General features: G+C 35.8%; 4 protein-coding genes and 2 pseudogenes across 4 annotated transcripts; all 6 read right to left on the minus strand.

The window, feature by feature from the left end:
* Nucleotides 1-4,442: 4,442 nt before the first annotated feature.
* LOC143602192 (cytochrome P450 Tp4149-like) lies at nucleotides 4,443-6,148 on the minus strand. Its single transcript, XM_077079392.1, has 2 exons — nucleotides 5,276-6,148; nucleotides 4,443-5,039 (listed from the first exon to the last, which is right to left on the minus strand). Exons 1-2 carry the CDS (start codon nucleotides 6,146-6,148, stop codon nucleotides 4,443-4,445), a joined length of 1,470 nt encoding a protein of 489 aa, XP_076935507.1.
* Nucleotides 6,149-15,775: 9,627 nt separating this feature from the next.
* On the minus strand, nucleotides 15,776-18,044 carry LOC143602193 (14-3-3-like protein). Its single transcript, XM_077079393.1, has 4 exons — nucleotides 17,266-18,044; nucleotides 16,502-16,624; nucleotides 16,276-16,392; nucleotides 15,776-15,852 (listed from the first exon to the last, which is right to left on the minus strand). Exons 1-4 carry the CDS (start codon nucleotides 17,734-17,736, stop codon nucleotides 15,784-15,786), a joined length of 780 nt encoding a protein of 259 aa, XP_076935508.1. The 5' UTR covers nucleotides 17,737-18,044; the 3' UTR covers nucleotides 15,776-15,783.
* A 1,500-nt stretch (nucleotides 18,045-19,544) lies between these two features.
* Nucleotides 19,545-20,956, minus strand: LOC143602189 (wall-associated receptor kinase 5 pseudogene; annotated as a pseudogene).
* Nucleotides 20,957-23,002: 2,046 nt separating this feature from the next.
* Nucleotides 23,003-26,372, minus strand: LOC143602188 (phospho-2-dehydro-3-deoxyheptonate aldolase 1, chloroplastic-like). The gene is made up of 5 exons (XM_077079389.1): nucleotides 25,863-26,372; nucleotides 24,921-25,198; nucleotides 24,346-24,622; nucleotides 24,024-24,269; nucleotides 23,003-23,285 (listed from the first exon to the last, which is right to left on the minus strand). Exons 1-5 carry the CDS (start codon nucleotides 26,355-26,357, stop codon nucleotides 23,034-23,036), a joined length of 1,548 nt encoding a protein of 515 aa, XP_076935504.1. The 5' UTR covers nucleotides 26,358-26,372; the 3' UTR covers nucleotides 23,003-23,033.
* A 16,942-nt stretch (nucleotides 26,373-43,314) lies between these two features.
* LOC143602195 (F-box protein FBW2-like) lies at nucleotides 43,315-46,025 on the minus strand. The gene is made up of 3 exons (XM_077079394.1): nucleotides 45,974-46,025; nucleotides 44,823-45,140; nucleotides 43,315-43,948 (listed from the first exon to the last, which is right to left on the minus strand). The coding sequence occupies exons 2-3, from the start codon at nucleotides 45,128-45,130 to the stop codon at nucleotides 43,315-43,317; spliced, it is 942 nt and encodes a 313-aa protein (XP_076935509.1). The 5' UTR covers nucleotides 45,131-45,140; nucleotides 45,974-46,025.
* Nucleotides 46,026-57,287: 11,262 nt separating this feature from the next.
* Nucleotides 57,288-58,321, minus strand: LOC143602196 (protein EXORDIUM-like 2 pseudogene; annotated as a pseudogene).
* Between the last annotated feature and the right edge of the window lie 13,768 nt (nucleotides 58,322-72,089).

The following is a 72,089-nucleotide window of genomic DNA, read 5'->3' on the forward strand; positions in this document are numbered from 1 at the left end:
AATACTTTGTGTACATTGATTTAAATGAAATAAATATCGTCACTTATGTCAATTAGTATCTTTGAGCTATGAACAATCTTAGTCACGCCTCGGTATGTTTCGCCTTAGGTTGGGGTGTGACATTTATACTAATGAATTGGTAATTAGGTAGACCAAGTTCAGTTGTGTCAATTCGTCAGATTAGGTTCTGTGAATAATCACAATCAAACTGCCGTGTCTAGTAATTATCTATCAATTTAAACTGACAAATCATGTCCATGTGATTATCCATCTGATGATAGGAGTTATAATTGTTCAATCTGTTGCACTATCTGAACCTGAAGTGTGATCACTCTTTCCTTAAAATTGTTTTACAATCAAGCAAATCAATTTATAAACTGTTTGACATCATCTGCTCTTTTTAGTATAATTAATTAGTAAATCATGAATTTGAACTGCACTTTCGATTGATTTCCCATGAAGACGGACTTACTTACCCGTACTAGTTATAGGCGATTAAATTATTAATTCCTTGTTTTTGATTAGAGCACGACATCTAATCAATTAGGATATCAATTGAATCGTTTGTACCAAATACAACTAGTTTTATAGAGGATAAGAATCTTGAAATTTATAACATGTCCAGGGGTTAGTGCTTCAAGCACTTTAAGCTGTCACACCCCAACCTAAGGCAGAAATGCCGGGCTTGAGGTGATTGTTCACAGCTCGAAAATACTATCATAAATAAAATGTGACAATATCTATTAAGTTAATTATTTCCAAATATAGTGCACAAATGTTTCAAACACAATATAAATAATTTAATACAAGTAATCCAATCACGATTAAATAATAATTGTCTTCATTAAAATCCTAAGGTCTTTCTAAGTGTCAATACTTCAAACTTCAATTCAATGACAACCTGTATATGAGTAGAAAATAGAGTTTTGTCAACAACACATGTTGAGTGAGTTTATCACCAGTTTTTGTAATGATATAGTATTAATATAATAAATAAAAGAAATAAGCAAAACATAATAAATGCGGTAAATAAAGCAAACCATGAGCAAATAAGTTGTCAATTAACCATTGCCAAGCGAATCGGGAGCCGGTAAATCAACCATGAGCAAATAATAAGACCGTTGCCAAGGGAATCGGGTGTGGGTCAATAATATCAGCACCCTATACAAGGGAATACGTTGGACCTCTCCGAAATACGAATGCACACCTAAACAAGTAAGCACGTAACAAGTATATTTGATCAATCACACACAATTACACGTTTGCTATTTTTGAGATATAGACATAATATGAAATACGAATAATACGCATATGTCCCCAAAACGTTTAGAAAACTTAGTAAAATAGGGGAATGATAAAATTCACCTTGATTCGAAGGCAAGTGAATAAATTAATGTTAAGCGAGTTAATAATTAAGCGAATCGTCCACTAACGTGTCAAACGAGATAAAAAAATAGAACCTGAAACTTTGAGATATGATAATATAAGTAAAAGGGAACTCGTTGCCACTGGAATCGATCCAAAGTCTAGAACTCCGGTTATGTTAAATTAAAGATTTAAGCGAGCCAGTACTGACCATAATCCGAACAGCGAGTCGGAAGTTGGGTTTTGGTTAGTAGCCTTAAAATTTCGTTACGAGAATAAAAGTATTCTGTACCGAATGTTGGTTCCGACTAGAAGTCTGAGAAAACGCATAGTTAAACTTGTTGACTGTTTTGCCCTTTAACAGGTTTTAAGCAAATTGACCAGTCAACACCCTTCAACCACTGTAATTTATTGAAGGTTATTGACTAGGGAATATATATGAACAATTTTATAGTTTACAACTTACCCAGAAAGTGAAATGATCGATCAAAAGATGAAGTCAAAGGTTGAGAATACTTGAAAATCAAACACGAATACTTGTTTCTTGAGCAATAGGGCAAAACCGGAAAACAACCATTGTGTTACCAGTCGTGCCATACATCGCAAAATCTCATTCTTTTCATTTCTATTTATTTAAAGACACCTATTTATATCCTATTGGTTTGACTTCTATGGTGTTCGAATTACAGGTCCGAAAACATTTTGCTTTTCAAGCATATTTAATTCAACCTCTTAGGTATCCTGCCATTTTTGGTAGTCATCTCTAGTTATGTACTTTTACAGAGTTTAAGATGCGTAATCTTTCTCATCGATTACATCTATTGCTATAGCATATGAAAATATTTCGTTAGACACGTGTTTAACATTGATTCCATATTGTACTACATTATACATAATTTAAGGAGATCTCATATAAATTATTGTTGCGCAACATGATTCCTAAACGAGTCCATTTAATAACAACGCGTTTTCGGGTAGGCTTGTTAACTTGTTTAATCAAAATGGTCTACCCACCAACCCATTTACAAACCCCAACCCATTTACAGCCCGTTTAACCCACTTAATACAATCAGTTAACCTGTTGATGACTCGGTTAACATGTTTACAGCTTGATTACAAACCGCTAACCTGTTTGACTCGTTTAGACAAATGGGTAAAGTGGGCGTGTTCGGGTTACGGTTAACGTCTTTACCACAAATTCAATTGTTGAGTCTTTGAAAACCGTTACATTTGTTTTGAGTTCTTAACATTTGAGCTTGAAATTTTGAGCTGGAAAAAAAGTTGGCTAAAAATAATGAATTTAAGCCTAAATCTTTTTGTTGACTAATGATTAATTGATTATCACACATTTAGCAAAAATATTTGGGTTACCCTACTTATAAATCCTTATAAATCACTTAACATTCAAAGCTAAAAATATAAATCAATAAACTTGGCCGGTTCAGTTTTTCTGATTTTAATTAGACGCAAAACCGAAACCAAACTGAAAATTCAGTTTTCATGAAAGCATAAAACCAAACCTTCGGTATTTGTTTGGGTTCGCTTATTTTAGTTCGGTTTCATGTATTATGGCTGATGTTGCAAGCAAGGCTCACCAAGGAAGCGAAAGGGTCCAGTCACGAGGACAAAGGGTACCGCTCGATTCGTTCAGAAGAAGCATTTTATGTTAACCCACCCAATTGCTTATGTCAAAGCTCAAAAGGATCCAACAGTATATGAAAATAGCACCACTGCCCTCTCCAAATTAAACGGCTTGTTCCATATCTGTTTTGCGGTATGTGGACGAGGTGGGGCCCACCTTTGCGGGTATATTTTGGGTATATATAGGTACATATTAAATGAGGAATCTGGTTTAGAAGCATTGGATTTGGATGTGATATTATACTTTATAGAATTAGTGACCAAGAGTTGTTTTGTGTATTCAATCTGTTCTTGTTCACAACAATAAAATACAAAGAAAATTTAGTTAGGTGTTGCATCTTTCTTGTTTCCTAGATGTCTTATTAATATTTGTACATGTAAAATAAATGTTTTTAAACATTAACTGGGGTAGGACAATTGCTTTTCTGTCCAAAATTTATAGTAGTTATCAAAGGAATCTAGACACACTGAAGAGGTCTTTTCTGGGACCTCGGCGCAAAGAAGTGAGGGCCTAATAAAAAGTGCAATTTTTTAAAACATATTGTGTGCTTTTGGTATCATTTGATTAGTACCAAAAATTTTAAAAGGGTCAATATTCAAATGTAATTTAAAATCTTGAATAACAAAGTGTTCAAAGTAAAATACCAAAAGTTCAAATACAAAAATGTTCATAACATGAAAACCGAAGTTCAAAAAGTATTAAATAGTATCAAAGAGGTGTCGTCGATCAACTTAAAGAGGCAAGGGCCTAGTAACTAGAAACGAATATGTTGCGCCGCGTCTAGAAAATGGGTCTAGACGTACGAAGCGATAGCTTTAATAACTATGGATTAGGTTTTACACACCATGTATGCTTTTGTAAAGCGCAATTAACACATTATATAAACAACAATAAATATACAACTTTTATTGTCTTTTTCTTCAGCTAGTTGGCGTATGAAAACCCGATCCCTTTTAAATAGGTTGATATTCCCTTCTTGGGCAAACCAATTATGGCACGTTTTTTAATTATAAATTGTTCAAGACCATAACCAAACGGAGGTACTATAAACGATAAAGATTCTGAATTGGATGAAGTAGTAAGTGAAGCGGATGGGTGTGTGATGACTGAGACCAAAGATAAAGGTGATCAAACAAGCAACACAAAGCCTAACTAAAAGAAGTGTGTGTGTGATTTGCGACTACCTACCTAGCTTGTTGCAGACCAATCATGAAGGCATGGATTCGAGTTAGTTTAATCCTGGAGATCAAAGCATGGATGATATAATCGTGAAGAATTTGAAGGAGAAGTTGTTCTTAAGATAAGCATTTCAGAAGAATAAATACAAAATGGTTTAAATGGATTAGTCATTAGAGCATTCACATGATCTCCTCTCTGGATAATACTAAATATCACGATAATAAAACACCATTTTATTTAAATTCAACAAGTTCACTTAAGAACAAGGAGTTGCGGAAACTAGCAAAGGGCACTTCTTATGAACTGTAATGCCATTGGTCTCCTTCATGTTGAAATCCTCATCCACCAAAGCCAAATCAAACTTATACACCAAATTAGCCAAAACAAGCTCGTTAACAACCATAGCAAATTGAATACCTGGACACCCACGTCGTCCAGCACCAAATGGTAATAACTCGAAATGCAACCCTTTGTAATCGATAGGGCTTTTCAAGAACCTCTCTGGTTTGAACTCCTCGGGTTCTTCCCAGTTTGAAGGATCTCTGGCTATTGCCCATGCTTTAATCAACACTTGAGTGCCTGATTGGATGTCGTATCCGTGTAATTTGATGTCTTCGGTTGATTGACGAGGAACGAGCAGTGGAAGTGGAATGTGCAATCGCAGGGTCTCCTTAATGATGGCTTTTAGGTAGGGCATTTTGTCTAAGTCATCTTCTGTGATAAGCGATCGTCCTTGGCCTACTTCAAGTACCTCTTGTTTCAACTTTTTCATAACTTGTGGGTACCTTAGTAGCTCGCACATTATCCACTCAAGGCTTGTAAATGTAGTATCAGTTCCAGCAGTAAATAAGTCCTACATGAAACCATGTATTAGTAACAACATATGCATTCAGAACCACAAAGCAAGTAGAAAGTTCACAATTAGTTTTTGTCAGAGGAATATCCTTTTAGGATCCTAACCCGTGAAAATATGATAACATACATTTAAAAAAATATATATATTGGAGACTCTAAAATATGAGGCTCCCTAACACATATGTACATATCATGTATAGATGTATAATTTGGAAACCTAAGGAGACATGTTACCACGATAATAGCCTTGATCATATCTCTCTCAAGACAAAAACCTCTCGCATTCTCTCTTTGAAACTCTAACAAGATATCAACAAGATCTCGACCTTCAGCACCATCCACATTCTTATTAACATGCTCATCAAGAACAACTTCAAGAAACTCATCAAACTCTTTGGCAACTTTATCGGCTTTCCGATTTAATCCACTCAACCAATCCACCCACCTTAGCGATGGGATATAACTCCCGACACTAAAACATCCCAACAATTCCATAAGCCTTTCCAACAGGTTCTTAAACTTCCTTCCTTCATAAGTCCTCCCCAAAGCCATCCTACAAACCACATTATTAGTAAGAGTAATAAGCAACTCACTTAAATTAAATACCGAACAATTCGCTTTTCGAATCTTTTCCATCATAACAATCATCTCATCTTCCCTCACTTGATGATATGACTGAACCCTCTTGTTGCTTAAAAGATGGAGTACTGCAATGCTCTTAATTTGCCTCCAATATTCTCCATATTGAGAAAAGGCTATATCTTTGCATGCATAAAACATTCTGTTTGGGATGTTTAAATGTGGTCTACTAGAAAAGATTATATCATGGGTTTTCATGATGTCTTTGGCTGCATCAACCGATGAGGCTACGAGTACCGGCATCGTGCCAAGGTGAATCAACATGAGTGGACCATAGGTCTGAGCCATGGCCTGAAGGGCACGGTGTGGGCTCGAGCCTAGTTGGTGTAGGTTTCCGATTAATGGTAACTTTGGTGGAGATGGTGGTATGCTTTTGCAGCTTTTTGAAGAACGAAAAGATAATTTTAGAAGTAATGCGAAAATGAAGGGGAGAGAAGAAAAGAGAAAAACTTGTAGTGTGAAAGGCATTTTGTGTTTTGATGTTGTTTGTGAATCTAGAGAGGTTGTATATAAGACGTTTGCTGTGGAACTCAAGGATGCATATTTAATATAACCTTGTTTATGTTCACAAGAAATTAATCAAGTATCACCTGTATAAACATTTTAAGATTTTTGCCAAAATAGATATCCACTAGAAAGTTTAATTTTCAATCATTGACCAATAAGAGAACAAACGACGTGTGGCGAATTCTAGCGAAAACAGGCGAAAAATTCACATCGGATAATTTGGACATTACACATAGCAAGAGGAATAAAACAGACTAACATGTGAATGTATGATGTCACTTTGCAATAGTTCTTTTTTTTTTTATATAAATTTACCCATTTCACAAAAAGAAGATTTAATTTGATTTTTAAATTACTATGCAGGTGTATCAAACATATTAACTAAATACTGATTTAATTAATAAACGAAATATAAGTAAAAGGTTAAATTTCCTAGAGACTTAGATCTTTTTGAAGTTTAGCATGTCTTTGTGGCTGGTTGTGTGGTACACTGCCGGCCGCCAATTGTGCCCTATCATTGTAAAAGAACTACAAATCTCAAATAAGTCAATGCTGCAAAATTTAAAGATGCATGTTCTCAAAAAAGGCTAATCCGTTAGGTATTTTGAAATTTAGTTGGTGCTTTAAATTAACTAGTTTTTTCGCAAGTCAGTGTTAATAGAAAAACTATTTGCCGCTTCAATATTCTTGGAAAACTATTTGTCAAACTAATGTTTTTTATTTATTTTGAATTCAATTTTTACTTTTAACTCAACATATTAAAGTTTTTTTAGTTTTTTTCCCTATTTATTTAATCCGTTACCTACTTTTGAATTATATTTCTTATATTTATTTTTAATCAATCAACCTATTTTATATTTTATATAAACCACTTCTTTTTTATTTGATACATTTTTTTTGTTTTCAAATGTATTTTTTTTTTGTTAAATATATATATTTTACCAATTTGTTTTTTGGGTTTAGTTTCGATAGTGTACGGAGCTTAACTGATACCGACCAAATTCACATCAAATATTCGCTGTAACACACGTGTTTTACCAACGTCTAGTTTCTCAATTTTTTTAGTTTCTTTAATAAGATTCATTTTACGGATTAATTTTTTGATTTAGTTCCAGCAGCGTAAAAGTATTTAAACAAAATTGGTGCAAACTATTTAATGCATACCAAAAGGTAGTATTTTCCTCCATATAAATGTCAACAACGAAAATAATTATGCAATCGAAATTTTTGAGAACTTCAAGTTATTTGTTTAATTATTTTTTGTTAAAAATTAGTGAAGGGTTTAAAAAAGAAAAGAAAAAAATCTTTTATTTTTCTTATCATTTTCGAGGAAATCCACTGTGTTCAAGAGTGAAATTTTGCCTGTTCAGATGTATAGATATTATTTTTGATAATTTTTTATCCACCATATTATAAGTTTTAATATTCATGAAAAAATTAATTTTTTTAACCAATTTAAAAAAATATGTTTAATGTTATTAAAATATAAAGTTACCCGATAAGATTAGGAGTGAGAAACAAATTTTTTTCTAAGATACTCTTTTGGTAAATTGTGACATTCATGACAAAACCGGATGCACCTTAGTATTGACAAATCAAATAAGCGTTTAACCGCTTATTGCGTAATGAACGAACGGATAACCAAACGGGTCTTGTTATGACCCAGATATCTCGGGAGGGGGGGGGGGGGGGCGTCTATAAGTGATATACGTTTAATATAAGCTAATATATTAGTTTTATGGCCTTAGTTCGATAGTAAACAAGTTAAACGAAAACATGCTCGTTTAACTACCGCTATAGATTTAGACGCGAAAGATAGTTACAAAACAAGCATTGTATCATCCGTTAAGCCGAAAAAGACTTACCAAACACTTATTTGAAATGTTTTAAGCGATCCGTGAAAATACTTTCGATTTTTATAAACGTATAGTATGTTTTTATAAATTTACACAAAAATGACCAAAAAATACTCGTTTTCGCACTGTTTGTCGTACCCGATATATTTTTCATGCCAAAAACAGAACCCGAAATAAATTTGGACTTGGGTTTTCGCATTTAGGCTTGTAGATTCAGAATGTTGGGCCAAAATGGGCCCAAGTTTATTCCCGGTCGCTAAATAGGAGCCCACCCCTATACTTTTGTATAACTTCTTGTCTAAGTCTCATTAAACCTCATTTCCATATAATTGCAAACCCAAAGCAGCTGAAAAACTGAGTTCTATCAGTTCCTACAAGAAACCCTAGGTAATCTTGATTTAATCATTTTTTTAACTTAATAATCATAGTTAATACCAAATAAACATAGTTTAATTGCCAAAAATCATTCCTAACCATGCAAAAATCCTAAAAATGGTCCAAAAACATGTTTTGATCATACACATGGTTAGGAACCTGGTTTGATAGTTTTTTTGGCCATAAACACGGATTATAGGGTTTAAACGGCGTTTTTACGGTTCAAAAGTTCGGTTTAATACCCTTGCCGAAATCCTAAGTTAAGGGGCTGCCATGTTGATGAAACTTACTTGGTTTGTGATATATGACCTGTATCTAGCTTGCATAGAAGCACAAGATCCTGAAAACTTGATTAGAAAGACGAAAACGAACCGAAACCGCTAAGGTAATACCGAATCACTCGATTACGGGCTGTTTAGGATTCAACTGTGATGTGCATATTTTTAGGTCATGAAATTTTTTAGGGACATCAAGGACCATATCATTGAGTCCCTGTTCAAATTTGATAATTTTTCGACCATCCGAGAATATTTGGCGAATTTATTATCGAATTGGAGCGTTTATTTGGGAAAAATAGTTAAAATGCTTGAAAAAATATGAAATTTTGAGAAGAACTCAAATTTGGTATATTATGATCACATATGAAATTTGGGGTTATTTTAAAAACTCTAAGTATGTTTTGTTCATTTGCGTTTATTTGAACTTTCATAGTTGTTTTTGGCTCGGAAATGATATTTGGCAAGATTTTTAGAGTTTGATATTTTTCCAGGTTGTTTTGGGATATATTTTGGTTACTCAGAAATTTTGGCAGATTTTTCGGAGATCATTTGGTATAAACGGACGATTTTCGGGTTAAATATAGCAGATAAAATGAATTTTTATAAATTAATGACTCAGTAAATACTTCAAGAAATACTTTTATAAAAATCTACATATTTTAATTGATAATTTTCTAAAATTTCATAATTTAAGGATTAACGGATAATTAATTATGCTAATTTAAAGATTAAGCAAATTCAATTCTAATAAAAACCGACGAGTTCGTGATTAACGAACCTGTTGAAATATCAAAATACCAAGAGTGATCAAAAATCATATTTCTGAGTTAATTAAGTAAAAACGAACTTTTTGTAAGAAATCCGGACAAGGTGGATAGATTGTGCGCGTTTTTCTCCAAATCAAACTGAATAAACAGAAACGAGCTCCGTAGCGAATCTAAACTCCCAAATTGTGATCTTTCTTTATAACTTAATCATTTTATTGACCAACACGTTTGCCCAAGCTTACATCCCCATAATTGTTTTCTGAATGCATAAACGAACAACTTGGCCCAGCTGGGAAAACGGGGAAACTGAGCGAAGTTCGGTTTCAAATATTAGACATTAAACAACATCACATCTAAGCCTATTGACACTTTCTGGGCGTACCAGCTATACCCAGATTAGTTATACAGCCCAGTCTAGCATAATGATTATAATAGTATTATAATATTAATATTATTATAATATTTATTATAGGGGCTAGTGATATGAGTCAAACGAACTACAAGCTGACGCCGTACTGAATCCATGTTAAACCGTGAGTTTCATAACCCCACTTTTAAACTGTTTTTACGAACTTTCAGGGTGAAAACACATGCTGATACATATCTGTACACTATGAATTATTTGATGATGGGAATTATCTAAGTGCTAACACACGAAAGTCCCCACGAACACAGTGATTAACTTCGAGCCGGTGGCTTGTGAATAGTACTATTGGTTTGATAAACCCAAACGGAGCCGGCACGGTTTGCCGAGACATAAAACCGTTTGCACATGACCATAATTATACAAACACGCTATGTAGTGTTAGACATAGCTACCCGGGGCATGTTGTGGGCGGAAAGGGGGCCACAGTGGTTGATTGAGCGTAGGAAATTGATGCACGCAGCACAGACAGTCAATGCTTCACTGTAGCTTTGCATAATTACATCATAAATATACAAACAAACTACTTATCAACGTACATACATACATACTTGCGTATTTACAACTATGACTGTTGTACGCACAAATGATTTCTTGAAACTCGTGAAACTCACCAACTATTTGTATTTGACCCGTTTTAACATGTTTTTCAGGTACTAGATTAGATTAGAAAATCAATGTGCTACGTGTTTGACTTGCTATCAATGCTGGGGTGAATTGATGCAAGTGTGCTAGTAAGAAGTAAAGTCACTTACGGACTGGATTTAGTTTGCATCACCTAGTTGTAAACAAAGTTAGATCGATGTAAAATATTGTAAATTAGTTTATATTGTTCTTTATAAACAATGTGGTTGATACCAGAGGTGTATGTTACATTCCCGTTTTACGCTTCCGCATTGTGCTAGTCGGGGTGTGACAGAAGTTGGTATCAGAGCCACTGGTTATAAAGGATTAGGTTATCCCTTAGGGTGCCTAAAATATAACCGTAGGCTCGATTAACTCTGGGAAAATAATTAAATAAAAATTTAATATTATATACTGATGGATGTCGGGATGAACTTGTAGGGCAAGTGGGTTATTGTGGTCCGGGACATAATAACAGACTTGCTTGTACGAGGGAATTCGGGGAGTAGTCGTGGAATGTACGGGTAGATAAAAATGGCAACATATGTGTATAAAAGGTAATGTTGAATATGTATGTATGTGTGTGTGTGTTGTGTGTGTATATATATATATATATATATATATATATATATATATATATATATATAGGGTAAGGATCCTAAGAGAACCATTGGCAAATTGAGAACTTTGAGAACCATTTTGGACCACTAAAAAAATCCTCTAAAAAATATTAAAAAAAATTATAAAACAAAAAAAACTGAAAATTTTAAAAAAGTAAAAAAACCAAAATTCTTATATTTCATTCCGGTTTCATTAAAAAAAACCGAAATTTTTTTTTCTTTTTAATTCGTATTATACATATACACATACGTAAACTTTCATTTAATCTCTAGTTACGTAATATACACATATGTACATTATCATTTACCTTAAATTATACATATGTGTATAGGAAAAAACATGTGTGTACATATTATACATATATGTATAATAAAAAAAACCGATTTTTTTTCTTTTTAATTCGTATTATACCTATACACATATGTATACTTTCATTTAATCTCTAGTTATGTAATGTACACATATGTACATTATCATTTACCTTAAATTATACATATGTATATAGGAAAAAAACATGTGTGTACATATATGTACATATTATACATATATGTATATGTATAATTTAGCTAAACCGAGATTTTTTTTTAGAAACCAGGATGATAAATAAGAACTTTGGTTTTTTTACTTTTTTTTATTTTTGTGTTTTTTTTGTTTTATGATTTTTTTTATTTTTGGGTTTTTTGTGGTCTAAAATGGTTCTCATAGTTCTCAATTCCTAAAAAGTTCTTACATGATCCTGATCCTATATATATATATATATATATATATATATATATATATATATAACACGCATACGTGCTTATTTGGAACAAGGTGTACGAATATGTGTACGTACTGTATTGTCGATAATACTAAGCCTCCGTGTAACAAATATTATATTCGATTATAATCTATATTAATTTAAAATTGTATTTTATTGAAAATAATATTATATTTTATCATAATTAATATTGTATCTAATCATAACAAATAAAATATTTTATTTTGCCTTAAATAATAATACTCCCTACTCTGATTCCTGTTATCGAAACATATTATTTTTATGACAAATTGTTGAACCGAAAGATGTCAAGATCGGTAGCCTCATATCGGATGAAGAACCAGTGCTACTCATAGATCGAGCGTAAATTCAAGGTCTATAAAGGAACCGTGAAGGGTGTGATCTACATACGTTAATCTCAAGGGAACACAACACTTTTCGATTCGGACCTAATGTTTATCTCATATACCAGTTTATAACAATAAATTGAACTATTTTCTAGTCATATTTCCATTTCTGTTGTTCAAAAATAAATACTACTACTAAGAAAATACCTAGTAAAGAATACGGCTTATCAAATTACTAATATAATAACTATTCTATTGAATTTTCAATAATATAACAAACCGTGGTCACCTACATATATCATACACCAACTATAAAAATGATATTTCCTTATACCTCACCAGTACCACCGATTTTGATAAACCCTCTTCAATTAATAAATTCATCAAATTATCTATGTATGAATATCCCTAACTACTCCATATTGTTGCCACTCCAATCAGTTTATCATAAAGGAGAACCCGCACGCTTGCGAACTGATGATGTGTCTTGGCTTGTAAAGAACATACGTACTCCCAATTAATAAATTATCACTTTTAGTAGATCCAGCAGCTTGCGTATACTGAATGACCTGATGAAAGAATATTCTGTAATATACTTAATAACACCCAAAAGTTAAGGGGAGTATACAAATGCCTTCCGACTATAACATACTGTTTAAACTCATAACGAACAAATGTTTACATATGGGAGAGACATGATAAACAGTTACCCAATGGTGGGATTACATCTGAATAATTGTTGTACAAGTTGTGAACTATTCATGATTATTATACTATGTGCCCGGGTAGACGAGGATAGTACGACACTGTTGTGTATAGTTTCGATACTCCCTGCAAGCATTTGGTAGTGTGCTATGCTGATATGGGGGACGATTTGGATCCATTAGTACAAACATTGACCCTTACCGGGTTAAAATTAGTTGTCACGGGATGACAATTTTCGATGTTATATGCAAACAATGGCCTTGTTAGGCTAAATCTATGTACTATCCCAGGAATATGGATACATGATTGGGTGTGTGTAATATGTGTCTGCTATTTGAATTACCTGGCTGTTAGCTAATGTGATTCCCTACGCAATGAGTTATAGAGAAAATTACTATTATGTGAAATTTAGTTGTTTATCATTATAGAATGGCCCCGAAGAAAACAAACATGTGATTGAGGCAGTTGTGGTCGAAATGATTGTTCGGCAACTGCGGATAGTATCTCTGACAATCGCAGTGCGATTCCCTGTCAGCATTAATACAACAATGAATACAAATCAAAGGCCAAGCACTATTACGGCCACGAATATTATTTCGCCAACAAATACTAATACATCTACAAATGTTATTTTCTCGATGAATACGAACATTGTCACGAATAAGGCTCTCATACTGAACACTGGTGATACTGCCAATAGCAATAATTTTCCCCACTAAATGCCATTGGCAATAAAAATCCTTTACCGAACATGAATACTAGTCGTAACAACCGTGATCCTTCACGAAGGGAATACTCATTTAAACGATTTAAGTCGTGCATACATGTAAATTTTGGTGGTACTAAATAATCAAAGGAATTAGTAAAATGGATCTAGACGATAAAGTCTGTTATCCGTATCAGTAGCTCCCATCAAATTGTATCATTAATTATATTACTATTACACTACTTAACCACGCCCTTGTGTGGGAGAAAGCGATTGTACAAATTTAGGAACAAAAGGCAATTATCCACATGACTTGGCAAAACTTAAAACCTCTATATTTGAAACATTCTCGCCCAAGGAATGAAATCTAGAAATTAAAAACACGAACCCGAAAAATCCAAAAACGAAAGGGACGGGTCAACTGGAATTAACAAACCGTTCTAACAATTTGATTCGACTAATGCTATGGTTATTATTCCAGAAGTAGATATTTTAGTTAACCCAGTTAGTCACTTAACTTTTGAGAACACCGTGACGCTAGTCGGGGTGGTAGCTTTGAATTCGATCAGGAAAGATGTGTTGAGAGTACCGGAGAATCATCTAGTACAAAACAAACTAATCATGAAACAGGGATACAAGAGCTACAACAATCTAAACATGCGCACCCTGTAACTTAAAATAATACGATAATCAATTTTAGTTCAGAATTAAACATATACAATGAACCTTTGCCAAAGGGTATGTCGAATAAAGGCATGCCATAAAAGCGGGAAAACTGGATACTATACTTGTAGCCGTGAAACCATTATGAACACTGTAAACCGACCATTCTAACCTCACCACTTACAGTTATCCCAATCGTAACAATTCGCTCACAACCTATGACAAACCCTTCTCCTTGCTATGAGTGCGGAAGTACAAAACGCTCCAAAAAGAAATGTCCCAAATTAAACCAAGAACGAACATAGACGTCTAACTCGGCTAGAGGCCGCGATTAGTGATCAGAACCGATAAGACTTAAATGTGAGGAAGAGACATCTGTAATTCCTGATTAATATGCTTCGAATTAATTTGATATAGGTACCAATAGAGGTCTTATTTCCACTAACTTCTTACCCCGAGAAATGCACCGGTTAATGAACTAGTAGACCCCTATGCTATAGAATTCGCTAACAGAAAACCTATAACTGTTAAGCAAATACTCCAAAGCTGTCTTATTATCCTAAACAACTAACCAATTTTATTGACCTACTCCCAGTCTAGTTAGGAAGCATTGATGTAATTGTCAGTATGGACTAGTTAGCTAAATACAAGGCGGAAATCATGTGTGATGACTAAATAGTTAAAATTCCCCTCTTGGATAATGAATCAATTATGGTACAAGGAGAGGAGGTTGGTGCAATATCACCTCTCGTGTCTCATCTTAAAGTATTGCGCTTTCACCAAGGGTGTATGGCATTTCTGGAAAATGTAACCATAAAAACCTTAACGAAACATATAGTAGATATCCCTGTAGTACTCGAATACTTTAATGTCTTCCTGATGAACTACTTGGAATACCTCTATCCGACAAGTTGAACTCCGAACTGGCCTAACCTTAGGGACAACTCTTGTTGCCAATGCACCTTATTGTCTGACATTCTCCAAAATGTAAAAACTAATTATACAGCCATACTAATAATCTTTGTTTATGAAATACGAAAAAATAAACAGAATTTGTATTCGACTAATTAATTAAACAATCCCAATCAACAAATTTTGCGTCCAAACTGGAAGCACAAAATTGACACAGATTTTACATACCGACGTCAAATTTTAAATCGTTGCCAAGAATAATGACTTGCAAGGATCTGTGAGTAACCATTTCACCTCGCTAATTTGTACTTTCTTGACGCCGATCCATTTGACTTAAATACAAGTAATTGTTTTTGAGACCCAATAACTGTTAGATAATAATGCAGGCCAAAGGATTAATATTCAATAGTTTTTTAGATTTGGTTCGAATTGGCTAATAGGTTTTTCTCCTCAACTCAATAAGTAAACATATACTAAGTCATTGAAACATGAAACTAAATTTATAAGTTGACATATAAAGATGGAGAAATAAGATGCCAAATTCTCCTAGACAAAGCCTCACTGTTGTTGTTGCTCCTCACTTTGCTTTGCACCAGCTGCTTCCTTAATTGCATCGCCTCCTTCTTCCTGTATCCAATAATATTTTTATTCATTATTTTGATATCGAATTATGTTAAATATTATGACAAAATATATATTTTGACTAAGATAATGCAGTTCCATTTATTAAGTATTTGTAATTACTGTTATGTATAATAATATAATTTTGTAATTATGGATTTATTATAATTAATTAGATTAAAGTTTTTATATTTAAACAAATAATAAACCCGTTTAGGCTCGCAAAACCTAATCAAAACCAGTATAGAACCTCGGAATTGGACAGTTAAACGAACTCTAATTTAAAGTCAAGCTCGGTCTCTAATTTGTTTAAGCTGGGATCAATATGATCTTTTAGTGAGCTGATCTAGAGCACCACAACTTACCCTGATTCGACTTATTAATAAGTAAATGGGACGAATGTTCGTAACATAGAAAAAAAATTTGTACCTGCATATTGGAGGTCCAGAGAGTGAGGTTGTCGCGAAGGAGTTGCATGATCAAGGTGCTATCTTTGTAAGAACCCTCACCCAGTGTATCCAACTCCGCAATTGCTTCATTAAAAGCCTGGAAAGGAGATTACAATGACATGATCATGCCACTAGCTTTTGAATAAAAGTAGTCAAAATGATTCATAAATCTGAATTTGTTATCATGTTTTGTTGTTCACATATACCTGTTTTGCAAGGCCACAAGCTCGGTCCGGAGAGTTCAAAATTTCATAGTAAAAGACCGAGAAATTGAGAGCCAGTCCGAGGCGAATTGGGTGGGTGGGTGCAAGTTCAGCGTTTGCAATATCCTGCAAATAGTGAAACATATTGATAATTATATAGCAGATAGTAGCAGATGAATACACGGATTTGTTTTATCTTATTTGTTGTCTACGTAAATTTTATTGAAACTAAAATTTATTTTTGAATAAAGCATTTTTTGATATTCCAATGCTAAAAAACACATTATTACGAACACAACTTGTTTCTTTTGCAATAACATTTTGAATACAATAAATGAAAATTTTAAAAAGTTCAAAAATGTGCATTTATGTAAACTTTTAATCATACGTACCATTAAATGTACATTTTTTTAAAATGGAATTTGACCTTATAAAACCTAAGATGAATATCAATTAATACCTAATCACTTATGGTAGCAATATGCGGAGGGATCATCGCCGTCTGATGTCTAATTAATGGTTGTCCGGATAGAGGTTGGATGACTGTTTTGACCAAAAGTTTGACTGTCTATGATCTGGACGGTCATACGAATATTTATCAATTAGCCATTTGAACAAATAATATTCAAATTTGACCCCCTAATGATCAGAGAGGCCATCTGTTTATTGTTTAAACAAAAATTTTGAAATTTAACTATTTTGTTCTAAGTGTTTTGTGAGCGGCCGTTTAGCATAACCAGTATGCAAATATTAAACCAAAAGTTAACCTGAGCGGACTTATACGCAGTGAGAGTACTCTCGGCAGCCTCTTTCCGATCACCACCCGCCTTAAACTCCGCAAGATACCTATGATAATCTCCCTTCATCTTCAAATAAAACTCCTTCGAATCACCCGAAGTAGCTGAAGCAATAAGCCTCGAATCAAGCAGCTTCAAAATCCCATCACAAATCCTCGAAAGCTCAGCCTCAATCTTCGTTCTATATTCCTTGATCACCTTCACATGATCCTCATTCCCACGGGACTCTTCCTTCTGCTCGATCGATGATATTATTCTCCACGAAGCTCGATGAGCCCCGATCACGTTCTTGTAGGCAACGGACAGAAGGTTACGCTCCTCGACCGAGAGTTCGTCGGTTTCTGAAACTTTTTCGACGAATTCGACCATTTCGTCGTAGCGTTCGGCCTGCTCGGCGAGCTTGGCCATGTAGACGTTCTGTTCACTAGCTGATAAGGCCATTTTCCGGTGAGTGGTGGATGAACAAAGAGATGTGAATAGGGTTTGAGTTGAATTTACGCAATGGGTAGAGATTTTTGTGGGGAAAAGATGAGGAGTAGAGTGAATGGTGGAGGATAATGAACGGTGTTTATATTAATAATCACCAGGTTGAGAATTGAGATTCGAGCCATCATATTCATCCATGAATAATTTGTAGTTGATAGTATATACAATTTGTGTATTTGCTTTTTGAATTACTTTTCCAATTAATGTGAATGTTATATTTGACCATTCCTTCATTTTTCTTCTATTTCGTGTATATGATGGTGCTCGCGTGACACGAAGTCAAGCTAAGGCGAGGCAAGTCTAGCTTGAACTTGACTTCAACTTTATATCAAGTTAACTAGCTAGGATCGACTCAAAGTTAACATCGTGCCGAAATCTTGAACATAAGGTTGACTTGATCAAAAATCAAACTGGCTCATTTGACTCAATTTGGCTCGAATTTACAACGTACTTTACTATAAAAATTATTTTTATAAAAACAATTTTTTATTTAGCAAAATAACTAAGCGTGTAAGTTATACAATTTATGAAAGCAAGTTTGTGTTCAGCAAGTAGCAAGTAGCAAGTAGGTCAATCAGATCAGCAAGCATGTCTATAGCAAGAAAAACCTGATTAGCAAATAGTCAGGAACAAGAAAAACTAATTAGCAAGTAGGCCAAATGGAAATAGTTATCAACTTGGCCAGTACACCGTTCTACAAGTTTAACAAGAAATCGGTTAGCAAGTTGCTAGGAGCAAGTACAAAACAAGTAATCTGCTTACAAGCAAGAGCAAGAAAGGGCAAGAAAGAATTCGTAAGAATTCAAGCAAAAGAAAGAAAATCGGTTTTTAGTTAGAATAAGAAAGAAGGTAGTCAATAGCCCGATTGAAGAAAGAAAGTAGTCAAAAGCTAAATCTTAAAGATTGAAGGTAGAAAGTATCCTAATGTTTGATCAGTAGAAAGATGAAGAAATAAAAAAAATGTTTGTTTTTCTATTAGAAAGTAGCATTAAAAAAAGAAAGAAAGAAGCAAGGAAAATAGAACGAAGCAAGGAAAATAGAACAAAGCAAGCAAAGAAAAGTAAGAACCAAGAAAGAACAATCATGATCCATGTGATTCGATTGAGGAAAAGAGCAAGAGAGCGGGCCGTTATTAGGATTAAGAGGAAATATGGCCGAAGTTAATCTTGAAACGGGTCATCAAAAAAGTTAAGGGTTGATTTTGAAAAAAAGTGAAAGTTGAATGGGCATTTTGAAAGAGTTTAATTAAGTAGAATTTAATTAATATTTTGAATGTTTAGAATTATCTATGTTTAGGAAGTTATTTAATGTAAATAGATGGTTAGGTGTGTTTAATTGGTGTGTCAAGAATTATAATAATTGAAAAAAAATGTCTCTTGGTTGAGATTAAATTCCATGTTCTTATTCTTGGGTATTTTCTTAGTAGCTTCTTTACTAGTGAGTTTTTTCTAGGAGTCGTCTTGTTATAGCCATTTGTTATGCCTTTTCTTTTATTTAATTAGGAGTCATCTTATTTCCCTATAAATAGATGATAGGAATAAGATGAATTTTCATTTGATTTCTTACAAATGTGTCGACTGCTTGATCTTATAGTCTTTTTGGTTTATGTTTCTGAGCAGATTTCTCTAACATCGTCCACAGAATGACGCACATGTGTTAAAGAGATCGAACTATGTGGTCAACAAATAAAGAAACAAAACTTACATTAAACTGGAAACTATTAATAGAAAATATATACACAAATAGATCTCAAGGGTTCTGATTCATATCTTTATACTATCATCTTCAATCGACAACAGAAGGCATCTTACTTGTTTCCGTTCTTGTTTTACTTCCTTCATTGTGGGCCTTGTCTTTGCTTCAAGATCAAGGCAGCTAACTGCTATCTTAGCAACACATTTCACCACCTCAGTATGCTCATCTCTCTTCAGTTGATCATCAAGAACTTTAACCAATGCATTTTGTTCCAGTAGCGAAACAAAGTAGGCAGCTGCCCCTTTATGGACTATTAGCGATAATTCTAAAGACTGAATATTTGTTCCCGTAAGTAACTCTACAAGAACAACCCCAAAACTATAAACATCACTCTTCTCGGTTAACTTACAGGTTCGAAAGTATTCAGGATCTACATACCCCGCGGTTCCTTTTACAAAAGTTGAAAGATGAGTTTGACCAGGAGGAACGAATCTTGATATCCCAAAATCAGACACTTTTGCAGTGCAATCATCATTCAACAGTATATTTGATGGCTTCACATCTCTGTGGATAATGCGTATGGTTGCATGCAGGTACAAAAGTGCTTCAGCAATGTCTTCAGATATCTTCAGCTGTTTTTCTAATGTCAATATAGGATCCTTTGTATGTATGTGGTGACATAAGGTGCCATTGGTTACATATTCATACACAAGCAAGGGAACATGTGTTTCTAGGCAACATCCAAGGAGTTCTACAATATTTGGATGATTGATTTTTGATAGAATGATCACCTCGTTCACAAACTGCTTGACTTGGCTTTGGTCAATTACTTTAGACTTCTTGATGGCTACAATTGTATTGTCTGCTAAGATTCCTTTGTAAACCATACCATAACTGCCTTGGCCTATAACATTGGCATCGTTGAAGTTGTCAGTTGCTTTCTTCAGCTCTTCTTCTGTGAAAATTTTTGCTTTGTTCCCGGTATCTTTGCATATAAATAGCATTTCCTGTAACATGATACCGCCATTTTGCTTGAAGAAGACCTTTCTAGCCTCAATTTTTCTCATGTGCTTAACTCTCCAGTAGAAAAAACATGTTGTCAAAGCTGCACTGATGACACCTACAATGAATCCTGTATCAAAGATTTTAACATCAATCTTTTATTAGTCATCAAAGGGGTACCTAGCTAGCTACCTCAGCTATTCAATTCCCTTGTGTTTGTGTGATTACCTTTAATGATGGATGTATTTCCTGAGTTATCACTTGTGTACTGTACACCTGTTTCTGTATCGCAGTGGGATCTCTTTGGGTAAACACAAGAATAACTCCCATATGTGTTCCTACAATGTCCCGGAAAGCAATCATTGAGTTCTGGAGACTGACAATTGTTAACATCTAATTGAAAACATGAAATCAACTGGTTCTCATATATATTATTTAAATGCAAAACATGTAGTGTAGACAGTACCTTGACATCCATTCTGGACATACGGGTTTCCCTGCATATATCCCTGTGGGCATTTGCAGCGACAGCCACGAAAAATGTCTTCTCTATCAACACACACAATTTTGTCTTGGCACATATAGGTTACTTTCTCCTTTTGAGCCTCTTCATATTCTGAATTCCCCGCAGACCATTTCACCGGGAAGGGCTTGCTCGAGGAAAAAGTGCTACGATCATTATTGTTAAAGTTAAACATATGTTTATCCACAAGGAAAGAATAAACACGCATGTTAGAATACAATACTTTTGTGTTGTTTTTATTTGGTCCGACAGCAATTTTTGCATATGCCATGTTTGGAAGAATGACAGATTTGCAACACTCAAAGCCTAGACATGACCCATTTTTTGTATTTTCCAAGTTATAGAAGTCTGTTAGGCTCTTTGCAGTCACAACCGGCTTTGCAAGTTTAATATGGGCTTTTCAATGTAGTGTCCAACAAAATTGTTTAGTGTGATTGAGAATGGGAACCTGGACGTATTATACAAATTTGATGAACCATTACGTAAACTCCATAATTTGCCGTAGCAAGCATGAGCAATAGGGAGATTAACAGTTAGATGGCCATCTAGTTTAACCTCTAGAGCTTCTAGAGATACAATAGATCCTTCAGAAGAGCGGAAAGCTTGGTTTAAGCGGGGAACCTGCGCTGCTGAGTCTCACTCTATGTAATAAGACTTGTCCATATAGCAGGCTTCTTGGGTTCCGAATGGATAATGTATAGTAGTAACATTTCCAGGTGTTTCGGGCAGTTGTCGGTAACATTGTGTAACATTCGCTTACCTGATAATTAAAGTTTGCAGCAGCAGTACTAGTTGAGACAAATTCATTGTTTTAGGGGTCAGTATCATATATAGGGTGCTGGATATGAATAGATACGCATACGCATATGTTCATATATAATGTCAAAAATGGCCTGTAGGTGATCAGCAATTGCTTAAGGTTCCTAGGAGTGCACGATTAGCCTAGTATTTCTTTCTTTGTATGCACCAGTTGTCTTTTTTTGTTTCTATTCTTGCTGCATTTGGTTTTAGCAGTTGCCTTCATTAAAAGATCCATACAAAACATTTGTGACACCTCTTGCAGTCTTACTCAAATCAACTTTGCCCTTGATTTCACCTCCCTTTCTTCAGAAATCTTTTGCTTTAGGTAATTCCCAAAAAAAAAAAAAACAACTTGACTATGAATTACTAAACAGCCTTTACTAATTTATCTGAGACCTCTAGATAATCAACTACCTATAGGCCAAGCCATGGTGTATAACTATAAGCATAAAATTACAAAATATCATGGGTGTTTCCAAGGTCCCTTGATTGTTCTTTACTATGTTGATTTCTAGTGACCACCACCTTATTTAAAAAAAAAAAAAAAACCTTCTCCTTTCTGGTGGATTGCATACACCGAGCAAGGCTGCTTATATTGTTTAAATGCATAGTGTCTGAAGGTTGTAAATGTCTCTAGATCCGCTTTTAGATCTATAACTCCATAAGTGAAATAACTAGGACTCGTTAATTTAGGGATCACAGCCTAGGTTAGGTCGTGCATGCTTCACTATTGTTAATTTGTGGATTAATCTAGGCAATAGTTTTATGATTATGTTTTTAAGTATCTTCTAATCAGTACGGTCCTAAGTTTAAGTTACGTTTAGCGGGTCGCAATATCCTATCTTTTGGCTGTTGACACCAAATCCATGTGAGTAGTGCATGCCATATGAATAGGGCATAGTGATCTTATCAAGCATGTAAGGATCATAAATACGAAAAACGTTTGGATCTAAGAATATAAGATCTCAAGTCTTGACCATCGCCCTGTGTCATTGAATTAGAAGGCCAAATGACCTATGCCAAATCCGTTAAATTCCAAGTGATAGAAAATTAAAGATCTATTAATGCCAGATTGATAATTTGGCCCTTTTGTAACATCATAAGTATTCTTGTGAATCATTACTCATATAAAGATTTTGGACGTCTTAAAACCATAATAACACTAGATATACACATGCAACAGGATTTATTTATATATAAAAGAACAAACATAGATACATAAACTTAAAGCTTAGTTAAATGATCTCGCGGCAATTCTTCGCTTTCGTAAGCGCTCAGCGATGATAAAGGCTAACTCAAGTGATTGAGAAGCATTAAGCCGAGGATCACAATGGGTGTGGTAACGTGACCCGAGATCATCAAAGGTCACGGTTCTCGACCCACCAATGCACTCGGTCACATTTTGTCCTGTCATTTCAAGATGAACCCCTCCTGGGTGGCTACCTTCTTGATCATGCACATCAAAGAAAGCTCTCACCTCCGCCTGTTATAAGATTACAACAAATAGTTGTTATAACTTGTTTTAATAATAACTTAAATAATCTAACCAGGTTAATGAATCAATTATGTACTAAACTTATTTAACTGAAATAAAAAGATGGACCAAGGCGCAAGGCTGGTCAGCTTAACTAATCGACAACTAAAATAACTGATTCATCATCCACTCGTTTTAAGACTGACGTGTTTCAAGATAGATCGTTTAAACGATACTTAATTAAAAGGTGCTTTGTACACGACAATCTTTAAGGGTAGTTTCAACATATCGGTCCCCCCTGATAGCTGCACTCTAAAATAAACAGATCGCATACAATCCATTTTGGACCCACTCCAATAATAAAACATGGGGTGGACCGCGATCAAACAAGTGGCACGAGAATATACTAATCAGATGCTCTATTAATATCACTAATAATGCTCATTGACGAAAAGTGCTCCTACATATCAACAACCTTGTTGGTGTCAGTTTCAACCCATTTACATAATGAGTAGAAGCGTGCCACGTTTTATCTCGTATGGGTCAAAAAGAACATTTAGTTATTGTAATAATATTGATAAAAGGGCCACCCTCACACGAGAAGCAAAAGGTAGCCTATTAAGGTCCAAAGCGTGTCAAACAAACACAAAAGGTCTTTTTCTATCAAAAGACGAATAATGCAGGCAATTTATGACCAAAACATCGTAAAAATCCAAACCATATAGATGGCAAAGATGAGTGAATTACCCTGATAGCATCGAAGGGGCGAGTTTTTAAACCATTTGGAGCCTTAATCGTGTTCCCGTGCATAGGATCTGTGACCCAGGTAACAATTTGACCCGCTCTTCGAACCGCTCTTATAAGATGAGGAAGCTTCACTCGCATGTTCTCCGCTCCCATTCTTGTTATAATGGTAATCCTTCCAGGTTTGTTCTCGGGATTCAAGATGTCAATGATCTTGTTTAACTCATTTGGATCCATTTTGTCACTCACCTTAAGTATAAACTTGTCAATAGCCTTCTAACAATGATAAATAAAAAATTTAGCTTGAGTTTAGCATAAGATATACCTTAATTCCAAGAGGGTTTGCAATTCCTCTTAGGAATTCCACATGGGCACCATCCAATTGACGGGTTCGTTCCCCCACCCAAAGGAAATGGGCCGAACAATCATAGTATAACCCGGAAGTTGAATCTAATCGGGTTAAAGATTGTTCATAAGGCAAGTGTAAGCACTCGTGTGACGTCCAGAAATCAGTTGTGGTCATGATGGGATGATCGATTGTAAGGCCAGCAGCTGCCATGAACCCGAGTGCATCATCAACTTGGCTCGCTAGCTCACGGTACCTAACCGAAAAAACAAAAAACAAAAAAGGTTATAGGTCACATGTTTGAGATGCGTTTTAAAATCTTGACCTCTTATAGAAGTGTTTGGGATTGCTTATTTCATTTTCTTATGACTTATAACTTATAAGTTATAAGATGCTTGGGAAGTTAAAGATTGTGAGTGTATAAGTTAAAAGTCACAACTTAACTTATAAATAACTTATAGCTTATATAAGTTATAAGGGGTTAAATAAGGAATCCCAAACACCTTAATACAATATTTTACAAACTGAAAAATTATGAGCCTAAATCACCATACCTGTCACCTTGTTCACTATTTTCTGTAAAATCAAGATTCCACTGGTTAACTCTTTGCAAGGCAGCATATCCTCCAGTGGCAAAAGCCCTCAAAAGATTAAGTGTGGCTGCAGATTGCGTATACGCTCTGATCAATCGTTGTGGGTCAGGTGTTCTTGATTTCAGATCAAAGGCATCACCATTAACATTATCCCCTCTGTAACATGGTAGCTTCACACCATCCTTTTCTTCAAAAGAATCCGATCGAGGCTTCGCAAATTGGCCCGCCATTCTTCCAACCTGTGATTAAACTTTAATCTATCAAATACCCAGAATCCAAAATAATTCATATTTAAATGCTTTGTAATTTAGGGATGCTCATAAAACCGAAATAACTGATCCAAAACTGGAATAGATAACATAACCGAACCCAACTCAACCTACCAAACCAACGGTTGATTTATGTGTTTACAAAAATCAAACTTCGAATTCGGTTTAGGTTTTGCATGTACTGAACTGAAAAACCGAATCAACTTTTATAATCGAACCGAACCTATAAAAGCAGAAATTTGTTATAGAATTTATTACATTAAAAATTTTCACATTTAAATTTCAAGCAACTAACAAAATATATGGATTATAATTTTATTTTTGAATGTCAAGTAAATTGTAAAATAATAATAATAATAATAATAATAATAATAATAATGGTATATTCCAAAAATTAAAAAGTGATGTAGCCTTCTGTATAATTGAAGAAAGTGAAATCAGTAATCTTGCCAAAATTATATATATATCATAACTTTTATTTTTTAACGTCAAGTAACTAAAAAACTTATGAATTATAATTTTTATTCTCATATGTCCAGTAATTTATATCATATAAAAATAATTGTATATCTCAAAAACTAACAAAATGATGTAACTTTCTGTATAAATGAAAGAAACTGAAATAACAAGTAACCTTAATAACAGGCATTTGACCACCAAACATCAAGACCGCACCCATTTGAAGAATAACTCTAAACGTATCACGAATATAATTAGCATTAAACTCCTTAAAGCTTTCAGCACAATCACCACCTTGTAACAAAAACGCATTCCCCATTGCGGCCTCACCGAGCCGGTCCTCCAGGTTCCTAGCTTCTCCCGCGAACACAATAGGCGGGAAAGCTTCAAGCGTCTGGAGGACCGACTCGAGGTCGCTTTGATCGGGGTATTCAGGCAGTTGAAGAGCCTTTTTGGCTTTCCAACTGCTTACGGTCCATTTTGGTGATGATGATGTTGTTATGTTGGATGTGGAGATGGTGGCTGAGGTGGCGGGAGAAGATGGTTTTGAATTTGATGGGTCCGGGACGAGGCGGAAGGATGAGGTGGTGGTGGTCGGAAAGGATTTGAGTTTGAGTGGTGGTGAAAGAGATTGAGTATGGAGGAGTGTGTTGGTGTTGTGAAGAGCCATTTGTTGTTGGGTGGTAGAGAAGTGAGACAAGATGAAGTGAGATGTACAAGGGGTTATTATGAGGCATTTTTGGCTACATATAAGATGTTGGTTTAGGTGGTAGGTTGAAAAACATAGGGGTATATTAGTAAACGACTACTTTGTTATATAGGTTGAGAACGCTTCATTAGTCACTTGTCTGGGTTGAGGGAGTGATTACCCCTAGCATATCGCTCGAGTAGTGATTGGGAGCTTGGTTTTCCGGTTGTGGAACTCAATGATGAAATTGGATTGTTGGCAACGATTATTTGACCGTTTGCCATTAAATAATAATTTTTTTTTTTTGGTTTTCTCAATTTTTCAATCTAAAGATTTAGTTAATTTCAATTCATTTTATACATAACCAAGTTAAACAACTTATACTCATTCTTTTTTCAACCTCTAATTTTTTTTATTCATATGGATTAATCTAATTCAAGTGGCGTTGGGTTGTCTTCTGACTTATCCGATTCTAGTGAAATTTTGCTACTTTATGATTCAATTGATTCTAGTGGAATTAAGCTTATGTTTAAAGTGTTCCGTAGCAATTGAAGTTGAACATTTGACATGAACAACAAAAAGATATGTGCCATGTGATCGCCTCATCAAGCTCTAATGAATTATTACTTCGTTGAATACCCTAAGTACAATGTTGAGACGTTCAGAGCGAGATTTCTTTAGCCAAAAGAATTATTTTTAAACACTGGTAGGGATATAAAATGCCAATTTTGAATGGTTTCAAGAAGGTTACAACAGGAGCTTTAATGAGTTTTGCGGCTTCACAAAAATGCACAACAGCAGTTTTGTCAACTCTCAACAGGTCATCCTCGTGATGAATGCGATGAATACTTGGCTATGTGTGAAAGTACTTCACATGAATGGTTAGAATATTTTTCAATTCAATTATTATTTTATAAAGTAAAGAGTTCTTATGCAGACCAATTAGCCACAACAATATTGCATTTTTGTGCAACACACATGAATCTAGAGGGGGGCCTCCGAGGGATGGCTCAGTAGCATTGACTATACACATATCGTTTAGAGGACGTGTCCAACGAGTTTGCGTGCCCAATATATGAGAGGTGGTGATCAATACCCAACGATCTCACTCGAAGTGGTGTCAAATAATTTATGGTTTTGGCATGCGTACTTTGGTGTTGTCAGTTTGAACAACGCCATCAATGGTTTCCATAAATCCCTATAATTCAACAATTGTATGCATAAAGCCGCCCCATGCCGTACATTTCAAGTTAACGGATGACTATACACGCGTGGACATTATCTAGCTGATGGATTAACAAAGCTTCTGGTTTTATGAAATCGTACTTACGGTCAGTCGAAGTAAACAAAAGAAAGTTCATGAGGGTGAGTGTCGGTGAGAAAAGATGTCTAGCGAGGTGTTGACGTTCTAACATCTAGATAAGGTATGCTTAATCGGCCAGCATGCGCAACAAAACCCAAAAAGATAAGGAATCTAATTAATGTACAAGTGTATTATATTGCATAATATGATTCTAGAGCATGACAGAAATGCAATATCACCAAAGCACATGATGGACCCATCGAGCGATGGAGTCATTGTCGATTATATCATTTCGGAGTTGCAGAATCAAGAAAAACACTATATACTACAATTAGATCTCACGGAACACATAGCTAGCACACTTGAACATTCCTGAATAGTTATTTTTATTCCTAGCGGTGTGGGTTCTTAAGTTTGAAAAGTAAGCCTCAAATAAGCAGTGATGGGCTAGGACTTTTTTCTACCAAGATAGCTTTATTTTCGTGTCGGATTTCTATCAACTTGACATTGACATTTGAATTTTCAGTTTGGGTCAAGCTTTTACGCTAAAGTTCCAATCAAGAAATCAAGAACAACCAAAACCATTACAATTTCACAATTAATGTCAATCAGGTTTCGGGTTTTAGTATTAACATATTTTGTTTAATGTAATCAAAATTTTCATGTTTATACACTATATAAATTTACTGATCAATGGTACTGGTTGGCATGTTCCAATATATGCCGCTCCACCATGCAAGGAAAGCTTATTTTCGTAATGAGCCCGATTTTGAGCTTTGTGTATAGTGTATACAGACTGTTTGAACTCACAAGTGGAAATGAGCATTTTACAAAATATAAGCAATCGTGAGCATGTATAGCACGTATCAAAGATGACTAGATTTGTAATACTCGGAAATTTCTTAAACAAAAAAATAACAATTGTCAAGCACGTCAATAATTAAAAGTGTTAGTATCTCGTTAAACGGATGGAACGTTAAGGACAAATAACCTAATGCGTTAACATAAATATTATTTTAACATATAACTTAATAGCAATAGTTATATGTTCAGGGGCTAGATAAAACAAGTAATAATGTAAAAGGTTTGTTTTGTAAATATTAAATTAATTATGAAATAAATTAGGGGACCAGTTTTGCCAAATATCAAAAGTTGATTTGAAGAACAGGATAAAATTATAATATGAAGTATAGTTTTTTATAGGAAGGACAAGAAGTATATTGTCTATTGATTTTGAACATGAAGGGTTGAGATTAGTTTAGAGGGAAATCATGTGTGAAAATAAGAGGAAGAGTATTAAAGGAATAACACATTTGTTGACTTTCTCTCTCCACATGCAAGAAACATACCAAATTCCCCCATCATTTTTAAACGTCCATAACTTTTATTTACTACGTTTTTATTAAAAAACAAATTCACCATAATAACGAGTGTCTTTTTATCTTTTATATGAGTACCATATTGGAATATAAAAATTAAAAAAAAAATTAGTGGGTTTTTTACAAATTGTGTTTTACCAAATTGTGTTATATAATAGTATTTTTCATTGTGTTTTTTCCATTGTGTTTTTTACATTGTGTCATACAATTGTGTTTTTTCTTGTGTTTTTATTATTGTGTTTTTTTTTTCATAGTGTTTTTTTCCATTGTATTTTTTTACATTGTGTTTTTCATAGTGTTTTCACTTTGTTTTTTTGGACTTTTCCGGCGAGGTGGTGGCGGTGGGTGACGGTTGTGGTGGCGGTGGTGGTTGTAGGAGATGAGTGAAGATGTAATTGGGTTTTATATAAGTGGTTTTTGAAATTAATGTAAGTGGGTTTTGATATTAAGGTGTTAGACTAAAATACACTCCATCCTAGCCTTCTTAAGAAAATCGAACTTCTTATTTGAACCTAACCAACCTCATCTTCTTCCTTCACGTATTATCCAACAAGAGTTCTTTCAATTTCAAATATCTTTATCTAATCGTAATCCCAAACGATTTTAACGAAACTTTGGGTGCAAGATTCGTTTAATTATATAATCTTGTCACAAACGTGCATCAATATCATATACATTACCGCCGCCGCCCGGCAACTCGTCGCCGGAAAAGCGGCGACCTCCGCCACCCTCGTCACTGCTTGTTGTCGCCGCTATAGTTAACCACAACTGCTGCTATCTTATCTTTGGTTCAGTTCTGTTCGATGATTATCGAGCACACACCGCGCCGCTATCGGTTGTTTTCGGAGCTAGCCTACACCGTTACATCAATACCACCACCTATTACCACCGTGTTTCTATTTTTCGACTCAAACCGCCATCACAAATCAGACGCTACCAGCCGCCGCTGCACTCATACGCCATCGCCGTAGTCTTTGATTCGTCCGTTCGGCTATCAAGGTAATCGTTCAGAACCTTTTCTGAGTGTATCTTGCCCATTTAAGTTTAGAGTCTTATTTTATCTTTGATGAAGACTAAGTCGTTTCCGGCAATTGAAATTTATGATACGGTCATTTATATACACATAAAAATATGACGACCCAGCTAAATCATATTAACACCTTGATGTTAAGTCCTTGTTTCTTGGTTAACACACATGTCACTGTTGGTTGTAAGAATTTGCAGATACGTTTTGTTCAAACCGTTTTAATTTACGTTATACTCATGGCTTTCAAGCACTCTGTTATGGTTGTTGGAGATGAGGGCAAACAAACGTTCTTTTTAATTTTCCACTCCAGTAATGTAATGAATATAAGTGGGTGCATGTATATTATCTAGTTTATTATTTGTTAAATGAGACATGTGAGTTTATCTGAATTTTATATGTTAAATGAGATTATGGGGTTTCATGATCTAAGAGTATTGTATAAAATAAAATGATTAAATAAATGACACAGTTTTTTTTAGAAGTTGTAAAACATGGTTCCTAATATATATATAGGAGTTAGTTCTAGTGAAAACTTCTTTTAAAAAGAAAACTTCTAAAAAACTATTTTTAACTTTTTTTAATTTTTTTTGAAGTTTTTTTTCCCATTATTCTTATATGTTGTTATTGGTTTAAAAAAAAAACCCTTGTCGGTAACCTCGTCGGTATAATGCGCATGTGTAATAGTGTGCATTGCATATATGTAAAAGTGTTTGTATTGCATAGAATACAACACTATTGCATATATTTGATACACACCATTGTATATATGCAATATAAGACTAATACACATATTGAATACACATTAGTGCGTATGTGTAATACAACATTAACGCACATGTGCACCACATCGACTTTTATTTTATTATTTTTTTTTTCATATAATACAATACTACTACACATATACAATACACAAATATTGAATATATGCAATAAAACACTATTAAACTTAAAAATACATAGTAATACAACGGTATAACACAGTAATACGTATGTGCATTACAGCGGTTTTTTTTTAATTTTTTTTATATTTTTCGAGTGAAATTAAGAAAATATAAGAATAATGGCTAAAACAGAATTTTAAAAATATTTTTTTATTTTTAATTAAAAATAATTCTTTAAGAGTTCTTAGGAGTTTTTAAGTTTTCTCTCTAAAGGTGAGTTTTCTCTTGATCCTCTCCCTATATATATATATATATATAGGGTAAGGTTAAAATGAAAACCCATTTGAGTTGTGAAAACCCTATGTAACATCGTTTTTTTTTGTTACATGTAATATGTGTTGTAACATTTAATACAAAACATCGAAAAATCAAAAAAAAATATTTTGCTATTTTTTAACATTTTTTTACTAATTTTTATATATGTTTTCAGAAAAGAGAAAAAGTTATATTTATATTTACATTTTTTATTCACTTTAATTGTGAATCACAAGATTTAAACATTAATTAAAAACATGTGGTTGAGAATGTGTTTCAAGAGCTTTCACAACATTTTTATTTTATACTTAACCTATATATATATATATGTGTGTGTGTGTGTGTGTGTGTGTGAGAAACATCAAACACGTAATTAAAGGTCCTAAAGTTCACGTTGCCGGAAACTCCACTAATCAACTAATAATAATGAACTTAGTAAGTCTAAAATTGAAACATGTCGATTTGTAGGCTCTCATGTCTAGTTAAGGACGACTTATAATTATTTCTCTTGCTTATCGGCTATTAAGATACGATTTCTGGCTTCTTTCACTCTTAGTATTAATTATATTCCGTTACTTCGTAGTACGGTTTCTGTTTTCGTTTACTATTAATCGTAGTATTGGTTTTACTCCATTTTATATCGATATCCATCACTTCGTAGTACAGATTTTTGTTATCTTTCAGTTACAGATTGAGTTCGGTTATATGTTTATAGTAATTTTATAGCATGCAGTAGGTTATTATATTTGTATTCATTGTTGCATGTTCCTATTTAAATATGTTTAGTTATATGATTTTAGCTTCAGTACTCTGTTAACCGAGCATTTCTGACTTGTCGTTGGGGGCATCAACGACATGGCACTTATCGTGACAGTGCGTAATCTTAGTTCACAGCGTCTCTAACTTGTGCTTGTATAGCACTTTGGCCCCTAGAGGCGTATAGATCGATCCTTAGCTCCGACTCCTGACTTCTGAGGGATGGAACAATGCGTGTACGCCACACGTACCATCTCATAGGTGCATGGACTAGCTAGCTGTGTACCCCTCTGTTTCTGGCTCTGGGTGCTTCTGTGTGACACGACCTATTTTATTATTATTACATCACGGTCGTGTAGTTTAGTATCTGTATATGCTTTTGTTTCGGATATGTTTTAATATGTTTATATATATGCATCTAATTACGTTATGACCGTGTGTCGGATTATGGTTTTGATTATGTAAAGCATTTGTTTTTGTTTCGGTGTGGATTTTGAGTTTGTGTTGTATTAGTTTTGGTGTCAATTCAGTCCTTTCTTTGGTTCAATATATGTGGTGTTTTCCGTATGTCCGTTTTTACATGTACTATTGTTCTTTCTATTACTGGGCAATTTTTGGCTCAGCCGTGTTTTCTTTGTCTGTGTTTTTTTTATTTGTTCACAGGTAAGTCAGGAAATCATGGGAATTAGTGATGAGAGAGAGTGATAAAATTCAAGATTTTAGAAGACTATTCATTTTTTTGTTATATTGATGAAATTTAATTTGACTTAGGCTTTTATGAGTTATGTTTTGATATCTGTAAAGGTGACACGTCAGCCTGTTTCGGATTGGGGTGTTACAAGATTAGTGGTAAACTGGTTATTCAGCCCGATACCCAAGCCCACCTATCTTGCTATCTTAATATTAGTCCTTAACATGTTTAATTACATTTTAACACAAAGGTTGGTATATATATAGATACATGTATAACCAAATGCAATACAACATGTTAAGGACATTAACGAAATAGCAAACTTTCAAAATTACATACTTGTGAAATGAAATATCATATTACAAATCAATATATATTCTAACAAAGCTACGATTTTAGATGCCATATTATAGAATAGCATATTAGCATGATTCAAGTTTAAGTATTAACATGATAGCTAAAATTAATGGGTTTTAGTATTTAGATTTCGAATGGACAAAATAACAAAACACAGATACAAGGGTTTACGAGTTTCAACTTATAGATTCAGATGCACGAATTAACAGGTACCGATTTACGGCTTTCTAAAGTACACTAGCGATTTACTCAATGTTGTAAAACTCCCGAGTAGGCGGCCGAGTACTCCCCGATTACTCCCCGCCTCGGCCGAGTACTCCGTAGGTATTTTCCGAGTAATCCTCGACTACTCCCGAGTACTACTTGCGACTCCCTAGTAGACCGCCTAGGACCGCCTAACGACTTTTACAACCATGGATTTACTTCAAGTCAATATATATTTCATTTATCTGCATCAATTTTGCGCATTATGTTATTACACTGAATTTCTTCTTAGACCATCCACAATATTAGCGTATTATATTATGAACGGTATTTGGCGGTATGTGGCTCTGATACCATAAAGGTTTACTAATGCATTCTGATTGCTTGAGATTACCAATGTCAATGTACAATATAAAGGGATTTGTGTAACAAACTATCCCTACCAATATGGAAAGGAAATAATTCTAAATAATTCAATTATATGGCCAAATACCATTCTTAATATAATACTCTAATTTTTTTTCTTCAGCCGCCGGTCCTTCTCCCCTATCATGATGACTGGCTCTTCACAAACACCACCAACTGATGTTAAACCTTTACATCCAGTTTATACTGTCACCAATATTCAAAACAAGATTCGACCTCTCGATGGCAAAACAATCACCTACTCGGCTTGGAAGAAATTGTTCAAGCTTCACGCAAAAGGTTACAAAGTCTCACACCATATAGATGGTACACCTCCACCGGCCGAAACGGATCCGACTTACGAGTCGTGGTCCGAAATTGATGCCATAGTCCTTCAATAGATCTATGGTACGTTATCCCACATCCTTTTGTCTCGAGTTTTGGAGAATGATTCCACTGCTCAACAAGCGTGGGATCGTGTGAAAAATATTTTTTTAAGCAATAAGCAATCTCTAGCCGCAACCCTCGAGACCAAGTTTACTAATCTGACTCTCGCTAAATGCGCCTCCCTTGAAGATTATTGTCAGAAATTGAAAGAACTGGCAACCAACTTGAAGATGTTGACCACCCGGTTGAGGAATCGCGACTCGTTATACAACTCGTGAATGGTTTGCCACCAGAGTATGCTGTGGCAGGGGCCCTTATCAACCAAAAATCCACTACATGGGATGAAGCTAGAACTCAACTTGACTCTGAAAGGCAGCGGATGGAAGCTCAAAGTGCAGCACAAAATCAATCTCAATCTGTGTTGGTTGCTACTCAAGCCACGGCTCAACAGGCCCAACCTGGCCCATTATCTCAAACTCACAGCTCACATCAAAATATGTCCATGGGCTCCCATACTTCCCAAAATCAGCAGCTACTTCGGGGTCGTGGCAGGTCAGCTCGCGAGAGAGGTCGCGGGTCTTATGGTCCAGGACGTAATTCGGGTTATTGGCAGCAACATTCTTGGGCCCCCTGGAATGGGCAGCCAAACAACAGTGGGCAGGTTTTCCACCAGGTTTTCCTCCATGTCCTCATCCGGCTCAACAACCCACACCTTGGACTAACCAACCCACCACCGGTCATTCTTCACAGACCCAAATCCCTTCACCACAACAGATGGCTAATATGGCATACCAAGCCAAACCTAATATCCCCACTTACTCGGTCAATCCACTATGTCCCAACCGACCTTGGAGCTGCCCTTCAAGCTGTCCAGTTAAATCCAAATGAGCATGCTTAGCACATGGATTCCAGTGCAACATCCCATCTCACTGCCAATCCAGGTAAAATCAAAAACCCATCTAACGTTGTTTTTCAAGGTAATATATTTGTCGGTAATGGCCAACAACTTCCAATTTCTGGCTCAGGCAACTCCACCTACACTTTACCAAGTAGAACATTTCACCTTAATGATGTCCTTTTAGCCCCGCATGTTCTTAAGGACTTAATATATGTTCGTAAATTTTCACGTGATAATCTTGTTTCTATAGAATTTGACCCATTTGGTTTTTATTTGAAGGAATACCCAACTGGAAGGATCCTTTCGCGCCATGATAGCACGGGGGATCTCTAACCTCTTACCGGTCCTACCAACATTCCAACAGCTTGTCTCGTTTCCAACATCACCAACACGTGGCATAATCGTCTAGGACATTCTGGTCATAATATCTTGAGTTTACTTTTTAGACAATTTTCTATTCCTTGTAATAAAGATTGCTAAAGTTTTTGTCATTCTTGCTGAATTGCTAATAGTAAACGCTTGCCTTTCCATGATTCCATGTCCGTTACTACTTCACCTTTTGATATCATTCATTGTGATCTTTGGACGTCACCGGTCATTAGCAATTCCGGCTACAAATATTACATGGTTCTAATAGATAATTTTACAAATTATGTGGGGATATATCCTTTGAAGTTCAAATCCGAAACATTTACAAATTTCTCCAAATTTCACAAGTTTGTTGAAACTCAATTTCATAAACACATAAAAACCTTTCAATGTGATTTAGGGGGTGAATTTAACAACAACGAATTTCGTAATTTTGCTAATCAACACGGCTTAGTTTTTCGGTTTTCATGCCCTCATACGTCACCCCAAAACGGTTGCTCGGAACGTATGATTCGACGACCAAATGACATCGTCCGACCACTTCTTATGCATGCTCATCTACCTCCGTCTTATTGGGTCGAAGCACTACACACGGCAACTTATTTGCATAATATTCTTCCCACCAAACGTTTAAAAATTTTCACTCCCACATTTGCCCTCTATGGTCGACATCCAACTTATGATCATCTTCGGGTTTTCGGGTGTGCATGTTATCCAAACATGTCCACAACCATGCCACATAAATTCCACCCGCGATCAACCCGATGTGTCTTTCTTAGATATCCCTCCGACTATAGAGGATATCGATGCCTTCACCCACTCACTGGGAAAGTACACATAACTCGCCACGTTGATTTTGACGAAGCCTCATTTCCATTTACCACTCCTTTACCTGACCACACCTATAACTTCCTAGACGATGAACCGGCTCCACACATCTATTCTTTACCTATACAACACATACCAACTACACCACCACCTTCCACACAGCCCAATCCCACTATACCACTCACAGACCAAACCAATATATCCAACATAACTCACATCCAACCTACACCCTCTACAGTACCATATAATCCCATACCAACAACTCTTCCCACTTCACATATTATTTCCAATGCTCCACACAACATGCAAACCCGAGCCAAATCAGGAATTACAAAACCAAATCCTAAATACAACTTAAATACCATTACAACTTCACCAACCATCTCTCCTATGCCAACATCATATAAACAAGCCTTAGACGACCCCAATTGGAAGTCGACCATGATAGATGAATATAATGCTTTGAAAGATAACGATACATGGGATTTGGTACCATACCCGGCTCAACAACCGGTTATTCGTAGTTTATGGTTGTTTCGACATAAATATAAACATGATGGTTCACTTGAATGGCATAAAGCCCGATTGGTTGTCAATGGCAAATCACAAACGATGGGTGTTGATTGTGATGAGACTTTTAGCCAGGTTGTTAAACAGGCCACTATTCGAGTAGTATTGTCGATTGGTTTATCTCGCTCATGGCCCATCCATCAAATGGATGTCAAAAATGCCTTTCTCCACGGGAACTTAAAAGAAACGGTCTATATGCACCAGCCTGCCGGTTTTGTGGACCCGAATGCACCGCAATTTGTGTGCAAGCTTAAACGATCGTTATATGGCATTAAGCAGGCCCCACGGGCATGGTTTGAACGGTTTTCATCCTATATAATTTCCAAAGGGTTCAAGCCAAGTGTTTGTGATAGTTCACTTTTTGTATACCGAGACGGAAACTCTATGGCTTATTTATTACTGTATGTAGACGACATCGTCTTAACAACCTCATCTACGGATTTTTTAAATCGCATCATTCGATCACTCTCTTCTAAATTTGCGATGAAAGACTTGGGGCCATTACATCATTTTTTGGGTATCCATGTCACCCGTGATAAATCCGGTATGCTTCTCTCACAGTCTCAATATGCGTCAGATATACTAGCTCGAGCTTCTATGTCGTCATGCAAACCATGTGCTACTCCGGTTGAAACGGGTTCTAAATTAACTGCTGATTCCGGACCCCTAATTAATGATGCCACATCATACCGCAGTTTGGCCGGTGTGTTACAGTATCTCACGTTTACTAGACCTGATATTTCATATGCCGTTCAACAAGTATGTCTCTTCATGCATGCTCCACGGGAACAACATCTTGCTTTTCTACGACGTATCTTAAGATATCTGAAGGGGACCCTTGATTATGGGTTACGGCTCTCCTTGTCCTCTCTGACCACTTTGACAGCCTACTCTGATGCTGATTGGGGTGGCTGACCGGATTCCCATCGTTAAATGTCGGGTTATTGTGTATATTTGGGTAACAACTTGATTTCATGGTCGTCCAAACGTCAGCCCACGATCTCTCGGTCTAGTGCCGAGGCCGAGTACAGGGGGGTAGCTAATGCGGTGGCAGAGACCTTATGGATTCGAAATCTGTTATTGGAACTGCACGTGCCTCTTCAGCGCGCCACTATCGTTTACTGTGATAATGTCTCAGCCGTATACTTGTCTGGAAATCCGGTTCAACATCAAAGAACCAAACACATTGAGATAGACATCCATTTTGTTCGTGAGAAGGTAGACCTCGGACAAGTTCGTGTACTACATGTTCCGGCTCCGTATCAATATGCTGATATATTTACTAAAGGGTTACCACGGGAGCTCTTTCAGACTTTTCGGTCCAGTTTGAGTGTTCGGCAAAACCATGCTCAAACTGCAGGGGCGTATTAGAGTATTATATTAAGAATGGTATTTGGCCATATAATTGTATTATTTAGAATTATTTCCTTTCCATATTGGTAGGCATAGTTTGTTACACAAATCCCTTTAGATTGTACATTGACATTGGTAATCTCAAGCAATCATAATGCATTAGTAAACCTTTACGCAGTGGAACATTTTGGGCTCCATAACTCTCCCCAAAACGCACCCACACCGCCCCCCTCCTAAGTTTGGTAAAGTTTTGGGTTGGAGAGTTATGTAGATAACGCTAGCTTGTGAGAGAAAAGGAATTAAGCGTTAATGATTGAATGAAAGTTATGAGCTTTTTACACTGTATCACTTTTTACAGAACTCTCAAATACTGGCTGGACCGTCACGCGTCACAAAATACGTAAGTGTGAAAAATTATGATTGCGCATGGTCTTACCAAACTTGCACCAGAATTTGATGGATAAGTGGTAGATGAGTATATTCAAAAGCTGTAAATTGTAGATTTGTAGGTGTTTATTCGGGTAGTTAGCAGGGGGGCAGGGGCGTACCCAAGTAATGAATTGGTGCATGGCTTATTTTCATAATGCCAAGTGACACTCAAAAGAAATTTGATACCGACCTTATGATTTTATTTAGAGAGGAAAAGACACTTATATGGGTATGGTGTATAGCTTTCAAATCATATGGCAACATCGTTGTCACTTAAGGCCATGTGGGTATGGTGCATGGCTTCATTCCATGGCAAAGATTTGTCACATAAATTGATTTTTTTTACGGTTATTGTACCTTTAGAGAATTAAAATGAATTAAAAAAAATAATTTATTAAACATTATTATCATATATAAATACCATCAACCCTTTACTATTTTTATTCACTTAAACATGCCATCATTTTTACTCATGAGTGACCATTTCTACTAAAAGAGCTACTTAAAAGTTTTACATATATAAACCAATAAGTTTTATACATATATATATATATATATAGGGGAGTTATCATACAAAGTAAAAAATGGTACTAAACGTGCGAACTGAACAAAAATTGAAATTTTGGCGGTGGCATAATCGTAAATAACAGGACCTTGATTCTTCACGCTCCATAGATAAATATCACTCGATGTCTTCATCAAATTTAATTGCTTCATCAAATGGTTTTCCAAATTCCATCAAAATCGCTCGTTATCTTCATCAAATTATTTTGATTTTAGAATTAGAATTGTTTGCCGTACACTTCATTTTGAGTTTTGGGATCGTTTAATTGAGCCCACGTAATGCAATAACCAGTCGATTAAAGATATTGAAGTTTTTAGGGTTTTTAAAGAATGTTTAGATGTAGAAGACGATATGATCATTACTCTATTTATATAACTAGAGTAATTATGAAATCAAACAAATTATGAACCCATTGTTTCACAAATTACTCTACTTATTGATATTATTACTCTACTTGTAATATATAATTACGCTACTTGAAAATAAAAATTATTCTACTTGTAATTAAATTACATTACTTGTAACTGAAAATTATTCTACTTATAATAAAATTACACTACTTGTGATTGAAAATTACTCTACTTATAATATAAATTACACTACTCGAAATTGAAAATACTCTAATTTTGTATTTACTCACAATATCAGTTACATAATTACTCTACTTATGACAAAAATTACTCTATTTACATGTTAGGTCATAACATCCAATAATATAATTACTCTACTTAGGAAAATAATTACTCTAGTTATCATATGAAAACCTTTGAAGTGTAATACCCAGCAACATATCATACTCTGTTTTTTGAATTTTTGGTTCTTTTAAAATATCTCCGTTGAAAGCTTTAAATCATCAATCAATTTCATTTGCAAAAAGCTTTATTTGTTCAATTAGTTCAATTCAGAAGCTTCAAATTGATGGATTAGTACAATTTGCAAGCATTAATTTGTCTCTGTTGTGAACTTTTGTTCATGAAATTGATTTTTTTAATTGATTGATTGATTACGTATTTACAATTGATCGATTGATTTGGTATTTTAAATAATCAATTAAGTGTTTTATAGTTAATTGATTGATTTGAAAGTTTTAATTGTTTGATATGTTTGAAGCAAAAAGATGAAAGAGATGAAACTAGTTAACTACAAAAATGCCATCGCCATAAATTTGTGAAACCTTCAGTTCGCACGTTTTGTACAGTATTTTAGTTTGTATTTGATCCAAACCATATATATATATATAGGGTAAGGTTAAAATGAAAACCCACTTGAGTTGTGAAAACCCGCGAAAACCCTATGTAACGTTGTTTTTTTTTTGGAGAAGTATAGTTTGAAAACACTCTTGAGTTGTGAAAACTCTAGAAACCCATTATCAACCACATGTTTTTATTTAAAGATTAAATCTTGTGGTCTACAATTAAAGTTAATAAAGAAATGTAAAAGTTAATTTACATTTTCTCTCTCCTGAAAACATATATAAAAATTAGTAAAAAAATAGCAAAACATTTTTTTTTATGTTTTTGATGTTTTGTATTAAATGTAACAACATATATTATATGTAACAAAAAAAACGATGTTACATAGAGTTTTCACGGATTTTCACAACTCAAGTGGGTTTTCATTCTATACTTTGCATATATATATATATAAACTAACAAATATAATCCTGTTAGTTGTTACCAATGAGTTAATTGGACCACTACCCTTTAATCCATTATAAACCCATTACACAATGATCCATGAACCCAATAACCTTTACCCTTTTAAACAACCACCTGAAGGGAATCCCATAAATATGTGATATAGGTATTCAGGTATGGATTGAAAAAATATATACACCTGTTTAATCGAACTATGTACCCATGCTCGACGTTTAAACTATGTGAGATCGAGCTTTTTTCGAGCTATATCTCTAAAGCTTAAGCTTGATTCAACTTATTTCGAACTATATTTTTAAATCTCGAGCTTGGTTCGTTAGTAGCTTTTCACGCTTGAGTTTAGCTAATAAGATATTAGTTTATTTATGTATGTTTAAAACTATTTTTAAAAAATTTGTATATAACATGAAACATATTTAGTTATATTTATTAAAAGTGTGTATAGTAACATTATTAGGTAAATCTAATATTATATACATAAAAGTGATACAAATTAGGCTCATTTAAGCCCATGAGTCTACTCAATAGTATAAATTTATGGTTGGGCTCCTTTAAGCTTGGCTTGATTCAAGTTTTTGAAAAGCCGAACCGAGTAGCTCACGAGATACTCGGTTTACAATCTGGTATGAGACTTAGATTACCAAAATCCATATTGTGTGACCAATTTTCATCCTGAATCTTGAAATTTTGCATGATATTGAAAAATGTCATAATTATGATTTCAAGTTCTTTTATTCAAGTTTAATTTTATTAACTGATATAAAACTTATAACCGAATTTGAGGTTAAAATCAAGAGGAAACAGAAACACCAAGCATCATAAGCACTAACCATTTAGGACAAAATCATTTTGCAGAAACTTTTTTAGACAATACGATATCACAAGCGAAACTTTTTAACTAAATTTAAAAATTAAGCAACAATATTTATAAATTTGTTAATAATGTTTTCTTTTTCAACACAATTTACAGGAACATAATGGGTCCCACATCTTTATTCGAGTTGACAAACACAAGCAACAAAAAGGTTGAATTTTCAAAAGTTTCAGTCACATGTGATCATGTGATTTCTAAGCTGGGTGATATGTTATGTAGTAACACATGTTTAACAATTACATAAATTAATCTAAAAATAAATTTTATTTGACTTTTGAGGTATTTTTGAAGATTTTTTCATAATTTTTTTATGTGATTTCACGATACCTTTTTTTCTATTTTTAGACAATTTTTTCACTTTCCAGCCAGTTTTTTTTTTAATATTAATTAAAATCATATCAATAAAAAAAAACATTCAAACGATTACAATGAAGTTGCAGGTAAACGGCCAACAAGCTATGCCGCAACCCTTTTTTAGATAGCAAACCCAATCCTACTAAAAACAAAGTTTTGGTTCTTAAGAGCCGAAGAATTACTAAGCACAACCTGTTGAACACTGTTCAGGAAGTTCGCGGCCTCCGGGCTAAGAAACCAAATATGTCAAAGAAAAAGATGATAAGCATGTGTCAATTCTCTAAACAAGCTTCCTCATGTTTAGCAACCTTACTCAATGCCACCCTAACCTCGTGATTTCATAATTTTATGTACACTAGGCTAAAACATATTTTCATGATATTCTCTTAAACAATGATAGACCCAATTGAATTGGTGCATACACCACCAACTTCTAGAAATTAAACTTATAAAGCTAGAACAAGGTACAACTTATGATTAAGAATGTACAAACTAACATAGCATTATCACTCTGGATTCTAGATTGGGCTTATTTGATTTTAGGAAGATATTGTACCACTTTGAGTACGCATGGTCCAAAACAGAATGTCATTAAGTGCTTTAATGAATGTACAAAAGTTGTCCAAAAGTTCAGTGCCTTTACCAGTTTTATACTTATTTAAAGTACAAGTTAATAACATATCATTGTTTGAATTGTAAGAAATCAGGAAAATTGTTTTTTTAGTATAATTACAGGGAATTCTGACAAGATTTATTTTTTTAGTAATGTAATAGGTAAAAGGTCGTGTGTTATGATTAAGCTAGTGTTTGACTCCACTTGGCTTTAACACGTATCTGGCCACGAGGATCACTTGTTTGGTCATAACTTGAAACCGTGGTTGTTTTAAAACGCCAAAATCATTAACATTTGTATAAAAACACTCAAAAATACCAACTTCACATAATGTAAAACTTCTAATGCACTTAACCAATAACATACAAACTCAAAAATACAATACAACACACAAACTCAAATTCCATTAGTTAAGCATTGGGATCCTAGCCCATAGAGAGAGCCAAACCACAAGGACTTCACTTCTCAAACTACATTGTAATATAGCCTTGGATTAAAAAAAAAAAAAAAGATTTGCACACTCACAAAACAAGATTACACAAACAAACCCTTCAAACAACCATAATACATGACATATTACACAAGTTTGAAGCTTTCCAAGTCTTTAGAAACAAGTAGTTTCCAAAAAAGTAAATATCATAATCATATCCTTCAAAGATGAACCAAATATAAGTTTGGAAGATTAAACTTTATAGGATAATACAATATCTCTTTTCCTGAAATCCCTTAAACCCAACCATTCCCATAATTCTCACCAAACCCTTCATAAAACCTGAGTTCCAACCTCCCTCCAACCCGATCTTCATCGTCCACGTCATCATCGTCGTTGTAGTCATCCCATAATCCATCATCATCCAAGCTTTCATAATCAAACAACGAGTCTGAATCCGAATAATCCGAGATACTATGACCCTCGAACTGATCCACAACATGTGGGCCCAACACCTTGATCCTAAGGGCCCGCTTTTCGAGCCAATCTTGATTAAACTTCACATCCCAACACCCTCTAACATCCAAAAACTCAAGCTCTTTGCACCTGTTTATGATCTCAATCACGCATTCAGTGTCTATACAATTATATGCCAACTCAAGGTGCTTCAACTTCGACATGGTGGTGGCGATGGCCACTGCCTCTTCCACTTGTGGCCAACGCTCTTTTAAGTCTATAGGGTGCATGTTGCGGCGGAATCTTACAAGTGCCTTGCAAGATTCTCCTATTGCCGATAGTGAACGAGCGCTTATCTTGCAGCAGTAGCTTAAGTCCATGAATGTGACCGCCGAAAGCTTGCTTGATAGTTGTTCGACTATTGAATCGGTTATGTTACATCTTGGAATCTGCAATGTTTTTAGCGATCGCGCACTAATATAGCAAACAAGGTGGCCACAAAAGTTAAACAAAAGATTATAATCAGTATCTAGACAAATCAAAGTTTAATAATTAACTGCGAAAAAATATGATTCGAAAAAAAAAATGCCATTTCTGACACGACAAGAACCTAACAAGAAATTTGCGGGTTTGGGATAAATAAGTTCGGGTCAGTTTCATGTCAAACTCGTCGAACAAAACTGGTCGTGTTTGGGTTAACCCGGAAGGTTTGCGGGTTGACCAGTTTAACCCATTTATTTTATTTTTTTAATGAATTCAATGTGATAAATTAAATTGGTTGGGTATCTTCTACCAAAATTCAAAATTTAAAAAAAAAGAGGAAATTGGCATAAATTTATAACTAAAATGTAATTATTTTATGTAAATTTGTATTTTTTGCTGTGAAAATGTAAATTTAAAGTAATGTGAAAAGTGAAAACAGTTTAAAAAATAAAAATTTTTGGGTCAAATGGGTCGTGTTTGGGTCAACTGGCGAAAATGCATGTCATGTTCAAGTTCACATGTCTGACACAATTTTTAGGATCGTGCTGGGTTGGACCCGCCAACCCACAAGACCCATTTAACACCCTAAGTGAGACCCCTGACTCTATTATTATAACTTGTACAGTATACATTCTAGTCACCATATAACATAAAATGCGGCTCACAAAAATTAAGCATGATTGTGCTTATTAAAGTAGTAATACTAATAATCACCTTTGACTGTAACTTATCTTACAATTTATAAACAAAGTTAGATTACCAAACACTAAAAGTGAAAAAGATGATTACTTGAAACTCACACATCCAAACAAGCCATCAATACTAAACTTTAAAAACTAAAAAGAGAGTTCATGTAACAACTTACTTATCTGCAAGAAATGAGAAAGTTAGATCATTCAAGATGCCTGAAACAGTGACCTCCCGGACGGCCCCACCGCTTCGGGTAACAAGTAACCGGAGCATATGGTCAATGTGATCCGGGTTTGACCGAGAACTCCAGTCAAGAATGTTGATATGTTGCCAACAGTACGGGCCCGATACCGCTTGGTTCCATGATTTGCAAACTCTTGGGACAATTGTGAGTGTTTCTTGAAGTGATAAGTTACTAAATATTAATCCAAGTGCATCAGGCAACAGATCTGCCCAGTTTCTCAAATTCAGCCCTCCTTCCATTTATTAATTTCTGATTTCATCAAAAAAAATAATAAAAAATAGTTCTTTGAATGTTTCCCATTCAAGATTTTAGCTTTTTGTTTGGATTCTTTTCCACTTTGATACCATTTTAGAAGTTCAAAGTTGGCATGGTTTGTGTTTAAATTTAGTAAACCCTAAATGATTGTTTGTTAACAAAATAACAAGTCACTTTTGAATTGTTGACAAGTCAAAAAAGGTCAAATCTTGACCAGTGTTTTCAACATTTCAAAGAGTGATAGAGATCTTGAATCCAAGAGTGGTTGGGAGCTTGATTAAATATTATTAATCAAAACAGACATGTAAGGCTCATATAAAGTTCTTGAATTTTTTATATTAAGTTAACCAATTAAAGATTTGGATGAACAAAAAAGGGATTTTTACAACACAAATTAGAAAAAAAAATCATATCTTTAAATGGGAAAGAAGATATGAGATCTTGAATAATTAATAAAGAATCAATTTTTTATATCTAATCAGAGACAAAAAGTGAGGTTTCATTATTAAAATGTAATAACATTCCAAAAATCTTGAATCAAGCCAAGTGAAGTTGAAATGACAGTTTTATCCCCACCCATCTGAAATCTCAAATTTTTCCTTCAATCAAAGCCACAAAACTCAAATCCAGATAGAACCCATATTCAAAATCCACCAAACTAATCAAATGTGTTCTTGAATCAAGATTCATCAAGAAACCAAAAAAGATTCATACCCAGTTCAGATATTCAAACATTATTCTCATTTCCATTAAAACCAACCAAAAAAATCAGATTTTTATCATAATCAAGAACCAAGAACCTTAAAAACTGTAAGATGTATTATTACCTTGCAAGCAGAATGTGTCTTATTCCTTGTGTTGAAAAGGGTATATAATATAATGGATCAAACCATGTGGGTGTCTTGCAAGAATCAGAGAAAGATAGAAAGATGGGCAAGAAATCCAGAGATGGTAATGAAAAAATGAGCAGAAAACAAACAAGAAAAACAGGGGGTTACAAAGTGTGAAAGAAGCCACAAAAGTAATAATAATGATAATAAAAGCTTTGTGTTGTGTATGTAACTTGTAAAGATACAAGCTTACTAGTTTACTAGTTGTTTTCTGTATTTTAGTGAATGAATGCCCAAAAATATTGTTCAACAGAGAGAGTAGGTGGTGATTTTATTGTGGCTGTCCTTTCTTCCAATGCCAAAATCTTGAAATCCAATAAAGGTACAACCTTTAATGGATGGTGTACTGTTTTATATGCAGTGTTGTGTTGTGTTTGGAAAACTTGGTTGGTGAAAAAGGAATTATCTTTTATTGTTGATAGCTCGCAGAGATAAATAAATGTGAGTGTGGGGTTGGGTGTCCTTATGTGTGTGCCAATTCAATTAATGTAGAATTTTTGACTTTTTGTCAACAAATGTCAAAGTTTGACTTTTAAGGTTCATACCATTTATGCTTGTTTGGTTGTTACCAAACTTCATGCCCATGCTTTTTTGGCTTAGGGTCATAATTATCGTTTCATAGGTAAAAACATCTAAAGTAAAGTTTTATATATAAACTTAACTAGTTTTTTTTCCTGTGTGATGCGCCGCGTATGTGTAATTCATTAAACGTAGATTGTTGCAAGGGTGTTCAATGTACCCTAAACATAATGGCTACGTCCAACTACAACAAAACACAACATCAGTTTTAAATCATTCCGTTTGGTACCAAAGGTTTGGAAAGGGAAAGGATTACTTGAAATAGAAATCAGAAAGAAATGGGATGTATCTTATTAACGGAGCCGTTCAAAAAAGAATCTTGCAGACGGCGAGGACAGCATTTCCGACTCTGTTGCATACCATTTGAATCGCCTTCTCGTTGATTTAAATCGTCTTATTGTTCGTTTAGCACCACAAAGGAATAAAGAATAAAGCAGAAGACCGATGATTGTAAGAACTAATATCCTTATTAAAGATATAGTGCTAAAAGAAATACTCTTTGTTCATAATACCCTATAAAGATTTTGCTAAATGATGAATAGTGTCCTTTTATGACACAAAGCAAATCTCACAATTAATAGACATCAATATCTCTTAAAACTAATTAAATGCAAAAAATGAAATATAACATCTTAAGCATTTAAAACAGAATCATAATTTTAACAACGAACAATTTTTTTTCAATCACAAACTCTAGCATTTATCTTCCAACCTGTACATATAATTTTTCAGTTGCATGTTATTTGTGCTAGAATGGTTTGATTTTGGTAATTTAGCTAACTGGTTGAAGACACAAACCTAAAGTAAGGCATGTGGGTATGCCTTAACGTCTCATGCTGATTTGACAAGGGTTAACTAGTGGAACACCACTTTCTTCATGTATTAAGTGACGTTAAAGATAAGATGCGTTAAAGTGTTAAGGATCTTTATAATCACCCCCCCCCCCCCACCCACACACACACACACAATTTAAAAATTGTTTTAAAATTGAATTGAGAGGGGTTAAGGGATGTTTAATCATTTCTTAGAGTGAGGCATAGTGAAAGAGAATAAAGTGAGTGGCGTGTTACATACGTGTAGTTAAGGGACGTGAATGTATATCTCATGGCCAAAATTAATTCATAAATTAATACTGTAACCATAGACCAAAATCAAAGTAATAATATAATCTCTGGGGTTTGAGCATGAGCATAGCTCACACATAGATGCTAAGGGTAACAAAAATTTCTATATTTTTAATTTCATGTTTTAGTTATGTATTGTATTTTGTTGGTGCATCCACTTTTATGATTGTGACATTGCACATGTTGGTTGTTTGAACTTATTTTTCCTGTGCTACAGCTAGCCACATCTATTCGTGGTCAAGACGTCTTAAAACTTAGAATATCCCTGGATATATCCTAGAAATGCATCACACAATGTGTAAGCTTTATGTCAATTAAGTATTATATGCTAGAGAACATAAAATGGTTATAATCATTTATATATAGATCCTGAATTTCTTAAAAATTTAGTCCAGTCCTCATAATGTTCGGTTCGGTATCAGTACCGTAAGAAAAAATTCAGTAAATACCGTTACCAAGCCGAGCTATACCAATACTGAAACCTCAAATAGTATGGTTACGACAATACTGGCAGTACCCATTTTGGTACCGGTATATGGTTTGCTTATCCATAGTTATCTATATTATTACATTATAATAGAGATATGCAACTCTTTACCTCCCTACATTCTCTCATCATAACACGTACACGCCTTAATATTAATTGTAATTGAATTCTCCGACATCCTTCCATGTTCATGTTCCGGCACCCTTGGTAGTTTACCCCAACCCTCGCCTGAGCATCCCAGCAGACCACCTTTAATTATGACTGACCATTTTTAATTAATTATCGGTTTCAATCATCAATCCATAGCACACCACCATTCAATTTTCAATTCTTTGCTTCTCGAAAACCACCCACCCTCTTCTACTATTGATCAATTTCATCATGTTTATACGAATTGCAGGTTCTGTGGTTCCGCAGGAAGAAGGGTAAGTCAAATTTCTTTTACATTCGACACGAAAGTCGATGCTATTATGCTGATGATCATACCTGTGTTTGCTTGTAACAGAAACGTCATCTTCTCAATTAACGATGATCCAATAATCACCCTTCCTTTGCTTATGAATTCCGTGAGTTTTTTGGTTAAATTCTGGCTTTTATAACATCTTCATTCTACTTCAAAATTGGGGAATTTTAGCATAATATTCTTCTTCAATTTGAGCGTAATGGACTTGTATAGCATGTCTGAGTTTCATTTTCTAGGTTTTGTAGAATTACATAATTAAGGTTTAATGATTATGATGAATTGAATTGAAATTAGGAGCTTGATTACATGTTTTAGGTTAAAATTGTGTTATTCTATGCAATTGTTTCATCAATGTTGTCGAATTGAATTCCAATTGATGTACTTCAGGTGCTTAATTACATGTTTTAACGGGAGGAGAGGTGGGGAAAGTAAGTTTGTGACGGTGTTTACAGAAATTGATCGAGGGTCTAATAATATGATGTTTAATGGTGGTTCAAGCTCAACATGACCGCTGGCAATTCGTGGCGGTACAAGGCTTGGCGGTTTGATGTGAAAAGATGGGAAGGCCATTTCATTCATATATATCACTACATCATTACAATGAGACACATATATACAAATCCAACGCCATCAACAAGTTCCCATACCAAACGATATCTGTAATTTCTCCACTATGTGTATGAAGGCGGTGCCGATTTGTAGCCGTCTAGGATTCAGGTTCCGGTTTCCGGTCGTCTATGTGTTTCTTGCTACTCGGGTTTGTTATTTAATATTAGCTACCTTTGTTTCTTGCATAAACAGACTCTTTCACTCAAAGTAAATATTCACTGGGTATGTTTGGCAAAACTAGCTGGTGGCTGGAAATTGGAGGCTGGAAGCTGGTAGCTGTAGCCTTTTAGATATATTTAAGTATTTGACAGAGTAGTTGGAGCTTTTAATAAAATATATAAAATAACCAAAATGGGCATAACTAAAAAACATAATGGTAAACGTAATCTCACACACACACACACACACACACACACATATATGTGTGTGTATAAGTTTTTTCTCAAATAAATAAAGCATGGTTATTTTCTATTAAATAAAACATAGTCATTGGCAAAGAGTCGAGAATAAAATATAATATTATTAAATCATTATTGTCGTGCATTCCATATCAAAGTAGCAATATTGTTGCGAACATGTTTCATCTCATTCGTTGTTCCTTCAAAAAGACCACTGGTGCTTGTGTCATGGTTACTAACATCATGAAGTTCATCTCGTGGTATGTAGTTTGGATGTTGCTCCATTATAGTAAACATGATATCTTCTTGAGAATTACGTATATAGTTATGCAATGCAAATGTTGCCATGATAACATCAATTTGTGTTTGCACGCTATACTTGGGCATTGTACCAGGTATCTTAAATCGTTTCTTCAAAATTCCAAATGACCTCTCAATATAACTTCGTAAAGATGAATGTGACCGGTTGAAAGCTTCTTGCATATTATTCGGGGGCTCCCTTTGAAATTGAGATTGATGGTATCTTGTCTTGGAATATGGAACAAGGTACCCTTTTCTGCCTGGATATCCTTTATCAACCAAATAATATCTACCTGATAAAGGAGTTGAAAAACAAAAGACGTTGGAATTCATTAAAAGTAACATGAAAAAGTTCCAAATACATGTGTAAAAAATTATAAATATTACCTTCAGGTGGGTGTGGGAGGTTGAATTTACTATCTTGGGTCGTGTTAATGAAAACGCGTGTGCCATATGCTGAACCCTCCCATCCGATCGAAAGCCAAAAGTATATAAGTATAAAAGAAAATCAAAAGCCAACCTAATTCCAAAGTCAAAAGTCCAAATTAGAATACAGGCCACTTCCGTTTCTGCATAACTTCAAAGTATAAACAAAGATACACAAAGACCCGTCCCAAAACCCATCGGGTATCGGATAGCCGCGGGTTTCGGGTTTCTATCGGATTTAACAAATTACCATTATGTTATCTTTCGCTTCAATCGTCTTAACTATAGCTTATTATATACTAAGATGAAGATGCCACATAATTGTTCCAACTATTTTTGTGTTAGTATTTAGAATATGCGTATGGTCAAAATTCCTCTCAGTGGGCTTCACAAACTCATTCCATTATGACTGCACATTTTAGATCTTTTTTTCCTACTTTAAACTAGATGTTTCAACTATAAAAAATAAAGATATTAAACTGTACCATTATCCCTACAAATTTTACTAATAAACCCATTATTAACTATTTACTCAAGTTGTTTTACATGATGCTTTGCATTCAATGCGCAGCTCAAGAACAATCATCATTAACTATAACTAACGAGCCGAGCTCAGGAAATACCGGTACCGTACCGATCCCGAAACTCAAAAATTTGGTACCGATTCGGTACCGATTTCGATACCGGTACCGGTACCGGTTCGTTACCTGAACCGAATTTGCCCATCCCTACTTCCGATTAGGCAATTAATCTAAAATATACAGAAACATGATTAAGTAAAGGGCCTTCTGATTTCATTCTTTCAATTCATGAAAACTATTTGTCAAAATATAATACAAACAAGTTAATTGCCATTCACACACACCAGATTGCACCAAAATAATTGCATAATACCTCACAATAGGATGACTAACAATCATTCCCAAATCAACTGTTTACACTCCATAGAACGATTCTAACACATCTATCGCACATGGGTAAGTATCATCAATAAACATAACAGCTTAATCATGCGTAATCAATTAAATCAGAAACAAGTAATAATCAAAGATCAGATTTGGATTAAGCACGAATTCACGAAGGATCAGATTTGAAATCAGAAACAAGTAATAATCACCTTTACTTTCACTGCTGTTAGATCACGAAACCTCCTTGCTTGCAGAAACCTTATAGAATTGGAAGCCTATTAATTTGGATTGATAATTGATAGATGATAAGACGGTGAAGGAAGGTGGGATTGATAAATATATACAGGAAGGTTATTTAGATAATTATAAACCCTAAAAGCTTGTAGATGTTTTAAATGAAGCGTTTCAATTAGGAGCTTTATCTCAAAATTTAAAAACTTTAAGCTCCTCTAACCAAACAATACTTTTTAGATAATATGAGCTTTTTCTAAAAAGCTTGAAGCTTAAAGTCCCTAAAAGCTCTAAAAGTTCCTTGCCAAACATACCCACTGTGACGGATGCAAGAATAAAATCAAGAAAATACTAAAAAAAAAAAAAATTGAAGGTAAATCTAGATCCTTATTCTTTAAAGATTGATTATTTTAATTTATTTTTATAACTCTTTAGGCTATACACATTGTTGTACATTTTTACTTATAATTGTTTTTAGCTCAGCTATACTCATTCATCTATTGCTCATATAGTAAAAAAAAAAAAAAGCATGGTTTTAATGTTGAAGGATGTTTCATGTTTTTGCAGGGGATTGACTTGAAGAATCATCGATGAGGCTGTTGACCATCATATGTGAGTGTTACATGATTGGGTTTGAGAGTGCAATGGCTTTAAATGTAAGTCCAAAATGCTCGCTGTATATTCAGTTTTTGTTAAACCTTCTTCTTTCTATAATTGTTACGGTTTTTAAACGTTTCAGATTATACTCGGTATAAAACTTGGAATGGAAGAACCTTAAGAGGTGATATCAAAAGTGAAAGCGCGCGACCAGATGTAGAAGGTTTATGCGCATCGAAAGTGAAAACTCACGGGTCTTCTGATCCGACCCTTGCTTTTAAGGTATTGGACTAAAAAAAACTGTTCAAGTGGGTCAAACGGTTCAAACTTTACCCAAATTTTGTTTTAGGTTCACCCGACATGACCCTTTTTTACCTGTCCATTTTTGCCACCTCTATGGTTATGATTCTACTTATTTAAAAAATACTTTATGTCAAATTACTTTAGTGCCGGGATTTTTAATTTATATCTTTTTTCTTTACTTTTTATTATTTTTAAATTTACTATTAAAGGACTGTTTAAAAGAAGAATCATATGGAGCGGAAGAAATCAAGAAAATCACTCTTAAAAGCTTGGATTTTAATATATGTTGAGTGCTGACTCAGACTCTTTACTTGATGTGCTAAAAGCTCTTAAACATTTCAAGTTACTCCAGGCAATTCTTTATCTAACTTTAACCCATTTTTACCCGTTTCAGATGTGGCATGTTTGACCCGTTTTGTAATAATTCATTACCTGATTTAACATTTTTATTACAATTATATCTTATTTACTAATGCAGACCATGTTTAGTGACATATTCATAATTTTATTCCTATTAAGTCGTTTTTTAGATGCTCCATTCATATATTTTTTTTGGCTCGGTTTAGGGCTGTTGCAGCTTGGTTCAAGTCAGGTCTGCTTGGCTAGAAAAATACCATATTTATAAGAAATGTATATACATAACCTATCCGAGTATATGCATTTTAAAAGACGCGATGCATAAATTATCCGTACATACGAGTTCAACTGTAATTTTGAGGTGGGATTAAAGTTATGTAACAAAGTTTAGTGGTTAGTATAATTTTTAGTCATGTTCTGATGTTGTCTACGCGAATTATGGACTCTACACCATAACTTTTTAGTCATCTAATCGCTTGTCATTTTAAACAAAACTCATGTCGACGTGCTACAAACCAAATTCCCGTTGTGTCCCCGCGCAGCGCGCGGGCACCACCACTAGTATATATATATAAAAGCATTCTCAACATGTTTCCTAAAAATATGCGAGAGAGATTTGCAAATTATATAGTATGGTTATGAGTGATTGTGGGTAAAGGAAACAAAAAATGTTATATGAGAAAGTTAAATTTCGGGTTTCACTATTCATACCATATAACTGTTTAATATTTTCTTAAAGTGGTTGTGATTGAAGCAAAGAGAAAATATAATGATAAAGATATATAAAGTATTACAAGGAACGACCGAAATAGCCCATATCGGTTCACTCGGAAAATATTCGGAAATAATACCCGAGATCATATTGCGCCTAAGGAACTCATCTCAGCAAAATAAGGTCGGACTCACATATTGTTCGTCGGACAAAGATTAGTAAGTGGCACATGACCCATGAGGCCTAGACCGGGATACTTAAACAGGAGACAAACATGAATGGCGAAATGTCAGAACACGTGGAATCCTCAAAGAAGGGTCATGTCATGCATTAAATGCCCTAGATCATATCATATGGGAAGATATTTAAGGAGCAACACTCGTCAAACGATGAATCATTTAGTTTGATAGTATATGTATATGTAATTGTGCATCTGATAGTAACGGGTTTGTCCCGACACGATCAATATTGCATTGAATTCACTTACCCCCTTCTCAGCATTGAATTCACTTACCCCCTTCTCATATAGAAAGATTCACTCCAATATGAAAGAGACATTGAATGAATTCCAACTACAACTTTGCATTCACGCTGGCCTAGGTGACCCCGTCAGTGGTGATAGTCATCCTTGGAAGAAAGTCTAACGACGACCTAGCAAAGCCTCTTTGTCCGCCTAGTTCCATCGTGCTGTCATCCTGATATTTCCTCTAAAGCTGAAGATCTCTTCAGGGTGGGGAGTACAAAGGAATAACAGACCCAGGTGACCGTATATACTCCTTCACAAGTGCAACCAGAATAGATCAGTGAGCATGGTGTCATATGCTCGCCCAGGCAGGGTGTGGTTCAATAAATTTCCAACAACTAGCATCGATAGTTTTGAAGAGTTGAAGAAAGGTTTTATGATATGTTTCAACCAACATGAGAAAATGGAGAGGAATCCAAATGAAGTTCTTTAAATCCGAAGAAGGGATGATGAAAAGGTGACACAATTTTTTGTTTTAAGAAAAAAGGTTTATTAGAGAAAGCATGCAAATAAAATAAGATTATCTGAAGATCATGAAGATAAGCAGATTCATTAATATGGTCCACAATGCACACTTATGTGAGAAGGTAAGTGAAGAAATGCCAAAGTCTTTCAATGTGTTAATACACAATTATTCGAGGAAAGATGAATGAAAACTTCTGTATACCAACAACCAAAAACGACACTTAAACCTAAAAGAAATGTGTTCACACCATATGCTTGGCCTTTAGTCTAGAGGCATTAGGAGAGGCGATAACTCTTGCAACTAAAATAGATAAACATAGTTTCCAAAAACCAGAGACCATTAGGGCCAAAGCTCCCCCTAATGCTTTGTGTTGTGATTTCACAAACGAAAGAGGCCATATCACAGACAACTGCTTCAATTTGAAAAGAAAATTTGAGTTGAAGTTAATTACGAAAAGTTGACGCATCTGTAAAGAAAACACAGAAGCCACATCCGGAATCGCGCCAAATATGATCTCGGGGGCAATGAAGATGTCTGAGGGGAAATCAATATGATATGAAATAGGGATAGTGAAGTTATCAGACTGTCCAGGAAGAGAACCCGAGTTAAAGAAATTCACAATTGAAAAAACTACTGCTAATATTTCCCACCTTGAATGAAAAAATTAGGAAAGTCGGACTTGCATCACATCAACCAATGCGATTGTCACAGGGTGCAACGAATTCAGGTGGACAAAGGAAGTAGGGTAGAAGTGTTATACGAAAATTGCTTCATTCAATTGGTTGAAGAAATTTTAAAGACACCTGGAAGAAGACCCGAGGCTGTAAGTGTGCTTTTCAAGAGAAATGGATGCAGCTTTCGTAAAGGCGTGCTTTTGGAGATATAAGGTGTAGAACCACTGTATATTTGATGATATCAGTGGTAAGGGCACGCTAAATGTATCATAAGATATTAGGGAGCCCAGATTGTTCATGCTTTGGGTGAAATTGTGTCCACCATACACGGGGAGATGAAATCCAAGTCCGATAGGTATGTCGCCACACTATGCTCGTCAAAGGAACTTGTTGCAACTGTATCAACTTGTGGAGGTCCAAGGCAAATCCATAAAAACCCAAGTGAAGAAGAATGGGTATTAAAGGCACAACTCCCAGGGCAAACCATCAAGGTAGGGACTAGGGAGTAACTTGTCCCAAAAGGCGAAGTCCGAACTTAAAGAACTCTTGTTTTCTCTCATTCTCTATACTCATCCACTGCTCTCGTTCTACATGAGCACTACCATTTTTATGTTCGTTTATGATCATTTATGTTTGTTTATGTCTGTCATCTTCACTTAAGTTCATTTGTATTCATCTTAAAAGTTAACAAATAAACACAAATGAACATGATCAAATTCATTTCCTTAACGAATGAATAAAGACGTAAAATTCTGTTTTGGTTATGTGTTCACGAACTATTTGCTTGTCTGCTAAAATCTTAATGAACAAACACAGACAAAACATTATCCGGTTCCATCTGTTTACATACCTTGTTCATTTCTCATCTCAACGGCGCTAGATAAGACATACCAGACTACCGGTTTTGGTGAAAACCCGTTTTGTTCAACTCTACGCATGTGTGCTTTTTCAACAAAATAAAGTTCATTTAATTATTATTATTATTGAACAGCCAAATGTGAAACTTATTAACCAAACTCGAAAGTCGAAACTTGAGTACATTGGCCAATCTGTGTAGTCTTTTATTCGAATCAACTAGAAAAGGGCCCACTACTTTTCCCCATGTTTTGTTTAGCCCAAATTGTTGGGTTTCTCCAATTATTATTTATAAGTTAGGGCCCATTAATCTGCTTTACCTTTGAACTGGACTTCTATGAGTCCGACTACCAAGTACCAAGTACCAACTTATGTTTATTGAAGTTGTTTTTGCATCCCAACTTCTAGACTTAACAATGAACCGTGAGACTGATGATCTACACTCTACCAGTGGAAAACTTGACACGAATATAAAAAATAATCAGGATTTTAGTCAATCAGTGTAGCATTTAACAAGTGATCTTTTTTTTACAAAAAATACACGTTTGTCCTTGAAAGTTATTTTGGCAAATTTTCCTCTTCCAGGATTAGAACCCGTGACCACCTCACGAAGAAAACCTTTTGAAAAACTTCCCTGAACACCCGAGTGGCGATGACAACAAATGATCATAAATAAAGACTATTTAATTGGATCCAGATATAGTAAAAATCTTGACTTAGACAAAAGTAATTCAAGTTTTTTTCCACATTGCTATCCGACAGCTAATGTCAAATGTCAATGGCATTCCATTCATTGTATCCATTCCCATTTAATCCGGTATTAAAGACTATATATCCCAATCCAATTATAGCAAAACTTCTGTAAACAAATACTCTTGGGAATTTTGGAAACTAGTGTTACTTTTAAAACTAATTGTAAAAGTACTCAATTCTTTAAGGTACGATAACCGAGACTAGTGCGGCTTTAATAGATTATAATTTCTTACATACAAAGAGGGCTCAATTCATGTAGAGTGTAGCATTTAATCGTTTATAAAACATTAAAAAAATTCGTATTTTTTTCTCGAAAAGAAAAAATAAATTTTATTAAAAGAAGAAAAATATATGTGAATACTTTTATGACTTATGACTAAAAAGTAAAAACACTATGTGATAAACAGAATTATATAAAGATAGATGTTTATATACTATTATGTTTTATAAATAAAAAATATTAATTGCCGTTCTATATTATCTCAAAGCAAACATTAAACTAAACAACATATAACTTTAAACAATTGAATAACTATAATTGACACGTCATCTTCCAAGTCATCCTCACACAAGTGTCTTGCACGTCGAAGTGTTGGGGTCCCACATAGCCGGCAACAAATACTTACGCCCGTTCGCACCTTGCGCATTATAGCTAGCCTTGGTCTTCTTATCCACCAAAACCTTTCCCGGGTATCCCGGGTACGAACCCGACCCGAATATCCCGGTGCAAGCCGTAACCGCTTCCAACGGAGCGGTAACCGGACCCTGAAAATACCCGCCCTTGAACGGGTTCGTCACCGTCCCAGCCAAAACGGTCGCAATATTAATCACCATACCATCAACGCCCACGTCACTGTTTGGTGCAACCAACGGCGGATCTTTTGGTCCGTAAATTGGTTGCGCGAACGGCCACGCACATTGATCTGGACACTGCGTGGCCGAGTTACCAACCCACGCGTATGCAAAGTTATGGCCCTTGTTCACACGTGTGGACCCGTGGGTCCCACACCGGTTCATGCAAAAACCTTCTACAGTGACGTCAGCTGATGTCAGCACTAGGCTTATTACATTAGCCCCTTTATTTTTGGAAGCTAATGAAATAAGATCGAAATCTTTTAGTGATTTTCCAAGAGTATACTGTTCATCAACTATTTGTTTCCCTAGTTGAATACTCCGCGGCCCACCTTTGTAGTTCCTGGTGGTCTGCCACCAGGACGAGGCTGAGGGTCGTGGAGGGGACTGTGTGTTGAGTGATGTGATAAAGTCGGTTATTATTGATTTTTGGATGGGAGTAAAATGGCCGTACCAAAGAAGGTTAACGTTAATTCTACCATTGAGGAGGGATCCTTTGTGGTATTTGAGGATGGTGACCGGTGGTTGTAGAACGGCTAGTTGTCGTGGGATTGTGGCGGAGCATGGGTGGATTATGGTGGAGATGAGGAGGAGGGAGGATGCTAAGAATGTTAAGGAGGATATGGAGATGGTATGCATGGTGTTAATTGGAAAGTACGATGATATGGAATATGTGTTGTGTGTTAGGGGTATTTATGGTGTTAGGGTTTAAGGGGAAAAAGCTGGATGCATGTTAATTGCTAAGTGGATTGGAAAAACGCGTCGTGTTGACTTGGTTGGGGGAGTGTATACATCATGTATGATTAAGTTCAACCTCTTCACTTTTATAATTTTCTTTTTTTCTAAAATAGTGTTGATTAAAAATTTAAAATAAAAGACAAATGTTTTTCATTTATATTTAATCAATCCAATTAGTTTTTACTTAATTTACTCATTATAACTTTCTATTGCCAACTGATCAATATAATTCTGTGTTCTTTTTTTAGTTAACCCTAGCTTTAGCTTTCTAAACAAACCGAATAGCTGGTGAATCGTTTGACATGAAATTCGTTTACTTAATTTCAGTATTAATTCAATTCAATTTTGGACGTGTTAATTTGGTAATACTTTAAAATTAAATTGATTTCTTGTTTAGATTACATCGAAACAGAAGGCAAGCGGGCAACAAGTTGCGCCGCTACCCCTTTTTTGAATTGCAAAACCCAATCTTTTAAAAACTACATTTACTGATTTTGGAGTCATAACATTACTATGCATGACCCGCTGAACACGGGTAAGTAGCTCCACAGCTTCAGGCGCGAGGAAACCAAAAGTGTCAAAAGCAAAAGGAATAAATACATGTTGGTTTTCAAGACACGCCTTCTCGTGTTTTGCCACCTTACATGAAGCAGCTTTTAATGCGGCTTGACCGGCTGCGAAACCACTACTCCCTAAGCCCACCAAAGGGGAAACCCCTGTTAAATCCACACACACGTGTTTCCCTCCTATCCATCCAAACACCAAAATGTCAGCCGGTTGAAGAGATGATCTTCCCTCCGACGGGTCAGTCAGGAAATTCACAGGTGCTTCTTTCTTAACAGAAATTCCAGCCCGCCTGAATATATCAAAGAGCACATCCCTAACCAGATCGTGTCAGTACTTGAACCTAGGAGCTCTTTACAGTGCACCGCGTGCTTCCCATATGAGTCTAAACACGCCTTACGACAAACACGACATATCTCATCAACCAGGAATAAAGGAATCATGAGGCGATGCTTAAGGATAGTACGATACTCCACTGTAGACATATGCTGGCCTAACCCATCTATAGGGATATTAATTTAAATGTTAAATCTTTTCATATGTTTTTAAAAAATATATTGATCAAACTTTTATAAATATTTTTGATTCAACGATACTATTTATTACTGATAATATAATTTTAGTCGGTTGAACAAGAAAAGAAAATCAAGCGAAAATAAAATGCCCATAGAAAGTGAATATTCACTCCCAAAAATATGTGGGCATTCAAAAGTGTGGTGGTGGAGGGGGATGACATTTGTCAATTTTGGATTAATTTATACTTGTATTCTTAATGTAAACCTGATCCGTTTTGTATCCCGAACCTTTCGATATTATTAAAATGATGAATTTTATGTTACATATTTGTTTTATAGTTGTCGGATCTAAAAAAAACACCCCTTTCGGTTCTTAAAATGCCCCGAAATGGCTCAAAACGAACTCCAGGGATTAAAACTACCAAAATAGAGACTTGAAAGACCCATTTGTAGTTTGTGCTTTCTTGGGTTTTTTTAAACAACCCATTTTCATGCAACACCCTTTATGAAAGACCCATTCAACTTACTCTATATATACACACGCATCTTCTTCATTTGTGCTTGCTCATTTCCTCATTTCTCTCTCAAATTCTTGAATTCTAAGGTTGTTATTCATAGTTTGACTCTCAAGGTCAAACTAAGCTAACATTTCATTTTAACTAACTTCTCGATACTTAAAGCTTGATGTTACAACATATACAACATATATATAATATACACTCCTTGTTTACCTTCGGTCTTTCATTTCTCCGGTCTTGGCCGGTTGAAATGTCGGGCTAGTAAGGCAAGGTTACATGGAGGACTTGTTTATATATTTAACAAATCTAACCATATAACTTGTTATACTTGCTTAACTTCTGCATATTTTAGTTTATTGTTCATATTTGTCAAGTTCCATGGTATTGGGTATGTGTTGACTAGCCTCAGTTTCATCCCGAGTTGAGAACCGAACCAAAAACCGAACTTTCGTTTAAAAGCTTTATTGTTAACTTTTTGAATGTTTTGAGTATTATTATTTATAAGTTATTTTACCAGTTCCATGGTAATTGGGTATGTGGTAACCATCCTCGGTCTTATTTCGAGTCAATGACCGAACCAAAAACCGAACTAAACCGAGTTCACTCGCTTAAGACACACAAGTGTGTTGTTAGCCACCAAAACTCATATTTTTCTTCAAGATTATATTTTAAAACAATTTTAGTTCATTTCTAAACATACTTGGCATGTTGGTAACCAACTTGATCTTATAACAAGTTCGGACCGATAAAAGTCGTATACTCGCTTAACGAACGTTAAGGTTCTTCACAATAGAACTACATACTTGGTTAAGTCTATTTTGATTTTATTGAGTTATCTCATAACAGTTATTATTTTGGGAAGTTAACTTTGAGCTTGGTCAATTATCAAGTCTCGAACCGACAAACCCGAGCACTCGTTAAACCTCGTTTTGGTATTCTTATAACCAAGGGTTTTGCAATATTGCATTTTAACCCACATTATTACTTAACATAGGTTGAGTAAAAAAAACTAATGAATAAAATACCGAGACCCGGTTTTGAGTAAACTTATTTTACTAAACTCGTTTATTTTATTTCTCAAATATTTACATTTTAAACCCTAAACTTTATTTGTCATGTATTTTATTTCAAATCCTTCCAAGACTACCTACTAACACAAGACCCGTTTAATATAGGTCTTGCTCTGTTAAACCGATCTCTCCGATTATTCACAACACTATCTTTCAAGTTACTTGTTAATGTGAGTACGTTTTCATCTCCCGTTTTCCATCTTTCATTTTGGGGGTGGCATTGCATACTTATTCAAATTCAAATGATTTATACTTGAGTCTTAAACCACAACACTTATTGTATATGTTTACTTAAATAAATGCTCGATTTGGTGTTATATGCTTTACATGATTATGTTTAAATTCTTGAATGCTAAGGCGGGTAGCCTCATCAAAGTATGATCATACGTTAATTCCGAGTATATATGGTATCCCCATATAGAAAGGTGTCGTCAATGTATTCTTTTTGACGATTTCATTATTGTCGTCAATGTATTCTTATTGACGGATTTATTATCTAAATTGTTGCTATTATTTATTGTTTTCTTATACTAGTTGTGGATTTCATACTATATACTTATTGTCCAAAACTATGAAAATTGCTCACCAACCTTTGTGTTGACAAACTCTATTTTATGCAATGTTACAGGTTTGATGTTAGATTAATTGGATTACTTGAAGAAACTTATCATCTTGGCTTTAGGATATTAGAAAATGAAAGAATAAGTTATTTGTTTATCTATCTATTTGGCATTTTGTATGAACAATTGTTGTGTTATTTACGATGATATCGATTTAAATGAGTTGTTTAAATATTGTCACTTTATAGTGTCGTTGTGCAATGAACAATCATGTCTCGCCTCGACGTTCCGCCTTCATTGGTCGGGGTGTGACAGGGGGGGGGGGGGGTGGCGGTGCTGAACTCGCATTAAGATACTCTATTCACCTGCATCCTATCGACTTTGTGTGCCAAAGTCTAGCAAAGTTTCGTATTTTTCAAGTTCATTTATAGAATTGTGCACTCGTTCACATGGTGGACTCCTTTTCTTTGTATTATATGCCTTGTAACAGGAGTGATGGTTGTTTAAGAACAACTCTTCGAGTAACTGGTAAACATAAGTGTCCTCGGGTGTCTGTAAGGGAAGTGATCCTCTTGCGAATGCATCAATGGTCATAAGCGTGTAAGGATTAAGACCGTTATATATAAAAAGTTTATAGTACGAACCGAAGTTCCAATCCATTATGTGGGTGGCTTCTCAATAAGCTTTTATACTTTTTACATGCCTTATAAAGATATTCTCTGTCATCCTACACAAAATCCGTGATTTTGCCTCACATGCGCACAGTCTCGACATGTGGGAAGTACGTACTCAGGATCTTAGCTGCTAACTGAGTTAATGTACGTAGGGATGGAAACTGCTTTGAGTGATTGGAGCCATTCCTTGGCCTGACCTTGAAAGGTGAACAAGAAAAGGCAATGTCTAATTGAATCATGAACATTTAGATTGCCATAAGATGTTTCATCAAACTGAGCCCAATTTGCATTAGTTAAACTGTTCCAGATTTAATCTCGATGTTCTTTAAAAGAAAAATATTAATCTGATGTGGAAATTTCATATATATCCCTACAAATATTGAAAACACATATGTCCCCAAGCAATATATATATGCCCTTTTTAAGAAGTTAAAATTAAGTATATATTATATTTTTTTTTTAATTTTGATTGTGTAACTATATATGATATTTTCAAATTTCAATATTTGATATATTATATGAAATTGTTCTTAATCATGATTGATATGTGAGTTGAAAGAGAGGGAGCTAATCCGAAAAAAATAAAATTCAAAGCGGCTGCATTTAGTCTATACCTTTAATTTCAAACCTCCAACCTTTAATACAATTAATGATCCATTCATGCTCATTTAGCGCACCATGTTCACAACAAGTGGCAATTTTAAAATATTTGAAAAGTATGTAGGTTTAAAGAAATGGGATAGCTTCATCGTACAATGACTAATGATATATAACAAGTAAATAAGTTTAATTTTATTTGGCGTTAATCATGCAACACACATATATAATATACTTGATGCACAGTTGATTATAAAGTATGTTTGCCCATTATATCCAGGTCCGTCTCGTAGGTAAGTTAAATAAGGCAATGGCTTTAGGTGTAACACCCCGTAACCGCAGCGGAAACGTACACGGGATGCAACAGACACATCTGATATCAACAGCATTGCTTATAAGGAAAACACCACTACATTAATTTATAACATATTACATTGTTGCGAGTTTCGTTACTGTCTAGGTGTTACACACATATTTTACCGATAAGACATTAATAAATTCATTACAAAACATAGAGCAGCAAGCTTCCAACAGGTAGCACAGATAGTTAAGCACATATCAATCATTCCAACTTGGGCATACCTAGAAAACATGTAAAGAAAACGGGTCAACTACGAATAGTTGGTGAGTTTCACTAATTTAAATAAATACTGACAAATCATTTTAATAGTCATTTATTAGCAATATAATCATGCTGGGAACTATGTTACCCCAGAACATTTCCATTAACTTTCTGGGAACTATGTTACCCCAGAACAATAATAACCCCTGGGAACTATGTTACCCCAGAACAATAAATACCCCTGGGAACTATGTTACCCTAGAACAATAATAACCCCTGGGAACTATGTTACCCCAGAACAATAATAACCCCTAGGAACTATGTTACCCCAGAACAATAATAACCCCTGGGAACTATGTTACCCCAGAACAATAATACATGATAAACATTTTATATATTCTGTGCATCAGACCATATATATATAAATATACAAGTATTTCCATACGATCGGTATGTACTTAAATACTTTAAATAAGACATGTTTTCCGCCCCGGGAAAATATAATTGAAACAATTCATTAAAAGGGGCTCGTGAAAACTCACCTTTTTGTGAGTCGGTGGGTAATATAATGAACAGCTACGTGCCTGGATCTGTAATATAGTATCTAGTCGTTACTATATAATTCCCATAACTTAAATACGTATCAATCGGTACATCTGGGAACACTGTTAACCCAGTACTGTACTCGATTCGGGGACAACGTTAACCCCGTGACACTTCTAAGAACTCAGATTGTGACATTGCTTAGAGTCTGACGGTCAAAATTATCATTTTTATGATTTCCTTGATTTGCGTGCCTAGCACAGTTATCCGTTTTTAGTTTCAAAAATGAGTTTGGGCCACACCCGACCCAAAATGGTGTTTGGATGCTATTTTAGTTAAAGTGATGAAATTAGAGCTCGGTTTGACACCCCGTTTGGCCGCGGGGCCCGTTTCCGTCATTTATGTGCCGGAAACAGTAAAATCGGGTAAAATTACCCAAATCATCCGAATTATTTTCGGATGATTTATTTTTACTTAATTTACTTAGATTTATGAAAATAGTCCATTTTTAGGTTTTTATATGCCAGTCAGCTCGCTTATGCGAGTTTTGCCGGTTTACACGTTTTAAGCTTTAAAAATTTGTTTTTATGTTCCTTTTAGTACAAATAATTACCCGTTTAGTCTCGGGTCTTGAAATTTTGCACAAAACTTATTTTGACAGAAAGAAAATTTTACAAAATTTTTCCAGATTTATTTTCCTATATTTACATTTATTTATCTATTTTTAAATCTTATTAAAACACTAAATATGTCAAAAATACCAAAACACTTTAGAAAAATCCCAAATTTTTCTGGGATGATCTCTGTCATCCTCATAACTTCCTGGAATTTTTCCAGAATTTAAAACTCATTTTTCAAGCCATTTTCACCCAAAACCGAGCTAGAAAGCCCTAGAACTCGTTTCACCGAAAAGCCTACTTAGACTTTTCCAACTGAGCTCAAATTTTGTGGGTGACTTTTATATGTTATAAAAAGCTTATCTTAAATTTTCCAGAATTTTTCATCATGTTTAGCTATTTTTCACTATTTTTGGCCAAAACCGAGCATTAAATTCACCAAATATTCATCTTTTATCCAAAAATTACCAAAAATTCACAGATCTCATATTTTCATGTGTAGATCATCTCTGTGAAATTTCGTGACCCAACTCTAAGCACACAACAATCTGTCCATTTTACACATAACACACGAAAACCGAACTATCTTGTGTTTTCTAGCGTTAGATCGCAAAGATCTCGGTTTCTAGCCTTTGCTAGCCGCTAGATACAACACTTACAAGCACACTAACACTATACCAAGCAAACTATACCAATAATCAAACCATTTCTTTCATAGTGTCGGTTTTTAAGTAAAAACAAAGGTTTTAACCGTAAAAATCCGTTCTCGACTCTTTTTACTCATTTCTTGGACCAAGATCCCTTGTATAACATGTATACATCTCTTGATCATGCAAGAGTCGGTTTCATCTCGGGTTTTCACCCATCTTTCACTTGGAAATCCATTTTAACAAGATTTTAACCGTAAAATTTTATTCTAAACACTTTTAGCTCATTACTTGGATCAAGATCCTTTGTATAACTTGTATACATCCCTTGATCATACAAGAACCGGTTCCATCTCGGGTTTTCACCCATATTTCACTTGGAACCTCTTGTTCTTGCAAAACAACTCAAAATAAAGAAATCAACACCAAAGATCATGTATTATAACATGTTTATACCTTGTGTTCTTGATTAGAATGGATGGATTTGATGAATACTTGAAAGAGTTAGAGATTTGAGAGAGTTTATGAGTGAAATGTGTTGTAAAAAAAAAGAAAAGAATGGAATTGTGTGTGTGTATACATGGCCGGCCAAAGAGGTGGGGTGGGAGGGCCCCACAAGTTCAATATTAGCCACACATTTGGATTACACAATCCGGATAATGTTGTGGATAATCTGGTTCAGTTCGTTTCTCGTTTAAGCTCGTAATTCGGCTTAAAACGAGCCTAAAATGGTCGTTTTTCGGGTTAAAATAAAATTTACATAAAACTGATTTAAAAACTTTAAAAACTTAACCCATGACATTAAAACATCATATTATTAATAATTGCGCATCTTTTTCGGCTTGATTGATCGTCTCTTGCTTGGTTTGGTGTTAAAGGTTTCGTTTAGCGTACCGACGTACCATTAAATCGAAATCCTTTTTCTGTGCTATAATTCACCTATCCCGAAGCATTAATACTTCGTAAACATCACTAAACATTATATACTTCGTCTATAATGTAATTCCCGATTCGTTCGGGTTTCAATAATCGTTCATTGGTTAATTGTAATTCCAATACGATTCACTATATAATCGAGTATGATTCGTACTATGAATCATATATACTCGTATAAACGTACTATAACTCATATAATCAGTATTAAATAACACGTAAATAGTATATTCCGGCTAGGGTATACCTGGATTTGCCGGAATCGTTACATTCTCCCCCCGTTATAAAAATTTCGTCCTCGAAATTTTACGCGACAACTACTTCCTTTTGAGGAAACAGGTGGGGGTATTTCTTCCGAAATTCATCCTTTCGTTCCCAAGTAAATTCTGGGCCTCGTTGCGAATTCCATCTAACCTTGACCAACGAGATCTTATTGTGTCTAAGTTGCTTGATCTTACCGTCCACTATTTCAATGGGCTCCTCTACGAAGTTGAGCTTATCATTTATTTGAACACCCTCTAAGGGTAACACCGATGTCTCATCCGCCAGACATCTTTTCAAATTTGACACATGAAACACGTTATGAACTGCACTTAGTTCCTCAGGCAGTTCTAATCGGTAAGCTACCGGACCGATTTTCGCAGTAATAATGAATGGTCCAATATATCTAGGGGCCAACTTCCCCGCCTTTCCAAATCTGACCACTCCTTTCCAGGGTGATACTTTCAGATATACTTTTTCACCCTTCTCAAATGACAACGGTTTCCGACGGGTATCGGCATAACTCTTCTGCCGATCCCGCGCGGCTTTCAGGTTGTTCTTAATTTCAAGAATCTTGCTGGTCGTCTCCTGGACCAGATCCGATCTAATGACCTGCGGGTCCCCCACTTCAGACCAGCAAAGTGGTGATCGGCACTTCCGCCCATACAATGCTTCATAAGGTGCTGCCTTTATACTGCTATGGTAACTGTTATTATAGGAAAATTCAACGAGTGGGAGATGTTGATCCCAATTTCCCTTAAAGTCCAGTACGCAGGCACGAAGCAAATCCTCCAAAGTTTGAATGGTCCTCTCAGACTGACCATCGGTCTGAGGGTGGTAAGCTGTGCTTAGGTCAATACGTGTTCCCAACGCTTCTTGGACAGCTTGCCAAAGTTTGGAGGTGAAATGGCTATCCCTATCGGAGATGATCGAGATGGGGATGCCATGACGAGACACTATTTCATTTATATAAATTTGCGCAAGTCTCTCGGTGTTATAATTATTTCTAATTGGAATAAAATGTGCCGATTTGGTTAATCGATCCACGATTACCCAAATTGCATCATGACCTCGGGGCGTCTTGGGGAGATGCGTCACAAAATCCATTGTGATTTGCTCCCATTTCCATTCGGGAATCTCCGGTTGTTGTAACATCCCCGAGGGTTTTTGGTGTTCCGCCTTAACCCTCGCACACGTCGTACACTTGCCGACGTAGGTGGCTATATCCTTTTTCATACCCGGCCACCAGTAAAATTCTTTCACATCCTTGTACATTTTATCTGATCCCGGATGTATGGAATATTTCGATTTATGCGCTTCATCCATGATCAAATCACGAAGGTCATGGAGGGTCGGAATCCAAACCCGACTTTTGAAATAGAGAATTTCGTCCACACGCTGTTCGAAATTCTTCTCATTCCCGTAAAGTCCTTCTTTATCCAATTGGTCCTCTTTCGACGCCTCGCGTTGAGCGACTCGAATCAAATCCGAAATGCTCGATTGGACTACCATTCCCAACGCTCGCACGCGTAGTGGCTTAACTCGATCTTTCCTACTCAAGGCATCGGCTACAACGTTAGCCTTGCCGGGGTGATATCGGATGTCACAGTCATAGTCACTTAGTAACTCGACCCACCTTCGTTGTCTCATATTCAGTTCTTTCTGATCGAATATGTGCTGCAAACTTTTATGATCAGTGAAGATGGTGCACTTTGTACCGTAGAGGTAGTGTCTCCAGATTTTAAGTGCAAAGATGACTGCTCCCAGTTCCAAGTCATGAGTAGTGTAGTTTTTCTCATGAACTTTCAACTGTCGAGACGCATAGGCTATGACCTTTTTATTTTGCATCAACACGCATCCTAACCCTTTATGGGATGCGTCACAATATACAACAAATCCATCGTCTCCGTCGGGGAGACTTAAGATTAGCGCTTGGCACAATCTTTGTTTTAGCGTTTGAAACGCCGTTTCCTACTCTTCACCCCATTCATACTTCCGATCCTTTTGAGTCAGGAGGGTTAAAGGTTGGGCGATGCTGGAAAAGTTCTCTATAAATCGACGATAGTATCCAGCTAAGCCTAAGAATTGGCGGATTTCCTTTGGAGATTTGGGCGCTTGCCAATTCTTAATTGCTTCAACCTTACTCGGATCAACGTGTATTCCTTGGTGGTTTATAACGTGACCGAGGAATTGCACCTCTTGTAACCAGAAGTTACACTTGGAGAATTTTGCAAATAACTTCTCCTGATCCAGGAGCTCTAAAACTAACTTTAAGTGTTGCTCGTGCTCTTCTTTACTCTTTGAGTAAATCAAAATATCGTCAATAAATACAATGACGAATTTGTCAAGATAGGGTTTACAGACTCGGTTCATGAGATCCATGAACACTGCTGGCGCATTTGTTAGTCCAAAAGGCATAACTAAAAATTCATAGTGGCCGTAGCGAGTCCGAAACGCGGTTTTTGGGATATCCTCCTCCTGAATTTTAACTTGGTGGTATCCCGATCTAAGATCAATCTTTGAGAAATAGCTCGCACTTGTAGTTGGTCGAACAAATCATCGATCCGGGGAAGAGGATACCTATTTTTGATGGTTAACTTGTTCAATTCCCTGTAGTCAATGCACATTCGAAGGCTTCCGTCCTTCTTTTTCACAAATAGTACAGGTGCACCCCACGGGGAATAGCTGGGACGAATAAATCCCTTATCCAACAATTCCTGCAACTGGTTGGATAATTCTTGCATCTTGGACGGTGCAAGTCTATAAGGGGCCTTAGCAACAGGGCCAGCTTGTGGTAACAGATCGATTCTGAATTCGACCTGTCGGGTTGGCGGTAATCCAGGAAGTTCCTCTGGAAAAACTTGTGGAAATTCGCGTACCACGGGAATATCGTCCACCCGTTTTTCCTCAGAATCAGCGGCCGTCAGGCTCGCTAGATACGCCACACATCCCTGACGTATATATTTCAACACCTTGAGGTGGGATATAAATGGTATCATGGTGCCGGATTTTTCTCCCTGCACTAATACCTCCTCGTCATCCGACACCCGGATCTTGACGGTTTTCTTTTCACAGTTTATTTCTACCCTATTACGTGCCAACCAATCCATTCCCACTATCACGTCAAAACTACCCAATTCTACCGGTAACAAGTCAATCAGGAAGGATTGTTCGCTCAGAATAAAAGGGCAATTCCGAACTATCCGATTAACTATCATGGTTTTACCGTTAGCGACTTCTACGTTGTAAGGTTCTATGGTTTCACCAATAGGAAGGTTTGCTATCGAAAGGAATCTAACGGAGACAAAACTTCTATCGGCGCCTGTATCAAATAATACAGAAGCGTAATGACCAGAGACGAGGAAGGTACCTGTCACTACGCTGGGGTCCTGGCGCGCCTCGTTCGCTCCCATCACAAATGCTCGGCCTCGCGCCGGATCGGACGACAATGGTTGACCCGCGGGTTGTCTCCCGTTTCCTCCCTGATTCAGTTTCGGGCAGTTCCTTTTGAAGTGATCCGTGCTGCCGCATTCGTAGCAAGCACGGCTAGTGGTCACCATCTGGTTTCCTTGCGGGTTCTGCTGTCGGGCTGGTTGAGTTCTAAATGGTTGCGCCCGAATAGGTTGTGGTTGTCGGTTCAGGTTGTTCAGATTTGTCTTACAATTTGGTGCGTAGTGTCCAACCCTGCCACACCGGTGGCACACCACCTCTTTGCACACGCCACTATGGTGGTAACCACATTTCCCGCACCTAGGAAACGTTCCCTTCTGCGGTTCTTGCCTTCCGCCCGAACTAGTCATGGCATAGCTCTGGGCAGCGGGCCTAGCTCGTTTGCTTTGCTGCTTTTCTTGGATTCTATGATCATGTGTACCCCGTTTTCCCCCAGCGGATTCTCCTGTCACCTTTAGTGATCCGCTCCGCAAGAAATCATACGTGACTATGCCAGCCTGTGTCACTGCACTTTCATACGTCCGGTGTCCCCCCGCGTTGACTATACTCCTTACTACTGGAGTAAGTCCCCAAATATAACGTTCCACCCTCTTCGTCTCCGGGGTGACCAACCACGGTACTAATCGTGACAGTTCATTGAACCGATTGGTATAACCCAAGTGGTCCGCCCCCTTCATCTCCAGATTCCACAACTCATTTTCCAGTTTCTGCAATTCATTCTTTGGACAGAAATGTTCCAACACAAGAGCCTTAAGCTCCGTCCAGGTCATGTGGTTTGTCGCCACCTGACCTCGAGTCTGTACTATGGTGTTCCACCATGTCAAGGCATGGTCGGTGAATGTACAGGTGGCGTACTTAACGATACAATCCTCGGGACAGTTGCTAATATTCACCACTGATTCTATTTTCTCTATCCATTTAACTAACCCATTCGGTCCTTCAGACCCGCTAAACTCTAATGGCTTGCACAACATGAAATCCTTGATCGAACATCCCCTGGATGCACGAATTGGTTCCGTACGGTTTGTCTCTACCGTAGGTATAGGGCCATTGCTGTCAGTAACGACCACCCTAGGCGGTGCGTCATTACTCGGAATAATGTTATCATTCCTTGGAGGATTAGCATTTTGTTCCCCGTCATTATTTATGGGCGTTTGATTGCTCGGAGGGGTTGGATTGGTCGAGTTATTAATACTGGCGGCGATGCGCGATACTATGTCCGGTATCGCCGCCTCCAACTGTTGAGCAATCAAACGGCTCACATCTACTTCCGATATTTTCGTTGATCGTTTCGGTGCCATTCTACACAATCATCAAAGAAATACATATAATCAATACCATCTCAAATCATAAAACACAATACATATTTCATTCATTAGTAAACATGGATACATATTACACAAACATCAGTTTACATACTTTCCAGTCAACATTACATAACTAAGTTTTATTACAAGGGCCCTATGTCGGTATCATCTCGACATAACCCGCAATGGGTCAGTGCTTGAATGATACCCAAAAGTATCGATAATGATATGCCCTAAAAGAGACCCCCTATGGGCCAGTGGTTGTATCATACTAAACAAGATTCACTCCATGTTAGCATCACCACTAACTGCTCACATGGAGTATCAAAAAGCGGTTCAAGATTCTACCATCTAACACATCTACACATGGTGGTAAACCAACCCCACCAACACCGCCACCAGCACCACCAACACCGCCACCATGACCCGGATTCGGGTTTCCATCTGGCCGATCAACCAGTGGGAGTATGAGCACTCCCTCTTTAACTGGTTAATAGCATACTGGTGGTCCTGTATGCTGTCCCCGAGGTACGCCCGCCTCTGTACCCCCACAACCAGGGCGGCAGAGTGCTCGTTCACCTGTTCGGTGAGAACACGTAGCCAAGCCGCCAAGTCCCGTTCCTGCCTCGGAAGACCCCACACAGGTAGGGTCGCAGGCTCGGGCTGGGGGCGGGAGGACTCGCCCCTATGGTAAGTGGATCTGGGTGGGGTAACAGTGGGCGGAACATACGGGGCACTGATCCGCGCCGTGAGGCGGGGACCGTGTCTGGGGGGAATCGGGGCGGTCTGTGGTGCGGGCGGGGTAGGAGACCTGGTAACCCTAGCAGGGGAGGGTAAACTAGCACTCCTAGCTGGGGTGGTCTGTCTAGAAGTACTATGA

This window comes from Bidens hawaiensis, unplaced genomic scaffold (genome assembly GCF_021521415.1).
Source record: "Bidens hawaiensis isolate Kalapana, Puna unplaced genomic scaffold, B.hawaiensis_p1.1 tig00058111_1, whole genome shotgun sequence".
Classification (NCBI taxonomy): Eukaryota; Viridiplantae; Streptophyta; class Magnoliopsida; order Asterales; family Asteraceae; genus Bidens; species Bidens hawaiensis.

Coding starts and splice junctions, on each gene's coding strand:
- LOC143602192 (XM_077079392.1), bottom strand. CDS start 6,148: ATGCCTTTCACACTACAAGTTTTTCTCTTTTCTTCTCTCCCCTTCATT. Junction 5,040..5,275: donor TGATCAAGGCTATTATCGTG/GTAACATGTCTC, acceptor GGTTTCATGTAG/GACTTATTTACTGCTGGAAC.
- LOC143602193 (XM_077079393.1), bottom strand. CDS start 17,736: ATGGCCTTATCAGCTAGTGAACAGAACGTCTACATGGCCAAGCTCGCC. Junction 16,625..17,265: donor CTGCGTATAAGTCCGCTCAG/GTTAACTTTTGG, acceptor CACTATTTGCAG/GATATTGCAAACGCTGAACT. Junction 16,393..16,501: donor CTTGTGGCCTTGCAAAACAG/GTATATGTGAAC, acceptor TCTCCTTTCCAG/GCTTTTAATGAAGCAATTGC.
- LOC143602188 (XM_077079389.1), bottom strand. CDS start 26,357: ATGGCTCTTCACAACACCAACACACTCCTCCATACTCAATCTCTTTCA. Junction 24,623..24,920: donor AATAGTGAACAAGGTGACAG/GTATGGTGATTT, acceptor TTTTTCGGTTAG/GTACCGTGAGCTAGCGAGCC. Junction 23,286..24,023: donor GCCCCTTCGATGCTATCAGG/GTAATTCACTCA, acceptor ATCTTATAACAG/GCGGAGGTGAGAGCTTTCTT.
- LOC143602195 (XM_077079394.1), bottom strand. CDS start 45,130: ATGGAAGGAGGGCTGAATTTGAGAAACTGGGCAGATCTGTTGCCTGAT. Junction 43,949..44,822: donor TTCTCATTTCTTGCAGATAA/GTAAGTTGTTAC, acceptor TTGCTATATTAG/TGCGCGATCGCTAAAAACAT.